General features: G+C 41.0%; 1 protein-coding gene and 1 pseudogene across 1 annotated transcript; one reads left to right on the top strand and one right to left on the bottom strand.

Moving 5' to 3' along the window:
- The first annotated feature begins 20,144 nt into the window (after positions 1 to 20,144).
- LOC127691919 (cyclin-G1-like) lies at positions 20,145 to 21,193 on the top strand (annotated as a pseudogene).
- Positions 21,194 to 26,322: 5,129 nt separating this feature from the next.
- Positions 26,323 to 53,998, bottom strand: Wdr75 (WD repeat domain 75). Its single transcript, XM_052192827.1, has 21 exons — positions 53,636 to 53,998; positions 50,378 to 50,507; positions 49,024 to 49,089; positions 48,088 to 48,178; positions 46,199 to 46,323; positions 44,716 to 44,786; positions 43,393 to 43,512; positions 42,578 to 42,666; positions 37,861 to 38,019; positions 36,965 to 37,024; positions 36,764 to 36,879; positions 35,420 to 35,595; positions 33,510 to 33,667; positions 32,786 to 32,966; positions 31,839 to 31,933; positions 30,891 to 30,986; positions 30,122 to 30,291; positions 29,620 to 29,679; positions 27,354 to 27,500; positions 26,985 to 27,076; positions 26,323 to 26,651 (listed from the first exon to the last, which is right to left on the bottom strand). The coding sequence occupies exons 1-21, from the start codon at positions 53,716 to 53,718 to the stop codon at positions 26,447 to 26,449; spliced, it is 2,490 nt and encodes an 829-aa protein (XP_052048787.1). The 5' UTR covers positions 53,719 to 53,998; the 3' UTR covers positions 26,323 to 26,446.
- Between the last annotated feature and the right edge of the window lie 18,091 nt (positions 53,999 to 72,089).

Here is a 72,089-nt window from a genome sequence, read left to right on the forward strand (position 1 = left end):
TTGGAGATTTCCTTGTCTTAATCTTCTGGAATTCATAGCCACTATGCTTCAAGATCTCCATGCCAAGATCCAGGTCAGAAATTTGTATCTCTGAGCCTCCAGATTAGTATCATAGGTGAGCCTTCCAATTCTAGATTGTAGTTCATTCCTGATATAGTCAAGTTGACAACCAGGAATAGCCACTACAGGGGGGGGGCAGTTAGGAGGAGAAGAGCTGTGTGATCAACTGGAGATGTGGGCAGGTGGAAGGGAAGCCTTAGCACATGGTCTTCTGCACAGCTAGGAATAAGATTAGGAGACTGGATTTGGAGGAGAGGAGGGCTAGGTGAGACTCTTCAGTTAGCCTACCTGTTTCCCTGTTCAATGTGGCCTGTGGCCTCCCAATAAGTTCCTGATGGAGTTGGGCCTCAGATAAATCACTGAGTGTGTGACTGGGAGATCTATATGATTCACTGGAGATGAGAGTGGGGTTGGGGGAGGAGGCCTCAGCAGGGGTTCTACTTGGGGGGGCATGAGATTGGATGATTGGTTTTGGAGGAACTGAGGAAGAGGTGAAGATATACAGTCAGCCTACTTGCTTCCTTGACTGATGTGCCCAAATTTTCAAAATTTACTTAACAGTTGATGAACATCTAGACTGTTTCCATTTCTTGGATGTTGTGAATAGAACATTAATGAGCATGGATAAGCAAGAATCTCTATTGTAGGATACAGAGTCCTTTCAATATGTGCCCAGGCATGGTACAGCTGGATCACGTGGAACATTTGTTTTCAGTGTTTTGAGAAGCCTCCATACTACAGTGGCCCTTCCAGTGTGGACTTCCACCAGCAGCATGTTTTTGTTTTGAAACAGTCCCTTCCACTATATCTCAGGATGGCCCTGGAATCATTATGCAGCTTACAAGAAATGTGCTCATAAGTTTGCAAAGTTGACCAGGAGACCATGATTCTGGATAAATTTTGAGAAGAGAATAATATGGTTGTAATTTTATGATTTGGCCATGTCTAAAATTTTTTAAGTTACCGTCCTAAGTAAATGGTTTCATTTCCATACTCTGTTCTTTTTCCTTCCCACTGTCCCCCTCACCTGTTTTTTTTTCTATCTTCCTCAGGCTCGTCTCCTTCCTCCAGATTTTGTTTCATGTCACATATATTCTTATTTCTTTCTCTTTCTTGTCACTCCCTCCCTCTTCCTTCCATCTCATAGTTCCTCTTCAACTTTCATGTCCCACTTATCCATATATACAGATATAGCTATATATAGATCAATGATAGGATATAGTTACATGTAAATCTAAATTTAGATTCTACTTATTAGAGAAAACATGTTTGTCTGGAATGTCTTTGAGAGAAGGTGATAATTTTAAGACAAAGGAAGACTGTTGAGGTCTTACCCTCCAACCTAGCATAGCTATAGCCATTTTGTTCTATGTCTGCTAGTCATTGCAGAAAACTAACTTGACTCAGGACAAGGTCATATTGATCACATATCCTGTTATGTTCTGTGTGTCATTTGTTAATCAAGAAATTCCACAAAGCTTTACATAAGACCCACCAAATTAAAGGTCAATATGAACTGTTAAGTCTAAAATGGCTAGAGTCAGAGCTGACCATGGGGCAGCACTACCTGTACCCGTGTATGAGCTCGCTGTGGCTTTTGTAATTTTTTTCCTTTATAAGTTGACAGAGAAAGATGCTTGTGGTTGTGGCTCAGCCCCTGAATTCTGAGCTACGTATGGCTCTGATAGATTAGTCTTAGGGCATGTGTTCAATAAATTATCCCTGTCTAACTGAAGCTGCTGTTTGTGTGGTTTGTTGGCAACTCCTGTACTACAAGACACAAGCTCTGAGCTTAAACTTAAGAAGTTTTTACTTGCCCTCTGGCTCATATCTTTCACCTACTTATTGATTGATTGGATTCTGTTAGTTGATATTTTGAACAAAGGATGGAATGCTACAAGCAATGCTGATATACACCTCCTGATGATTATCATGTGCCCCATTCTTTCAGTTCTCTCCCATTTCCAAAATTTGGGATTTCTTTTAAAAATATTTTTAAAATATCTACCCTCACAGTCATGAAAGCTTAGTAATTTTTTCTTGCTTTCTAACATAAAAATTGCTTTAAGGAAGTGGAGTTGTGATGAGAAATTATTCAACAATATTACTTTATTGATAAAAAATTTATTTTAGGTAATTTTGTTACTAAATCCTGGCTCCAAGATGTAGTGACTGAACCATGGCACCAGCTGGCAGGCAGTGGCATAGTTAGCACCTGCATGCCAATACTCCTAATGGAAACAGCGAGCTTTGTTATTCAGAGATTTTCTTCAGACAATGTCTTCTTATCATTTGTTTATGTAACTTGTAGACTTCAAATATATTCTTGAAGTTAAAAGAAACCATTGCTCATTTGAAATGAAGAACAAATCCATACCCCATATCTGCTCTATTCCCTTTAGATAACCTTCCTCAGAAGTTGTAATTAAAAAAACCCAACTTTCAAATATTTGACTAAAGAAATGTGTACAGCAAGATGTCCTATTACATGCAAAGACTGTGGTGTATATTCTGAACACTTTTGAAAAAGGAAATCAATATGTGTATGGTGTCAATTGGATCTATATGGCATTTCCTTAAAGTGCATTTGATTGATAAAAGGGGCTTTTTGTATAGTTCACCCCAATATTTAAAATGACAAGAAGAATTCTGTCCAGTTGGAAGACATGAAAGACAGTCTTACTGGTTTCTGCATATTCTGAAATCCAAAGACCTTCTACTGATACATATATATTAGATATGCAAAAATTAATATAAAAAATGTAAAGGAGAAAAGCGCATGGCCACAGGATTTCTTAGACTAACTTGCTTTCTCTTCTTCCTATATTGCCCACTCAGTTTTCTCCCAACCTTTGCTAGAATTTATTCAATCAGTTAATTATCCATTACTTTGAAACTAGAAAAATTTAAAAGTGTATCTATACCAAAAAACACATTAAATTATGTACATATATGAAAATATTTTATTATAGCCTTGTTTTGATATAGTTAGAAATTTGGACAATGTAAAGGAAGAATTCTATAAATAAAGTATAATTGATTGCCATATTAGAATAGTATGTAAACTCTAAGATCATTATTTAGCTCGTTTTATTGATATAAGGATATAAAATATATATTTATATTTTATGAAAAAGTGTATAATAGTTATTTTGAATATAATATTTTTTGATTATTTGGGAATTTCACATAATGCACCTAGATCACCCTTACTCCTAGCCCTCCCAGGTCTGCCCATCTACCCCTGTGGCCTCCCCTCTCCCCAAAGATAAAAAACCACAAAACAACAACAATAACAACAAATTTCAATTTGTGTTGTCCTTATAGTCATAAGAGTAAGGTCAAATTCTCTGCTTAAAAAGTTCTCCCCACCCCACTCCTGCCAGTAGCCATTGTAGAGAACTACAAGTCTGCATTCTTATCACAATTTTTAGGAGTTCTCTTCAGTGGCCTCCTGTCTAGTTCAGAACTTTATTGGGGGGGGGGGGTAGAGTGAGGGTAGGGGTTGTCACAGAAGCCTTCTATGTCCCTCTTTCTCAACTGTGATTCTCCAGCCAATGATACCACTGCAGAAGAATCTTCCTTGTCCTTAATTGTTGGCAGGAACATGGATAATAGACTTCCACATGGTATCTGGTAAGATCATGGACATCCAGTTGGCCTCTGGCACCAGTATGTTCCATGGACCTCTGAATGACCTCTGGTGGCGATATGGGCCACAGACACTGTCTTTTTTTTTTTTTTTTTCCTCGAAACAGGGTTTCTCTGTATAGCCCTGGCTGTCCTGGAACTCACTTTGTAGACCAGGCTAGCCTCGAACTCAGAAATCCTCTGCCTCCCAGAGTGCTGGGATTATAGGCGTGCGCCACCACCGCCCGGCTCACAGACACTGTCTTAGTAAGGGTTTCCAGTATTGTAAAGAGACACCATGACCAAGGCAATTCTTATAAAGGACAACTTTTAATTGGGGTTTATAGGTTCAGAGGTTCAGTCCAGTATTATCAAGGTCCTAGCATTTAGGCAGACATGGCAATGAAGGAGCTGAGAGTTCTACATCTTGTTCTGAAGGTAAATAGGAGAAAACTTACTCTCACGTGACTAGGAAGAGAGTCTCAAAGCCCACCCCAACTGTGACGTACTTTATTCAACAAGGCCACACCTCCGAAAAGTGCCACTCCCTGGGCCAAACATATCAAGCTGCCATAGAGACCAACATGGTTCCCAGAACAGCATGTCCCAATAGAGGCAACTTCAAATGGCAGCACAGAACATGATCATCCACATGGCATTCAGTGGTAACGTGGGCCATGGGCATCAACATGAATTCAAACTATAATCTCTATTTTTATAATACTATTAGTAAATATTTTTAAACATGAATTTTCAGCTTTGCTTATCCCTTTTCTTTTTGCATTGAAAGGATTCATTTTGGAGAATAGTGATATTTGTTAATGATTTACATTTAGGGTGTGTGTGTGTGTGTGTGTGTGTTTTGTTTTTCTTTTTTCTTTTTGATTTTTACATGTCTGGTACCCATGGAGGTCAGAAGAGGGCATCAGAGTTCCTGGAGCCAGATTTAAAGAAGTTTGTAAGCTATTGTGTGGGTGCTGGGAATTGGGACCAGATCTTATGGAAGAGCAACCAGTGCTCTTAACCTCTGAGTCATCTCTCCAGCTCTTGATTCTTGCTAATAAACATTAAAAAGACAAGACAAAATAATAACATTAATATAGCCAAGGAGCAAAGGTCAGGAAATGGGAAAAGAAAACTCATATACTTGCAGAGCTTGCAGAAAATTGCGAACACGGAGCCTGCAAATGGAAAATACCCACGGGAGTCATCATGGCTATGGGCCTACAGAGTGCTGTCGTGCACCAGATTCACAATGAGGCAGAGACACTTCTAGTCAGACAAATATCCCTATTTCCTACAGCAGAGAACTGCACAGTGAGTGGCCTGGGTCCACAGACCATCCTGTCTGTGCTCTGCAGGAACCTTTGCTGCTTGTATCACAGACACACCAACTGGTTGTCCATCATGATAACACTCAGCTCACATCATAAGCCAACGCTTGAGATAAAGATCATTTTTGTAAATCCCTTAAAGGTTTGCCTGTTACATCTTTTTAAAAGACAATGGCTTTTTCACATTTTATATTTCATAAGTATTTCCCATGGTGCAAGGTAGAAAAATTTAAAAAAATGTTACACTTCTCTGGTTGTGTTCACGACTATGGTGCTAGGCGTATGTACATGTTTGCTCCTTAGTTACTTGGAGTGTGTAATTTGGAAGATGAGGTGAAACAGGGCATCTCTTGTCTGTCACTATAGCCATGTCTGGGAACTGGATGTTTATCCTATGAGCTTTCAGAGTTCAGGAACTAGTTCTATCAGTGGGGAAGACAGATGTGACTGGCAGCTTTGGATCAATCAGTCACAAACTAGGGTAACGCATTCTTGAGGTAATACTAATTTCTGGACATTTTCAGTTGGCTTCTTATTCTTAGCAAATTTGACCAATGCATTGTACCTTTCCACAGACATTGCCCATCTAGTGCAATTTCTCTGGATGGGAACACAGAGTATCTTTCTCTCAGGGTTTCTCATAAGGCTAAAGAGAAGTTGTTAACTCAATCTTTAAACATCTGAAAACATGTCTGGGCTGGAGAGCCTGCTTCTCAGGAGCCTCATTTATGTGGCTCTTACTTGAAGGCCCTAGCTCCTCCCTGTGCAGGTCCTTTGATGGATCTGCTCACAACACAGCAACTGATTCCCCCAAGAGTGACTGGAATAGAGGAAGAAACAAGGAGAGCAAGAGTGAGAATGTAAGAAAGAAGCAGGAATGCCTTATAGCTTAACACAGAACTGACTGTCATACAGATAAACTCTAGCACAGCATACAAGCAGACGACATATGAATGGGTATACTGTGAAGAACAGAACTTATGGAGCCATTGGGAAGCTGGCTTACACTTCACTTAAACTTATACTGCCTTATTTATAAAGAGGGACCCTATCTCAAAATAAATTAACAAATAAACGAGTACAGGATTTTCCTAATATATTTGTGGCTCATGTTCTTCATGCTCAAAAACTACTTTAGGTTCAACACGGAGAGGAAAAAGCTGAAGGTAGGGGAAATTCAGAACTTCAACCTTAGAGGTGTTCATGTCTACTCTGCCCTTCTGGGACCACAGCCAATGTTATAGCTGGAAACCTTTGCCAGAAAAGGAATTAATAACTAATAGCTCATCACTGTCTCTCTCTACTTCCTCTTGTCTACTAAGTCAGAGAAGCATTCCCCAGGCTTGTTTCAACTATATTTGTGGATATATAATTTACAAATTATAAATATTTTGGAAAATCTATACTTTAGGAGTTTCATATATGAATTTGTAGGAATATATATTTGTGAGACATATATATGTCTCATTTATGTTAAACTTGTCCAAGTAATTTATTTCATGAATTAAATATTATTGGGTATGACATTAACAGAGATGTCATGAGTATTTGTGTGGTTTTATCTGACTGGAGATATGCAGTATCTCCCACTTGTCATGAGAATGTGCTGCAGATTGAAGGAACACATACACAGTCTGGCTCTATGCCTAGTCAGTTGTGAGCAAACCCAGTAATCACCAATAGCCTCATGTCCACAAGTGAGCGACTGCTCTTGTGGCTCACGAAGGTCCTGGGTTCCTTGGTTTGGAGTTCAGTAATGTTAAGTGGAAACCTGCCCAGCTTCAGAGGATGAATCACAATCAGGCTAAGCAAATCCTTTTTCCTTTCCAGACATAACAAAGTCAAATGGCCTAATCTCAGCCACTGAACCAAACAAAAATAGCCTGTTTTGAACTTCTGGAAATGTTTTTGCTTTCCTGGAAAAAAAAAAGCACAAAAGATTTGCTAATGGTCTTTCTTTTTTCTTGCAAGAAAATTCACTATCCATCTTGAAACTTCAAGTTAAAAGGGAAAGAGATGAAAATCTTACATCTAAAGTCGATGGAACAAACACACAATCTAAATTCTGGATGGCATGATTTAGTTGTCAATGGCCAACATTGACAACTTTCTACCTCTAAACTTTGTATTTAGCCAGGCTTTCTTTTTGTAGCATCTATCATCTGTCTGTCTGCCTGTCTGTCTGTCAGTTGGTCTATCATCTATCTGTCATAGATGATAGATAGATCTGTTTATTCATTTACTGAAACAGGCTTGCTCTACATATCTTTGCATATCTAGGAACTCACTATGTAGACCAGGCTGGCTTTGGATTTAAAGAGTTTTACCCTGCCTCTGCCTCTACCTCCTGGAGAGTTGAAGCATTTTTAAAATAATTTCTTTTAGGGTTTATTTATATGTATGGTGTATTTACATAATTTCCATTGTTCCTCACACCCTCCAATTCTTCATCCTCTCTACTCCATCTCAGGTTCATGACTTCCTCTATAATCTCTCTCTCTCTCTCTCTCTCTCTCTCTCTCTTTCACACATACACACACACACACACACACACACACACACACACTTCTGCTTCCATTAATGTTGTTCATATATCCATGTGTTTAGCTTTGACCACTTGTGATTGGATAACCTATGGGGCAGGAAATAAACAGAATGGTGCCTATACACTTCTTTCTATGAATGGAGATGTATAAAGAGCCAAGAACATGAAACAGAAAATTAGATACACAGATGTTTCTGGAAAAGCTTTCCATGCTACTGGTAACAGTTTTGGAAGAAGAAAATACGAAATCTGGACAAATTATTTCCAATCAAACAGACAATTTAGCTGCTTTTCAAAGGCAGCCTCAAATGAAGATGTAATACAGACCTCCTCAGTTGTAGAAAAATCTGTTCCTGGTATTATACTCCAGCAGAATCTCTTAGCATCAAGAGAGCAGCCATGGGTGGGAATGGCTGGCAATGGGGAGAAGGCAGCAAGGGAAGTCAACATGTAAGGACAAAATACAATACCCCATTACATATATGTATATACATGCTATATGCTATAAAGAAACGTATTATATAGTATGCTATAATGAAACCCATTACTTAGCATGCTAACTCAAAAATTTAATTAGAGAGAAGATCTCTCCAACAAAAGTAAAATAAAATAAAATGGTTGCCCCAACATAACTGGTAGGAATCTTAGCAATCAAAATAGACAAAACTGGATGTGAGTGTACACTGAAAGAGCTTTTATGTTGCTTGGGAGTTTTTGGTGGAAAATATGATGTCATCTGAGTTATCTCAGGATCGTCAGGGACTGATGACACACCCGGTCTTCTGAAACACCTGTGTGATTGCCTCTTGCACGTGAGAGCTCAAGAACAGGTGCAACTAGAATGTGCTCAGATGATAAACAAGGGCAGCCAGGAGGAAGTTCTGGATGTATCTTAAGTGTAGCACCGAACTTGGAAACTTGAATCCTTTAGCAAAAAGTTTAGTAACCCGAAAGCCAACATAGTTAGTTGCAAGATCAATGAAAGGACCAGTGAGGCCACAGATGAATTATGGAGTAGATTTGAAGTTCCAAGTCATTTGAAAGCAAAAAGGGTTTAGTGATGTTGAAACCTGAAGCCCAAGATCTTGCAGATAGGATGCCTTCCAGGCTGGTTGGGCTGAGGTCAGACATTCCAGTTTCTATGTGCAGAGTACATAGGCCAGAAAGCATGCTGGGTTTCTTTCTCAATCACCAAACCACCTTGTAGGGACAGAGCTGGGTCTCAAGATGTGGAATTCTTGAGAATTCCATTACGAATTCTTACTCCAGGAGTAAGAATGAATTAATTACTCCATGAGATTGAAAATATAAAATGAATCCTTCCAGTTAATGTGTCTTACACAGTTAATACTTTGATATATATTTCTCTTAAAGTTTTTATTTCATGTATATGGGTGTTTTGCAGCTTGAATACATGTGTGTCACACGCATTCAAAGACCATGGAGGCCCAAGGAGAACACTGGATCCCGGAAGCTGAAGTTAAAGACGTTTGTGAGCTGCCATGTGGGTGCTGGGAATGGAACTTGGATCCTCTGGAAAAGTCCCCACGAATCTTAGCCATTAAGGCACCTCTTCAACCCCTGAGTCATTTTTAATTTTTTTTCTGAAGTCTTGTTTTTTCCCCAAGATAGATTTTCTCTGTGTATCATTGTCTGTCTTAAAACTAGTTTTGTAAATGAGGCTGACCTTGAACTCACAGAGATCCCCCTGCCTCTACCTCTCAGTTGGTGGGATTAAAGGTGTGTGCTGCCACTATCCAGCTCTGAGTATTTTTTATTGTAATATTTTTATTATGGAGAATTTCATAGAGTGTATTTGATCAACCATACTCCCTGACTCCCCCAGTTTCTCCCAGATCCACATCTACCGCCCTACTTTCCCCAACTTTGTGTTATCTTCTAAAAGTATTATTCATTGAATCTAAGTTTGGCTACCTATATACTATTGGGTATGGAGGGTAGTTGACCTACTAGGGACCATACATATTCTTAAAGAAAACTGACTTCCCTTCTTTAGAAGTCATCAAATGGCTCCTCAGAAGGGAGGGCTTGTGGACTCGTTCATTAAGGGGTAATTTCTGAAAGATGTGTAACCAAAACTCCTGAAACTCATTAAGATGAGACCCTGGAAAAGCATAGAAAAGCTATCTATTGAACAGAGAGGGGATCGTCTCAGCATATAGGTAAACTTGTTTCTGAAGACCAAGAAAACACAAGGGTTCTCTAAGAACACATAAGATTGAGGCACTAAAGAAAAAAGGAAAAACAATCCCCACTCACAAAACAAAACAAAACAAAACAAAACAAGAAAACCCCATCCTGACATGGCCCCATTTATGGTCAGATCTTGTATTTGGTTCAGTCACTAAAGTAATTCATTATCAAGAGAATGAAAAGTAACACTGGGCTGCTGGACAGTTTCTTCCAATACAGATGTCATCCCACCTGTAAGTTCTCATAAACTTCAAAATGGCTGGATTGCTTTCTCCGGAATATGTGAAATGATGCTTCTGGTGACTGTGTCATATGTCACAGGCTTTGTACCATTTGTGAAGATAACTGCCAGTGAAGAACAGTATGTTTTGTGTGGCAAAAGATGCTGTCACTGTTCTGAAAGCCTAGTTTGGTCAAACTCCAGGGGCTTTGAGAGGCATTACCTCTCTCAAAGGACGCTATCTAATCTCTTCAGGTAGATTCCTGTGGGTGTTCAGAATCATGTTACCTCACTTAAAAGTCTATACTTATCTCGTGAAAGTACTCAGTCTAACTTACACCTCTAGTGCACACAGATCTAAAGGAATAAGCAAAGTCTACGTGCAGAGTGTCCGTCCTTACAGATGACTCCTTACCCACTGTAATACTTTTACTTCTGAAAACAAGGTCTCTCCCAAGCTCTGAGACAAATACCTACATTTACCCTTTGGCTACTTGGTGACAGCTGTGTCAAAGGTATTTATAACTGTTGGAAATCTCTCTGTGTGGTAAACGCAGGTGGGGTTTTGTTTTGTGCTGTCTGAGTAGAGCAGCAAAGAATGAACATCTGTGATACAGCCATATGCATTAAACATTCATATATTTAACAGCTGATAAGTCTTCCTCATTGGAAAAGAGTGATGCCCTTCTGGATTCCACACAGCTCTGGAAGAAGCGAAAAAGCAATGCCATAGTAGCTTGTCCCCACTTTTCCTATCACTGTCCAGTGGTCCAGTTATACCACAGGCAACAAAGCTCTCAGTTCATTCTTAGGCAATCATTTGGGCCTAGCTAGTTTAAGAGAGGTTAACATCTTAATATCAAAAGAAGGATGAGATAGCTAGGCTTGATGGCTCTCCATAGCACTTAGGAAGCAGAAGCAGGAGGATCACACAGGAGTCTAATTCTTGTGGCCAGCTCAGAATGCACAGAGATTTCCAAGAGAGCCTGAGCTAGAAGATGAGACTCTAACGAGCAAAGAAACAGATGTAATGAGATTAACACCAATGATAATTCACATTATATTGTTGGCACTATTGAGAACTCACATACGCTTACATATAACGAAGCACAAGATTTGGGTTGTGGAGTAGAAGGACCAAAAGTATTTTGACCACTGTCACTTATCTACCCTTTAATGTTTGGGAAGTGGCTTCCAAGCTATCTGAGTCACTCTTGTGCTAACATTTAATTTACTAAGACCAATGAGGCATTCTGTTTGTTACATCTTGAAACTGCAGAGGGAGCAGGTAGGTTTGTTTCTGGTAGTACCTGCCTCAGTTGACCTATGTACAGTGTGATGAAAGCAGCCATCTTGGTTGTTCAGAGGGAGGATATATGGCTACATGGTTTAGATATAAAACATCCCAAAAAGCTCCTGTGTGGAAGGCCTGCTCCCTAGCTAATCAAAAAGTCATTGGACCATGAGGACATTAACCTCATCCATGCATTGATCTACTGATGAGTTCATAATGGAATGAACAATTAGAAGGAGGTGAGAACTAGAAGATGGAGCCAATATGGAAGCAAGACATCTCTGAGTACCTGTCTTCCAAGGCTGAGCCTTGCCCTGGTTCAGGATAAGTTTTTGGTTCTTTTAAATGGTTTGTCAGGAAAGAAAAGCTAACACATCCAAACAAATTTCATTGTAATTTTCTTTTAATTCTTAAAAAGTTCTAAATGTGGTTAATTTCAGATAAAGTCTCATGAGCTACTGAGAATACTATGATCTGTAGTACTTCAGTATAATAGTCTCTAGCTGTCAATTTCTTTTTCTTTTCTTCTTCTTCTTCTTCCTCTTTTTTTTTTTTTTTGGTTTTTTTTTTTTTTTTTTTTTTTTTTTTGGGTTTTTGGTTTTTTGAGACAGGGTTTCTCTGTGTAGCCCTGGCTGTCCTGGAACTCACTCTGTAGACCAGGCTGGCCTTGAACTCAGAAATCTGCCTGCCTTTGCCTCCCAGAGTGCTGGGATTAAAGGTGTGCACCACCACCGCCCAGCTTCCCCCTTCTTTCCCGTATGAGATCCCTTCAACTATCTTCTGAATCACTGGTTCAGTGGTTATGAATTCCTCCAGTTTGCATTTATTGTAGAGATTTTTTTTTTTCTGTTCTTTAGCAATGATGGATCATTGTGCTGAATGCAGGAATCCAAATTGGCACTTGTTGCTTTTGGAACTTGACATACATCCTGACTTTTATTTTCTGCTGAGAACTCTGTAGGCCTGTATCCTCTCCACCACTGTGTATGGCTGACTAGGGAGTCTGAAAGCAGAATTCAGGGAGTTTGACTGTGTTTATTCCACGCCGCAGCTCTGGCGGTTGGGAAAGCAGTTTTAGGTCTGGGAAAAGCAGGAGCTGGTTCGGGGGTCCTCAGGCCTGTGATGAGACTGGGGCTGCGCGGTTCTCAGACTTGGGCATCCAGGTGCCACTGGGAGTCGAGGAAGAGCAGAGAATGGAGTCTGAGCCAGGGGGAGCGTTGGAGGAGCCACAGGCTGGGGACAGCATCTAGCCCAGGGCTGGGAGAAAGGGGAAGCTATGCTTGTCCCAGCTGGGATGATTGTCCTGTCTTGGCAGAGGCACACTTGGTGGTGGTTGTGGCTGAGGGCACAGAGATTCCTATGGAAGATTAGGCTGCTGCTCTGTAGGTGAAGGCCTTCTTCATGTACTTCATTAACAAGGAGAACTCTGTTTGGAGCATATGTGACCATAGGACGTTACTTTTAAGTGAGAAGCATGGCATGCATTCCAAGTCAGGAGTCACAGGGCAGTGGTGGTGCACACCTGTAATCCCAGCACTCTGGGAGGCAGAGGCAGGTGGATTTTTGAGTTAGAGGCCAGCCTGGTCTACAGAGTGAGTTCCAGGACAGCCAGGGCTACACAGAGAAACCCTGTCTTGAAAAAAAACCAAATCCAAAAAAACCAAGTCAGGAGTCTGATAGGGAGCTGGGAGTTCCCTAAGCCTCAGGGATATGGGCACGGAGTCTCCGGGTCTCAATCTGCTCTGCCTTACCAAACTTCCTGGCATGGTTTTACGTCCCACAGAACTCTGCTGTTATTTCATCGGCTTGTTTTCATGTAAGATGGCAGTTCTATTGCCACTTGATATTTTAGCCTGCTTGTGATGATAGTGGCCCTGATCTGAGAATCACACTAATTTATTGAGTTAGTGGCTATGACATGGGCTGAGAAGGAATAGGCTGAGAAATACAACAGTTATATCACCAGCTGTCTTTAGGTCAGGCCTCAAGCCACCTGGAGATGATAGCGATTTCAAAGACATCCTAGGTCATAAAATGAGAGACGCTTAAAACCACCTGGCCAGCTGTTACATAGAAAGATGGCAATAAGATTCTATCTTTCCAAGAACACTATTTCAGGAGGGTTAAGGACCCTGAGCTTCCTGTTAGGAGAGAAATCACTTCTTATTTCTCATCAAACTGGAATTTCCAGTTCCCAGCTAAAACATTTAATCTGGTCCTCATTGTAACACGTGTGTGTGTGTGTGGGGGGGGTTGCATGATTGTTAGTTATTGCAAAGTAATTAGTAAGAAACCTGTCTCTGATTTTGTCCACAAAATTTTGTGTGCATGTTCTAGACAAGATTAATCAAAATGAAAATAAAAAACATTTGGCCGGGCGGTGGTGGTGCATGCCTTTAATCCCAGCACTTGGGAGGCAGAGGCAGGCAGATTTCTGAATTTGAGGCCAGCCTGGTCTACAGAGTGAGTTCCAGGACAGCCAAGGCTACACAGAGAAACCCTGTCTTGAAAAACAAAAACAAAAACAAAAAAACAACCAACCAAACAAACAAAAAACAGTTAACATAATTATAAAATTGTTGTTTGTATTTCTAGCCAGGAGAATTTATGGTCAAGATGTGGCTTCAATTGTGGATACAATTTATATGTTTCTCGGGGGGAAAAAAAACCAGAAATATACTATAACTATATTTGCTTTGTTTAAAGCAAAAAACAAAAAACCAAAAGCAAAGCCATACAAGCATGGTGCAGGTACAGAAAGACATTACACAGGCTGCACCTATGAAGTGCAAGAGTTCTAGGTATTTAGGAGTTAGATTCCCTGTTCCTGGAGAGGATGACAAAACAGAACAAATAGTTATAGGGACTTGGGTTCTACTTGTTCTAGTTAGCTTTTGTCAACTCAACACAAGGTAGAGTCACATGGGAAAAGAGAACCCCACCTGGGGAATTACCTCTATTGGATTTGTGTGATTGGTGACTGATAGATGCGGAGGCCCAGCCAGTGTGGACAGTGCCACCCCTAACCCATAATATGCTGGGATTAGCTATTCAGGCTGGAGGACTCCAAGATGGCTTTTTGGAAGCAAAATGGGTCTTCCTCGACTGGCCCTTTGATACTGGCCTTCCTGGTCTCTCAAACTATGAGAAATAAATTTTTGTTGCTTATAAGCTATTGGGTCTATATCATTCCATCCATGGAATTCTGAAAGCTGAGCAAATGGAGAAAAACCTTTAATGCTTTAGGGACATTTACAGTATTCCGGATCTCATTCTCTACTAGAATGGTCCACTGCAAGCAGAAGGAGGCAGGCACAGCACAACCAAGGCAGAAGGGTGTGGCCACTACCTGGTGCTTGATGAAATCTGTCAATGTAAATAAAAAGTCAGAAGAATCTTCTCCAAGAATAATGGTAGTTGTTTGGGAATTGTAGAGCATGGCTGTGGGATCATTCATGCCATATAATAAACTATGGGTATGTTTAGAGAGACCGAGGCAGGGGGCATCTTAAAGACTAAGACAAAGATTACATATTTTGCTGCACTGTTCCTTGGTAACAATGATTAATATTTAGAGAGATGTTAATTTGAACAGTTACTGGACAGATATTCTTGTGTATAAGGCTGTGGTGGCCTCTGTGAAGCTTGTGGCCTATATGACTCTTTTGAGGGTAATTATCAGGTAATTATGTGTAAAAACCCTTCCTAACCTTCCAGATTACTTTTTGAATTGTTCTTTGGTTGTTGGTTGACTTAAGTGACTTCATTTTGATTCTGATGTCTTTCACATTTCTTTACAGGAGTCACAGATGAGAATGTAGCCTGCCCAGGAGACTGTGATAAGAATCAGTTCCAGTATGAGGAAGAAAATCTCCAAGATGAACACCAAATGGGCCAGTCGAATTCCTGCCCTTCACAAAGGCATTGTGACTTTGATGACGTAGATCAAAGAGCTGCAAGGAGGACAGTGATGCAAATGATGTGGGTGGCCTACAGCTGAGGCAGCGGCAGCAACAGACCCTGCATGAGTCATACTCTGTACCAGGCATTGCTGCAATTGTTGACACAGTCACTTTCCTCAAGGGTGAGTGTTGGAAATTAACCTAGAAATGCTTCAATTTTTTTTTTTCAAATCCTATTTTTAATGAGAGTTTTTAAATGCTTTAACCTCCCTTTAAGCCCACCACCCACCAGAGGTAGTGGGAAAGAAAGGATACAATGTGGGATGGGGTGGGGTCGGGTGGTGTGTTAGACCTGTTTAGAAAGGTTCTTTGGACCAACTCCTATCTGTGCTGTCTGGAAATTGGCAGTTCAGTTCACAGATTAGCAATGGCGGCTCAATCCATTCATAAACACTTCATGGATGCATCAGCAGTCTAGTTTGGTAGAGATGGGATAGCAAACACGAGTCAGCAGCAGTGACACTACCCTAGCAGAGACAGGCAGGCCTCAGCCTCAGCAGAAGGGACCAGGGAAGAATGCCAGGAGAAGTTCTTGGCTGTGCCTCTCTCAGAGGAGTGAAGATTAGGGAAGATGCAAGACCAACAAGCATTGCACAGCTAGCTCCATAATAAGCAAGGCAAGCTCAGCCCTCAACACTGAGTCTGATTAATACAGTCCAAACGTCACACGTCCTCCACAGGTCTCGCCTCAGCACACGCATGTCTCAGCTGACATCACGCCGCCAATCAGCTCGAAAGAAGCCACAGCTTCTTCTGATCAGAGGCAGAAGAGCCTCTGATCAGACACCACCAGAGGATTTTTCTGTGCATTTCTCTCTATGGAGTCCCAACAAATGGAGCTCAACTATACAGTGTAAGGTGGACCAAAACATGCTTGCTGTTATTAAAGAATCCTTCATCTCGTGTCCTTTCATCTGTTTGCTTTAGCAGAACATCCTCTCTCCTGTGTCTGCGTCAGGAAAGCCCATTCACGTATTTGCCCCAGCAAAACGTCATCTAAAACAACTAACTGACTTTCCAAAGAACCCTTAAGTTTCCACTTCAAAGATCATGATTGGGATTTTCAAAACAATAGGGACCTAAAAAACTTGACTATATAAAACGGAAAACAAAAGGCCTCCTGAGGACCAGGGTGAGGATGGAGTAGCCATCGTTTAACCATCAAGTGCCTTACTGGTGAGGCAGAAGAGCCTCTGACCAGTCCAACCTAGAGAGAAGGGAAATACGCTAGGGAACCTGCTTTTTCAAGATTCTATAAATAAGGAGACTGTGCTTATTTATTCTATAAATAAGCAGGAGGTAACTAAACCTGCTTGCTCATTTGGGAGACCTTGTAACTAAGGGTGTCTTCTGGAGCCTAACAGAGCTCTGTGTGGACCTTGGATATTTTCCTCAAGCTTTTTGGGCCTCGATGTCCTATCCTACAAGATAAAAACAGCAAAATTACATTTTATTTATTTATTTAACTTGTGTACATACAGTTTTTTTTGCCACATGTATGACCATGTACTATATGTGTACAGTACATGCATGTCAAAAGAGGGTGTCAAAACCCCTGGAAGGGAAATACAGATTATTATAAGCCTTATTATTATCTTATTACAAGGTAAGTGCTAGAAACCAAACCTGGGAACTCAGGAAGAGCAACCAGTGCTCTTAACAGCTGATCTGTCTTTTCAGCCCCAGCAAGACTGGATTCTAATTTGTAAGTATAGCTATATTCTAAGGTAGGTTTTAAGTAGTACGTGATAAATCCTAAATTGACACTGTGTACTGTCCTAATTATTGCTATATCATTGTTGTATACCAGAGACCCTTAAGCAACTTATGATGAGCCCTGTAATGAGTTGTTTCATGGCTGGACTCCCTTTTGACTCCCATCTGAGTACTTCCCTGACAACCACAGTATCTCCCATCATGTGGACTGAAATCCAGGTGGGTTAGGCTAGGATGGTACCCGGAGGGGAATCATTTCAGTCTGTGCTAGCATATTCAGCAATGGATTACCATTAGCAAGGCATTCGTTGCAAATAGTATTGTTATAGGCTTACAGTTTCAGATAGTTCATTATCATCATGGACTTCTGCTTGTCTGCTGTCAATATATGTGACCATATCAGACATACTGTTGGAGAGGTAGCTGAGAATTCTACATCTGGATTGGCAGAAGGGAGAGACACACTGGGCCTTGCTTGAGAGTCTGGTGACCTCAAAGCCCACCCCCAGTGACATATTTCCTCCTCCACCACCACACCTACTCCACCAAGTCCACCACTCCTAACGAGGGCCATATTCATTCAAACCACACTGCCTAACTAAAATTCATGGACTGTAGTATCCACATTTCAGGATACACAACTCTTTAATGGTTTGTTGGAATGCTGGTAGACAGAGGCAAAAATCTGTTTATACAAGACAAGCTGTAGCAATTCATTTTCCTCATGATTTTCAAGTGCTATCAAAGGCTCACCCCCTCCCTTTTCTTGCATGCTTCTTGTGTCATCCAACTGAGGATGTCCTCAGTCTATGTTCTCACTTTCCACATGATTTCTGAAGTGAGTGTCAATGAGGATTTCTGATTCCAATGTTGTTCTGTAGGGTACGATTGCCACAGCTTTTGACTAAGCACATCTTGAAGGTCACAGAGCACAGGCTCTTCTGTAATACTCAGAAATGTGGGTCTCAAAGTTGCCTTGTTCTGCACCAAAGGAGGAGGCTGCAATTAAATAGCAACACCATCCATAAGTTTTTACTTAGGGCCAGCAACTCTCTGGTGACTTCAGAGAACCACAGTTTGAGAGTAGAGAAGGGTAAAATGATTACAAAAAAACAAAAAACAAAAAACCCAGCTAGAACAACAAACTATATAAAAGGCCCAGATGAGTAAGTGGTCTCCAGACACTGCATGGAGTATCTTCTAGTATAAATGCCACTCACCAAATCACTGAGCTGGCTGGTCAAGTAGACAAGAATGTCTTAAAATGGTAGGCAGCCATTTCTGAAGGAACAAGATGTTTACTTTCCTATGTGAACTGGAGGACAATATCAATATTTGCATTTCAAGTGCTTGTTTTGGGAGCACATATTCATTCACCCTTCCGTTAAGACAGGTGACCATGGAGTGCCAGGGTTTATTAAAACCCCACAAAACAATAGGAGGAACTGTTGCACTTTCATGTCTGATTATTGCATTTTGGGAACCTAGTGCTCTGATCTCCCAAGGAGTTTCTAAGCAAAAGGTGTGCCATCTTTGAAGCTATCTAACTAAAGAGCTGTATTGCCACAATTTACACATGTGAATCATGACTTTAGTATGACAAAGGCCAGTTTATCAGGGTCATCACTTTGGGCCTGGGATTGGAGTGGTGCCTTATCTTAGGGCTCCATTTCTAATTTAATCTTCTGGTTGCACAGTAGCAGAACTGCGAGATGTCATTGTCTGATTCTGCAGTTTAGAGGGAGGGACTGTAATTCAGAAAGTCCGCAGCTTGCTCATGGGTTTTCAAAAACAAAGTAAGCAAACAACCTGGTGACCGCTTAGGTCTCTGTGCCTTGCTGCTTATTTTTATTGTATTCTAAGTCTAGCCCCACTGTGTACACTGTCAGATCCTAACTGGGGCTCTTCCTGCTTTGCTCTTTTTCATCTCAGAGCTATTCAGGGCTATTCTCCAGTGATGATCCTCGCAGGTCTTAAGTCCTGCCCAGGTCTTATCTCCCGCCATTTCAGTGACCCTAGCAGAATGATAAGAAAAATCTTGTTTTTAAATACATTCTTTAAATATATATTTTTTAATGATCTAGATTAAACAGGGGGTTATTTGCTCCTCTGTATGGCTTTCAAGAAACAGAAGACTTCTCTTCCTGAGTCAATTAGACTTGATGTTTGTAATGAAAAATATTTGACACTGTACATGTGTTCACTTCTATCATTTGAGATGACCTTAATAGCCGGGCAGTGGTGGTTCTTTAATCCCAGCACTTGGAAGGCAGAGGCAGGCGGATTTCTGAGTTCGAGGCCAGCCTGGTCTACAGAATGAGTTCCAGGTCAGCCAGGGTTACACAGAGAAACCCTGTCTTGAAAAACCAAAAAAAAAAAAAAAAAAAAAAAAAAAAAAAAAGATATGATCTTAATTACTGTTTCAATTGTTTGAAAGCTGCCAAGAAAAGTAGGCACTACAACTGACAAAGGACCTTCAAGGAATGAGAAATCTGAAGAGGAAGTAGAGTAGTTATGAAATGTCATCCTAAGAGCTTGGTAAACTGATCTTCAGTGGCCCTGCTGTGATCTCAGGACCCACAGTAAGGCAGGCATGTGGCAGGCTCTAAGAGCACCCTCCAGCAGCTGCCTCTCCCTCCCAGCTGACCCACTCTGCCCTTCTAACTGCTTCTTTTATACCCTTACCATCTCCTTTATTACCAAATATATATTTTCATTTTTAACCTGACTATATCAATTATTCATATATGCGGGGTATTGTGTGGCCTTTCAATACAGATTACATGGGTAATGATCAGACTGGGATAATTGACATATTTATCATCTTGTGTGCATTAATTTTTTTAAGCCTTCATCGTTTCTTTGTGTGGTGTTTCGAACATTTAAAACTATTTGCTGTTTTCAGAGTCAAGTCATCCTTGTTAATCATCAGTGGTTGTACAGTTTACAAGCCGGGTCCCCAGCTTGTCTCCCCATGGCTGGGCGCAATCCTTCACTGTTCACTGACCCCAAGGAAGGCAGCGCCTAGTCAGGGTGCTGAGGGACCCTCCATTGAGAGGCTGGCCCCTCCCGGAACCTCTACTCGGTACCTGTCCCCTGTCCACCGCCCCCCCCCCCAGTCTGCCTGTGGGATCCAGGATGTGGGGCGAGCTGAGAGCAGGCCCCTGGGATGGGTGGTCACCATGGTGAAGACGAGACTGTCAAGATGCTACTGACAACTGACTCTCAGCGAACTGCTACAACTCCTGAACACCCTGTTGGAACAGGAGTTTAGGTGTCAGTCAAAGGTCTGCGGCTTGAAACTAATTGAGTCTGTCCAGGATAATGGCCTCAGAATAACTGCAAGACTAGGGACTTTGAAGTAAAAGATCTACTTTCAGTTCTTTGGCTTCGACATAGAGACATTTTCCCGGCTAAATTTACTGGACAGATTCTTGTCTAAATGAAGGTACAGGTGAAGCATCTTGGGTGTGTTGGACTGAGTGGCTTTTATTTGGCTGTGAAATCGATGGAAGAGGAAAGGGATGTCCTACTGGTGACTGATTTTAGCCGAATAAGTCAGTATAGGTTCCCAGTTTCAGACCTGATGAGAATGGAGAAGACTGTTGTAGAAAGTCCAAGCTGCCTTTCAGGGTCTGCAGCTGTACTACCCACTCGTTCCGGAGACCTTGCCATCTGAGAGGAGAACCCATCTGAATTTTGAAAGACTAGAAACCCAACCTAAGGCATGCCACTGCAGGATCATATCCGCCCCCCCCCCCTCCCCCTGTAGCCCTGGCTGTCCTGGATGGAACTCACTTTGTAGACCAGGCTGGCCTTGAATTCAGAAATCCACCTGTGTCTGCCTCCCAAGTGCTGGGATTAAAGGTGTGCACCCCCACCGCCTGGCTAAGGATCAAAATTTTCTAAGGCAAAGCCTGGCACTGTCTACCATTGCTTTGGAGATCCAGGGACTGAAGTGTGGAGAGTTAACAGAAGGAGTAGAATGTATTCAGAAACATTCCAAGATAAGTGGCCGAGATCTGACCTTCTGGCAAGAACTTGTTTCCAAGTGTTTAACTGAATGCTCATCAAACAAGTGCTCCAAACCAAATGGTCAGAAGTTAGAAGGATTGTGTCTGGACGCACTCCACGGCAACTGAAGCACAGTTATTATAGAATAACTCACCTCCCAACGGTTCCTGAGACCATTTGTTAGTTGGTAAATCTGGTTGTTAGTCTCTGTATATAGAAAAATTTCCAGTGTGATCATTTTCTGCTACAACTGAAGAATTGAAATATTATCTTCAATATAAAGAATATGAGATGAAAACAGTAAAGGAAAAGTGAGTCTGTTGACCCTGATAGAGAATTCCGGAAGGCGTTCACTGTGAACAGTGCTGCGCAGTCTCGAGAGAAAGGACATCAGATCTCTAGATATACGCTAGTACTTTTCGTCAAGGGATTAGTGTAGCAAAGAGAATCCTCCAAATCTGAACTTTACTGAAATAGTTACTGAAACAGCACTTCTTTACATTACAAATCATACATTACATATCACCCCACTGTAGCCTACTTAAAGCCCAAGCAGAACAATAAGAAATGTGACCCATATAGGAACAAATTTTAATCTGCCCATTGATTAGGACAGTGAAGTATAAACTTGGGTGGCAGACTTACAAAGTAATTTAGGGCATGTCCACATCAGGTTTCTGGAAACTGCTGGGGTGTCTCAATTCTAGAGTTAGTAGTTTCCCTCTATAGCAGTTGGACTCATAGAAAGTAATTATACGCATGAAAATATAAAATTGGTCTCTGCTACATATACATTTTGGCCATTTAAATTTCTTAATCATAGCAAACATTTTTCTTTTTATGACTAAAGGACTTTTTTTTTTTTAAATTAATGTATGGTGGCGCATGCCTTTAATCCCAGCATCAGGGAGGCAGAGGCAGGTGGGTCTCTGAGTTTGAAGCCAGGCTGGTCTCCAGTGAGTTGCAGGACAGCCAGAGTTACGTAAGACCCTGTTTCAAAAACACTCAAAACACACAGACAACAATCAAACAACACGCACAAAGGTTGCTGGGAAGATAGGGTTTAGAAGATAGGGTTTAGAAGATAGGGAAGAGTGTTTAGAAGGGAAGGGAAGTGCTTGCCCCCAAGCCAGGCAGCCTGACTTCATTCTTCAGGACCCACATGATGGAAGGAGAGAACGGACTCCCAAGTTCTTTGGCAAGTTCTCTCACATATGCACATGCCTCACCACCGCCCTGCAATAAATGTATGATCAAGCATCTGAGATATCTCACCAGTTCCCCTTTAGCATCTCGAAATTTCTAGGCAGATTTCTGTTGAGTTGGGTTTCATATAAACCTCATAATTTAAATTTTGAGATTTAAATTAGGCAGTTTACCATTTTTAATACCACCTAAGTATATATTGACCAAATCTGAGAAGATTGATCAATGTTAAAATGAAGGTTCAGTTTTATTTCACATTTATGTCTTTTAACTTTGATTTGAATGCTTCCTGGGTGAATTCAAGTCTAAGCACAGCTCTCCCAAGCCTAGAATGGGGAGTTTCCCCAACCACGAGGCAGTTCTGCCAATGCTACCATGGAAGGCGCTGAGGCTTCTTAGAGTAAATTCTGTACGGTAGGAAACTCAGGTCAGAGTGGCAGAAAGACCTGAGGGACAGTTTTTGTTGCTGCTGCAATCCTTTGTAAACCGTGTTTTATTGAGAACATTTCAGTTTTTCCTAAAGGCTGCTCTGCTTCAATTTGAAAACAATATTGATTTTGAGTGGACAGAAGTGAACTAACCAATTACTATCATGTTTTGAATAGACCTTTCAATAAAATAATTGAAATGCAAAAAAAAAATCATCAGTGGTTGCATATGCCATAGAACATTACACGTTATTCCTGTAGCTGTATGTGACCACTAACCATCCTTTTGTAAACTTCCACTTTGAGAAATTTAATTTGATATTACAAGGTAATTTCATCATTTTCTTGGCTGCAGGAAACAAAGTTTAAGAACAAAGAAAAACACAGTTTCTAGAGGTCATGTTCAAATAAGGTAGCCTTCAAGGAGAACCAGTACATTTCAGGACTCAGGTCATCTCAACCCATGATTATGTTTAACTTAGAGGATTCTATGAAGAGCTCTTTGCAGTCATGGAACAAAGACTTGAAATTATTTAAAACATCCACAAACATTAAAAAAGTTTATAAGTTTTATTCTGGGTGCTAGTCTATAAGAAAACAAACCAAAACCAAACAAACCAAAAATCCATGAAGAATGGTGTTACAGCTTATTAACAAAAATCCTATTTTAATTAATATGCAACTATCCAACAAACTTACTTTTTAACACAATTTGTTTATTCTCCAGTGCATAGTGTTATACATTACACTTTCCCCCTACTTGTCTGCAACATAACTAATGAGGAAAACAAAGCTGTCTGTTGGGGGTAGGAAGATGTTTTATTTCACAGATGAAGGGGTTGAAGCTCAGACAGCTAGCTTAATGGACTTTAGCTGGTTCAGTGCCAGGGGCTCTAGTTTTCAGTTAGGATTAGCCCTACATTACTTCAGTTCTTCCCAGTGATGGATGGCTCCTGTGCCTTGAGACAGTTTTATTCTAGAAGTGCTCAGCATTCGGGTTTTGTCAGGTATAATTCTTGTTTTAATTTTACTTCTCACAGACCAATCAATCATTGAAGTAAATTAATCTTTGGATCCAGTGCAACCCTCCACCTCGACATATTAAGGCAGTAGCTGATACACTGAAATGTAAGAGCAACAATGTGCGAAATGCACGTGGCTTATACAGGTGGTCGTCCTGTGGTCCGTCCACTAATTCTGTTCAGTTCATACACTTCTAGGAGTGAAAGCTGTACTTTTCATTAGACACAAAAGTGGGGTGTACGCCTTGGTAAAGATGAGCAAAAGGACAGAAGTTATTTCTACGGCATTGCTAACACAGGTTCATCAGTTCTAACAAAGTTATCATTTGGCTGGGTGTGTAGAAAATGAGAAAGTTACTCATTGTGTGGGGGAGGGGATTTCTGAGGAATCTCATTAATCTTTCCTCAGTTTTGTTGTAAATTTAATTTTGGTTAAAAAATTAGGGCTGGAGAGGTGGCTTAGTGGTTTGAGTGTGTGCTGTTATTGCAGAAAACTCCAGTTCAACTCTCAGTGTCATGTCAGGCTGCTCACGACCTCATGTAACTCCAGTTCTGGTAGTCAGATTCCCTCTAGTGGCCTCTGTGGGCACTGCCCTCATAACTTCCTACACCCCACTATATACACAGTAATTTTATTTTTTATTTTTTTAAATTCAATATCTTTTTTATTTATATTTCAAATGATTTCCCCTTTTCTGGCTTCCCACTCCCCAAAAACCCCATAAGCCCTCTTCCCTCTCCCTAACTCTCCATCCACCCCTTCCCACTTCCCTGTTCTGGTATCGCCCTATACTGCTACACTGAGTCTTTCCAGCACCAGGGGCCACTCCTCCGTTCTTGGACATCATTTGATGTGTCGATTATGTTTTGGGTATTCCAATTTTCTAGGCTAATATCCACTTACTAGTGAGTGCATACCGTGATTGATCTTTTGAGACTGGGTTACCTTAGTATGATGTTCTCCAGCTCTATCCATTTGTCTAAGAATTGCATGAATTCTTTGTTTCTAATTGCTGAATAGTACTCCATTGTGTAAATATACCACATTTTTTGTATCCATTCCTCCATCGAGGGATACCTGGGTTCTTTCCAGCTTCTGGCTATTATAAATAGGGCTGCTAAATAGCCTTAAAACAATGAGCAACCCGTTCTTCCAAAGGGACTAATGCATCAGGCTATGAAGCAACATTCAATGGTCCAGGTGATTTTTTGAGTTCATTACGGTGTCATTTCAAAAGAACCATTAGTTATACTACTAGGTACTATGCAAAACAAACAACAACAACAAAAAAAAAAACAACCCAAAAAACCACAGAAGGAATGAAGTGCTGATAAGAGCCCTAACATGAATGCTGTCATTTGAAAATGCAACCAATGTCCCCCCACAGGCTTACATGTCAGTCTGGTCTCCAGCTGGGGACACAATTTAGGTGATAGGATCATGTTGACTTAAACTACAGACTATTTCACCCATTAACAGCTGAATGGCCTATTAGAGATGAAGCCCACTTGGAGGGAAGTTACTAGAGGTGTCTTGTTTTGAAGGCTGTTGTTATCTTGTCTCACACCGTTTATACAGGAGCTTGTCACTATACAGGAGCTGGATGTCACATCGTCCTGAGCCAAGCTCTTCTACCTCACTAGTCTGTGAAAACTGAGTCAGCTGACCCTGGACACAGTGAGCCAAAATAGTCTCTCACCTTTTAAAACATGCTACACTCGTTGATACAAACTGTTCACGTGCAGCAAGTTCATCAGGTTAGACTAGTGTTGCACAGCAGGCATGGTATGCAGCTTGAAAGAAGTGGGCAGGTTTGGTTGGTTGGGGTTAGAGGGAAGAAACTACTTAAAAGTTGGTTTCTATGATGGTATACAATTCTCTAAGTATACCAGACCTCACTATATATGCATATTCACTTTATATGCATGGGTTAGGAGTTACATCGTAGTAGAGTTGATATTTAGTGTTGATTAAAATATAGCCCCATTTGTGCTACTATTAACACAATGCTGCTTATACTCTTGTCTTATAGTAGTAAAGGCTGGGAAATACAATCAGAAGGAAATCATATCTGGTGTGGGAATAATTCCTGGTGTCATTATCGGTAAAGCTTCTAGACTTTTGAAATCTTTTTATACCTTCAAATTAAAGATAAAGGCGTGTGTGTCAATTACAGTTAGCTCTGTCATAACAAAACCTACCAGAAACAAGGTTTCTTCTTGATTCTAAATAAGAGATCCAGATGTGACAAATGCATATACTCTGTAACTGCTTATAAGGTCTGACACAAATAGAGCTTTACGGGGCTTTCTTAAAGACTGACCAGGAGGCTGTAGAGTTGGGCCAGTGGTTTAGACCACTTGTTGCTCTTGCAGAGGACCAGGGTTTGATTCCCAGCATCCTTACGATGGCTCATAATCATGGGTAACTAGTTCCAGTGGCTTGATGTCCTTCTCTGATTTGAGCACGCACCAGAGTAGCCAGTGGAACATAGAAATACATTCAAGGAAAACATCCATACACAGAAAATAAAAAAAATCTAAACAAACAAACATGCTTGATCAGACCTGAGAGAAACAGGCCTACTGATTTGGGCAACCAAGAAAGAAGAATCCCAAGCTCAAGGTTAGCCAAAGCAACTTATCAAGCAAATAAACAAACAAACAAACAAACAAATAAACAAGAGTTTTAATATAATGTCTTAAGAATAAAAATAACTTTAAAAAAATTTTTTGGAGTATTAACAGACAGTAAAAATTAAGTACAACATGTCTCTGTGTCATGCCACAGCCATGACCTACTACAGGGCTATTAGCCAGCTATAATCTACTTTTCTGAACTTCCTCAGCTCTTTCTCTTCAGATTTTGACAGCTGATGTATAGCATCTTCTCCCAAGTCCGTGTTATTTGTTTCCTTGGCTTTTTCTGTAACATCATATTCTTCATCTGAATCATCACTTTCTTTGGTTCCCTCCATATCTACATCATCAGGCGTTTCTTCAGCACTTTGACAATAACAGACCATAAACACCATTAGATATATCCAAATTAGGTCTACTTAATTAAAGACACCCATGTTGAAATACCATATAGAAAAAGCAACTCAACTGAAAACACTGATAAGTGTCCTTATAGAGAACAGGCCTTAAAAAAAAAACAAACAACCTTACAAAGCATGGAACTGCATCTGTAAGCCGTGCACACATCTTTTTCCCCAGAGCTTCACAGGTGCTGTATGTAATAATCTTATGTCCTTAGCTATATCTCAAAGCTAAAACACAAACATGGTGGGTAACATTACCAAAAGACTCAGCGAACAAACCATCTGGAATTCTTACCTTTCAGTCTTTTTAGACAGCAGCAGCGAGTTTACAAACAGAGAGCACAGGAAAGACGCTGATGGCAGTACGTGGGCTGGGGTGTGAAGAAGCTATAGGCACACAGGAAAGTCACTGTTAGAAAGATCACCCTTTGACACACTGTTGCTTCACCTCCTAATACCTTTCACTCTAAATGGCCAGCCAACCACAAATGGCTTCCCTGAAGACAAAAGCCAACCAAAGCAAACACTACTTCCAGCTTCCTGCACGGTGCAGCCCATCTCCTCACAGGAACAGCAGAGAATCACCCCGCTACGGTTCCTTACTGTCTGGACACAAGATGATCACTGTTTCTGTCTCCCATGATCTGCGGTACTGATCACTCACCTCAGTAATTGCAGGTATGTTCTCCGTTAGGGGGAGTTGTATTAGTTCATTCTCTGAAGTTTCAGTTAACTTTGCATCCTGCTGTTGCCTATGTTTTCCCAATATAAAAGAAAATGGGGTCGTTGGCAAATTTTCTTCTGCTAGCAGCTGTATGGATGTAAGAGGAGAGGAAATTATTTCAATAAAAAGATGGAAATTCTTTCTCTATCTAGGCAAGTGCCACTGAACTATAAAATGATTCTGGTGAAAAGCTTAGCTGGGCGGTGGTGGCGCACACCTTTAACCCCAGCACTCTGGGAGGCAGAGGCAGGTGGATTTCTGAGTTCGAGGCCAGCCTGGTCTACAGAGTGAGTTCCAGGACAGCCAGGGCTGTACAGAAAAACCCTGTCTCGAAAAACCAAACCAAACCAAACCAAACAAAAAACAAAACAAAACAAACAAACAAACAAAAAAACGAAAAGAAAAAAGAAAAGCTCAAAATCCCATGATGTTACTCTCATTTCATAGACAAAGCAACCGATGCCAGGTGTCCCACTTTCTACATGGGAAAGCTAGCTAGACACTAATCAGAGAACCATGGCTTCATTGCTGGGAAGTATAAAGATCACAGAAACCTGTTTTCACAGGCCATATACTCATACGAGCAAAGAACTCGGGCAAGGTCACACAGCAGCAACCTGGAAGGATGCAGCAGGTTAAAGGATGAAATCTTAGTGGAGTCAAGAAAACAATATTCTAAGACAAAAGCAAGGCGTGTATGTGCTGTTGATAAACAAGACAAAACTGCCCACAAACAGGCAAAACAGGGTACAAGAATGCAGACCAAGCATAATTCTTCTTAAAATCAAAAAACCAGCCAAACAAGAGAACAAAACAAAGGCAGGGCATTGGGCTGTGTGGGAGGGAGATGGAGTAAGTACCTCCAGAGTCAGTTACCCATTCAAAGCTCTCCTGGGATCCCCACACTGCATGGAGAGTCAAGACTGAGCCAAATATTTTACTGACTTATTGGTTGTTGTTTAACATCTGTATCTTCCTATAAACACATTTTTTTTACAGACAAGGCTGTTTTGTTAACATATCCCATTTGTCTATAATATTCCCTGGCACACAGTTGATTACTAACAAAAATGTTGTGAGTAAATTCAATGAGTTGTCAGAAGAAATTAAGCAAGCTATGGTAAATGGTCAAAGATGAAGAACATTAGAAGCTATATAATCTTAGGCCACCACCTTCAAAGTGCTGAGAATGGTTTTCAGTTTACATTTATATCAACAAGTAGGAAAGAGTAAAGAATACTCAAGGCCCTCGAGTTCAGCAAGGTGATAACCCACGTTTGACTAGGACAGGACATAGCACACCATAGCAAGGACGTGAGCAAAGGAAGGAAATCTACGGGATCTAGTGTCCCAGAGGTGAGATGAATCCCCAGAGTACCGAGCACAGGGTCTAGGACGAGCGCTGTGTGGCAGATTCACAGAGCAACTAGTCAAGACTAAAGTAGGCTATGGGTCTGTGAAAAGTTTTCATGACTTGAAAGAATACTAATACATCTGGAAAAAACTAGTTTTGATAAAGCCTGGAGAAGAATTAAATCATAAAACAAAACACTGGCAAATGGGAAAAAAAGGCAGCAGTAATTAACTTCATGAGGGAAAATGTTGATTACAAAAACAAAGTATGCGGACTGCCTGGCTATGAATGCATTTCTATGTTAAGGCGATACAAACTTTCAGCTTCAAGAACTTCAATAAATTCAACAGACAACTAAATCCAGAATCCAGAATCTAAACACATTCTTAGAGATATGAAGCCCAATCTAGTAAGTAAAACTCTAACCACAATAACAAGATGTTTGTGTAATGATGGTCTAGTGTTGTCCCTCAGTGTTCACAGGGGGTTGGTTCCAGTAAACAGTGCAGACAACAAAATCCAAGATCCTTAGTGGGTGGGGCAGGGTGGGATCCCGAATTTACCCATCTACTCTGGCTTGTGGCACCCCACACCTGAATAATCTACAAAAAGGTTATTTAGCCAATTCCATCCCACAAATTAGACACGGTAGGCCAATTGACTAACTCTTTAAAACACAAGATAATACTTTTAGTACTCTCAACATTAGAGGAGCAGAGCAGAGCAGTTTACAGGTATGCACTTAACAATCCTTGTTAGAGCTCAGTGAGTTTGTCACAGCTGAATTCTAAAAGCTAATTTTCTTTAGAAAGACAACATAGCATGCATCATAAATGGATAAAGTATGCCTACCTGTTTGCTTGTTGGTGTGAGTTTCTCTTCAGGAGACTTTGTACTGAATGTTAATAAGCACTAAAAAGACAGATTAATTAATGGAACAAAATATACATTAGGAGGCACAAATGAAGTAAGATTATACAGTGTATTAAATTTTCAATTTTTCATTTTGATATATACATCTGCCCAAAGAAAGGATTTAAATTTCTTTGAAAGGTTGTGTGGGAGTTACAAGACCATGCTCTGAGAAGAATGTAAAACCCGCAAACAAGATGGTAAAATCAGGGGGAAATGCTAAGTGAATTAAAGTAATTTGGGGCTTAGCCCTTCCCTTCTGTCAACAGGAAGCTTCAAGGAGTGGGGTAATGCAATCAATTGCATTCCTAACACTGCTGCGCTGACACTTATTTGGCCATTTCTTTTGGGAAATAAACCTTTAACGAAAGAGTTCTACCTAAAATAAACTTTCTAAAATTATTTCTATAAACAGGCCACCCCTTTGGAGGGAGACAGTTACCTGTGATTTAGTTAGGAAGTAAAACTGAGATCTATTTAGCCACTGATGAGTTTCTGAGGTGAATGATTCTGGGACATCTCGTGGAACAAACACTCCCCACTGGACTTCCTCTCTGGAGACGTTCTTGTGAATATACAATGGCCTTGGCTCACTAGGTTTAAATACAAACACTAAAGGGGAAAAACAGATAGATGTCATTTTACGTGCAGAGGAATATTCTAGCCGTAGAATATTCTGGCAGATCACAGTCATCCTGTTCCCAGCCCACAGGGTAAATGGCCCTGCTTAGATTGCTTCGATGCTGCTGCTGCTGCTGCTGTCTGACAGGCATCTACTGAGAGCCTAATATGCACCAAACAGGTTAGGAATGGGGACTCAAATCTGAAAATGAAAAGGGTTTCTGTTCTAGAGACCAGGGTATCTGTACAAGAGACAGCAGAACACTATACAAATATTTTGTCTGAAGTACCAAGAAAGAGATGCAGACACTGTCTCAGAAGCAGAGGAGATCTAGTAAATAACCAGGGGAGATTCTGAACCCTGAGAGGGAACTGCCTTTGGAAAAGTCAGGGATATCCTAGAGCACTCCTAGCAGTGAGTGTGAATGTATATAGTGTAGGTGTTGGGTAAGAGAGGACGGGCAGACCCCAGACAAACAGCTGCATATGAATTTCTGACTCAAAGCAACTATGTTTCAGCTTATACTAAAAACAGTAAAAAGAACAACTAGGGAAAAGGCCACATGCTGTCAGAGAATGGTAGTACTTACGATCTGAGCCCACTGAGGACTGAGCCACTGCAGCAACATGGTCGGAGTAGGGGTCGGACTCCATAACTCTAACATCTAATTTTGCACTCCACTGTACTGTGGGAGAAGAATACACTTCTGAGAAGAGGTTCGGCAAAAGCTCAAGTCTTTACAAGCGTTCTTTATCTTCCCTGGGACAGCTCAGTGTTATGCTTATATGAAGGCTTTATGATTTCAGTAACAATAGATGCACACTGACATCGTCTCTGGAGGGTTTAGTGAAGAGTGCATCAGGAAGCAGAACTGCAAACTGAACTTCAGAAATCCTTCCACACACTGCGTTAAAGTCAGGCTCACTCAGATTCATGGCTGATGCTTTTCTGCTCTTACTAAATGTGGGTGACAGAGACAGTTGTTAGCATTCTCTCTAAACTTCACCCCACAATTCCCTCAACAGCTCTTGCTCTCCTCTTCGCTTTCCTTCCCCTCTCTTACATGCTCATGGCCATGGCCGGCCTCTACTACTCCCTTAACTCCCCTTCACATGCCCTGGATAAACTATTCTATACTATACCATCATGTGGCTGGTCCCCAGGGGAAAGGGACGCCTTGGCATGGGCCCGCTGAGACATCCCCTTCCCCCACACCTCACCACACGCCCATAGAATACATCTTATATCTCTTCATCTTTTTATAAATACATCAACTACCATCCACATTCATTAGGAAATAACACACCTTTCCTGTGCCCACAGCAGTAAAATGCTCTCAAAGCCTCATTTTTCAGGAGTACTATGACAGACTACTTTCAGATATTACAGTCTGGGATCCTGCATACAGTCAACAGAGCTCTTTCTCAACTTGACTTTTGATTAAGTAATATATATATATTAGGGGTAAAGATATGAAAACAGGGTCCTTAATTCCTAAAAGGTCCAAGTCTAACTGCAGCGTCCCACATGGGCTTACTTGAACAACTGAGCAGATTCCAACAGCAGAGAATTCCATTGTCAGTAGTGCCGAGAAGATACTTTGAGCATGTCAATCTTCCAAAGCAAAGGTGCCTAGGTCAAAATCACATAAAAGATGAGCAGCAGAAAGCTCTAGTACATTTAGCTACAGAGAACTGCAGGCTTAGACCAGTGCGTATCAATACAGACATGTAAGTAGGCATAGTTTTATTCTTTTTGTGTTTCTTATTCTCACAGCAATGGAAAAGGTGCTAAGCCAATAGAAAAGGGCTATTTAGGTACTTGTATTTCTTTAGGAAAACAGGTGTAATGCTATGACCAACTCTCTTAAATGCTTTATCAGGTAACAATCCATACAACACAGAAGAATTTATGTAAAATATATCATAACAAAACCTTATTTTATCCTTTTTACCTACAAAAGGAAAATCTGTACTCAGAAACTTTTACAAAGCAAATTAAAAATCAGATATATTTAAAATGAGATAAAATTAGTCACCTATTAGTTTGTCCTCAGGTCTGGGAGCCAGAAGTATTGGTTTGAGTATTCTATTATGTTTTTAAGGAAATGCATAAAGTCTGGCAGGTCAGGATCAACCAAGTCTAGCATTGCCTTAGTTTCTACACAATACCCCCATGAAAGTGTTTACTGTACTGAATAAACCTGGGTACAAAAGCTCAATGTTAATCCTAGTTTAAGAAATGCTTATAAACTGCTCATGAGCTCACAAGTTACAGTTTCTCAACATTTTGATTAACTTGTTACCCTTATTCCTCAGCAAACTACAGATTACCTCTTTGGGGAAAACATACATTATTATGTATGTTTTATTGTATTATGTATGCTTTATGTATTATTAAAATATATATTATTAAAAGGCTTAAAGACTTTTTAAATTAAAAACACATACATACATTGGTAGCAGTACAAACTAATTTACCTACCTTATGTTCCCAGCTCGTTGGCAAAATGTACATTTTAGCTCCCATGTTTCTGAATCCCATATTGTAACTATTTCCTCAAAACTAACTGCTAGTAAGGAGCCATCTTCAGAGAAACAACAATTGGTTGCTTGATACTTGTGGTAACTACCCACAAAGTCACAAGTCCAACCAATGGCTTTTTCTGTTGAAAAAGAAACCATAACAAAAATGGCATAAGTATAAAATAATGTTAAGAGACGGGTTATAAGCAAAAAAGGTTAAACAAAGAAACCAGAACAGAACACAATTCCAGATTCCCCGCAACTGTTCTTTTTTTAATTTTTTTAAAAATTTATTTTCTATATTCTTTGTTTACATTCTAAAAGCCTTCCTCCCCCCCCCCCCCCAACCCCATATGTTCCATAAGTCCTCTTCAACTGTTCTAAGGTGTAACCTACTGACGGGTATTTCCCCTTCCTGGAGTCGGTGAGCTCCCTCTAGTGGAAAAGAGAGAGACTAGTGGCAGTAGTCCTTTAAGCTGCACCAAGCAGCCACAAAATGCCCACCCACTTCCCCAAATCACAGACTCTGGTGGAAAGGTATGTAAAACTTTAATAGTTGTTGAAATTAAGCAAGTTAATAGAATTTAATACAGTGGAAAACACTTTCTCAAAAAGGACATAAATTTGATATAAATATGTCATTTCATAAAACTAATTTTCCAACACAATCTGAGTGAACTTACTGTATATATCAGAGTCATCTGTTAATATCCACACTTTGAAGCGGCCATCTCTGCTAGCTGTGACCAGAATGGGTTTTTCATAGTTTTCTGCATTATTGAAACAGAGAGCTGTGATGTGGGCATCATGAGGCATGGCGATCTTCGTGTTAAGAACAAACCTAGTTGAGGGAAAACCACAAGTTCTCAGAAAAGATATGGCATGCTAACACTTTGCACGTCATGCAATATCTTCAAAACGGGCAACTGATAGATTTTACCCCAAATAACAAATTTCTACACTCTCAAGTCTCAAGACAAGTTCTAACATCACCCAGGGTGACTCAAATACAGAGCATTATATACAGTGGCCAGCTCATTGAGAAAAATGAATATAAAACAAATCATAGCTCAAGGCCTACTGTACTAGACTCTGTAGGATAAATACCCAGAACTCAGAGGTCTGGCTTCTTCTAAAAACAGATAAAAGAAAACCAGAGAAAATGAATGGCTCCATTTATATTGTAAAAACACAAAATAAAAATCGCCCATTCCAAGTGTCCCTTCATCAACTGTGCTTACTATGTCCTTAGAGTGTAAGGACAGCATGCAGTGTTCTGTGTTAAGAGAGGACCAGCAGAATCACTTAATTCTGGGCGTCTTTTCTCGGCTGTGAAATGTGGGGCAAAGGCTTAGGGTAAATGTACATTTTATTCACCTGATGTCATTGTTGTACTGCCTTAGTCTGCTAACCTAGGCCTAATCATGGAAGCTTCTCGTCTTTTACCTAGGCCTAGAATGTTATCAGCCTCTGAAACTTACTGCTAAATAAGTTCACCCTGCCTAGTTCTTTCTGAACAATGGCTGGCTGGTTCAACTCAGCTGTTCTAGTTCAAAACTCCTCTCTAAGCTGACTGATTCAATCTGGCTTCTTTCTCAGCCTCTGACTTTTTGTTCAGCTTGGCCTCAAACTAACTCTAGCAATCTGTTCTAATCTTTGGGCTTCATTCTCTGGCTGGTCTGTCTTCACCCGTGTCTAGCTTGTTCTCTCTGCAATCCTGTCTCTGTACAACTGTCCAAGTAAAACTGCCTCTTACCTCCTTTCTCTCCTTCTCTGCACTGCTTTCTTTATAAGTAGCTTCCCTTTCCTTTCTCTTTTCTTGCGAGGTCAGCATATCTCATCATGTTCAAACATGGGAGCTTTCTTCTACAAACTAACTTTACCTTCACTGCTTGGGATTAAAGGTGTGTACTAAGGCCTGTCTGTATTCCAGCCATAGGAATTTAAAAGGGTGTCCTAATGCTGAGTCACACTACAACTAGAAACAGGTTTTTTCAGCAAATAACATAATCTTGGATTCACAATGTGATCAAATATTCTGCAATACCTTAGGTTATTCTACTTTAGAAGTTTATCACACCAGGTACATGCCACGAATCCCAGCATGTGGGAGGCAGTGACAGGCAAATCTGAGTTTGAACCAGCCTGGTCTAGATAGCAAGTCCCAGAATAGTCAGGGCTATGCAGAGTACCTGCCTCAAAATCAAAACAGAACAAAATCTGACACAAAGGCTCAATGAACAGTTCTTCAGATAAGCAGTGGGTTATTTATCTGAACATGAGACACATGTCTATACCATCCCTTGACAGTGGTGGAAGAATCAGGGCACATCTGGATTCTAATTCTGGATTTGCCTTGAAATGTGCTGTTGTAGGGATACAGTTCTTTCTCATGTCTCATCTTTTATGTGATGATATGGCATGACCGACATGGCATCGATGCTTTCTCAAAACAGAAAGCTAAAATAAAGCTTTATTATTAGAATAATACCACAAGCCCCATTTCTGTATGTGTCAAAATGCAACAACAGAAATACTGACAGTTGGAACTATAAAATAGAGACTCAAATGAGGCGTCACACAATAGGATTACCCTTGGGTTTTCTTGCTATAGCTCCACAGTTTCATTTGCAGCTCAAGCTCATTTTCGTTTTCTTGCCGTTGTTCAACTGTTGCCAACCAAGACCCAGAGCAGCCAAAGGCAGCCTTCGTCAGTTCAATCTGGATGAGTCCCTCATCATTGATGTACTCTTGCTGTATGATATCTAGCTGACAAGGGTGAAGTCCAAATTTCATTAATATAACTATCTTTTATTTGTAGTCATATTTTTCTCTCAGAAAAGCTTTATAGAAAACCTCAGGGCTAAATTATCTATTACTTCAAAGAGCAAAAAAAAAAAAAAAAAAAAAAAAAAAAGAGCTAAGCAATGATCCAAGAAGACTAGCTTTCTATTTATGATTAAGGGACCCTTAATCCCTTAAAATGGGTTCCCTTGTATTTGGTGAAAAAATAAAGTGGTTACTATTGATTAAGGAGCCCTCATATGAAAAGCTACAGATCCCAAATGTCCCAGATTTCTTTTGATATTGACAATGCTCACAACGATATGAGAGATATTTTGGGATTAGAACCCACGTCTACACATAGCCAGCCTATGGGTGATTTTATCTAACAGTTTTAGCATTTTGTTTCACATAAAGTTAGACACTGGATTCTCCTCTTGTGTCAGGGAGATGCTCAGAATTTTTAGATCTGGGAACACTTAAGACTTGGATTTTGGGCAGGTGGTGGTGGTGCACACCTTTAATCCCAGCACAAAGGCAGGTGGGTCTCCGAGTTCAAGGCAAGACAAGTCTACAGAGTGAGTTCCAGGATAGTCAGGGCTACACAGAGAAACCCTGTCTCCAAAACAATCAAAGAAATAAAAAAGATCGGATTTTGAGATTAGAGATACCCAACCAAATTAAGTATAGTAAGTGCCCTTTTAGTAAATGTGGTGGTGGTGGTGGAGGGGGAGACTTGACATTTTTCAAGTTTATAGGATGTGGAAAGAAAATGTTAGCTACCATGACAGTCATCTATAAAGAACAATGCAGGGCACAAGAAAAGGGATTGCATTTTATTTCCAAGAATACTGAAGTATTCTTGTTTAATCTATACTAAATTTTAATGTTCGCATGATAGACAGTTTATCACACAGCAGACCCAGATTTGTACTGTCAGTCCATATATGCTCATTCCTTTATCATTGTAACTCAGAGAAAACGTATGGGCAGCATCAACTGTATTAAAGTAACCTCAGAATTATCAGCTGTGTTCAAGTACAAATGCACAGGATCAAGTACTAGGAGCTTCCAAATAAACCATATAACCTCAGTAGTGCTATAAAGAACCCTCACTTGTTTAAAAGCATAAGTTTATGAATTAAAATCTTACATTATATAACTGCTTATCACTCTGGAGAGAATAAAACTGCAGGTGACCAGGCTTTCCATTCAAAACTAAAGCTTTGGTTCTTGGGTCAACCATCAAACCAGTAGATACACTCCTATCTGCAAAAGAAGTAACAGACAGTAGTTGAAAGGCATCAGCCACAAGTCAGATGCAGGCTCCTCGATCCATTTGAGTCTATAGTACCTTTTACTAGGCCTTGAATTACTGCAGACGCATCAAGATTTCGGTGAATAACCGTTATCTCTGTTAAAACATAAGTAGGTCAGAAGATTAGGTGACAAGGATCAGATAGATCTTTATGTTACTTAATGTGCGAGAATACAAGACAATCCAGTAAGTTCAATTAAATTGGTGCTACTAGAAAATCAAAACTATAGTTTACAAGTTAGTTGAACAATTATGAATGGGGATATAAGTTTCCGTTAAAGTCACTACCTTTTCTTTTAAATTATTTGTGTGCATATCTCTGTGCATGTATATGTATGTGCACGTGAGTGCAAGTGCTTGTGGAAGCTACAAAAGGATGCTAGGTTCCCAAAACTGGAGTTATGGGTGATTTTGAGCTGCCTGATATAGACGCTAGGAACCGAGCAGGGCTCTTTGCAAGAGTAGCACATCTACTAATCTCTGAGCTGTAGCCCAGTCTATGAACAAATTGTTAACGTACATGGTGATCTAGGTGAGGAGAAATGGGAAGAGCTTGGAATAACAGCGAGCACCTAGGCTTCATCCCACACTGCAGCATTCATTCCAACAAAAAAAGCTCACAACATTCGTGTGAAAATGTCATTACTTATGAAAGGGGGAAGGTCCACTTAAAACCCACCTTCCATTTTAAAAGGTTCTGAAAATATAACTGGCACAGCAAGAAACATACACATTTAGTTTTATGTTTTCATAAAACCACTTTTGAAAATGATAGATCTGGTGGCATCTGTAGCTAGAAAGGAGTAAAGAAAAAACTACACATTAAATTTCTACTATTTTCAACTAGTTTTAAGTCCCTTTATTTCCTATTCAGAAGCTGGTGTCTAACCGTAACACCCCCCCCCCCCCCACGATGAGAAATTTAGACTTACTGTTATCAGAATGAGACGTACAGAACAAATCTCCTGCAGGTGAGACAGAGATGTGCTCAATAGAAGATCCTAATCGAGGGAGAAACTCTTTGTTCTTCTCCGATCCATCGCGCCACTCCACAAGCACACACTCCCGCCCACCACTCAGCAGACTGGTGCCTATGTAGCCGAAGAAATAAAAAAATGGCAGACTTTGAAGAAAAACAAAAACAAAACCATACATATAAAAAGACAGACATATTCAGTACTTAAGTGATCTCTCTAGAACTTATAAAAGTTTCTTCATATCATTTTTAACTGGTTTTATTTATTATGCTTAGGTTGTAGTTTACTTTTAATTGACATAGCTGTGCATACACACAGGATACAATATGATGCTTATATACATATATAGTGTAACACTCAAATCATATAACTTGAACAATTACTGCCTTGAACATTTATCTATTCCTTGTGATTCCTTATAAATCTTTTATAGTTTTAGTAGTAATAGCTTATAGCTACCCTATTGTGCCACAGAGGAAACCAAGCAAAGGTGACCTACACATAAAATATTTGTCAGTCACATATCTGATAAGGGATTAGTATTTATAAAATATAAAGAACTCAACTAATTCAAAAGCATAAATAATACAATTGAAGAATAAACAAAACAACCTTAATAGACATTTTCCAGAAGATACACAAATAATCAACACGTGTATGAAACAATTCTCCACATTAGTAACTATTAGAGAAATCCACATAGACATCCAATATGAGGCAGTGTCCCACTCCAGTCAGACTGTGACCAGGCATTCTTAGACACGGTCAGTCAGTATGGAAACAACGTCTACACTGCACTTGGCAAGCTCACTGTGGTATACATCTTACCATCACGTACCAAAACTCAGGCTCAATAATATCAACTAGCTGTGATTAGCCCAAATAAACCAAAGGAGTATTTACAACCCTCCAGGGTCAGCAGCTCTGGGAAGAGCTGACAGATTTAGTAATGTAAAGTGTATAGTGTGTATTATCATATGCTATGGTCATTCCTTGCCATCAGACAGGCAGAGGCCACGTCAGAGAAAGGAATGAAGAGAAAGCAGCCATCAGCTTAGGAGAGGACAAAGGTACTATGCGAAACATACAAGTAAACAGACATACACCAGCATCCCAAAACCACAGTTAGGTTTTTTTTGGAGGAGAGGGAAAAGAGGATAAAGAAGGTAAATAAGCAGCCACAGTTTTTCATCTGTAGAGTTAATCCTCTTCCTTCTCTTTTATCTCAGTTCTTACTCTTGCAGACAGCAGGCACTGTTTCCCAAATCCAAAGCTTCATTGGGCTGAATTTACCGTCTTCTTCCCAGGCTGTAGGAGCTAATCCTAAGTAAACCTACGAGCATCCAGAGCACACAGGGCCAACTGAGACCTGTCCAATTAAGTCTCCAGGAAGAACAAGAGAAGGACAGATCACTTTCCCGCCTTCCTTTGAAGGCACATTATCTTCCCTAGTACCCTATCAGAATATACATATAACTGACACAGCTTTCAGCACAAGGGCTTAAGGGCGCTAAAAGCACAGGGCACAACATCACAACATACTTCCTGTGTCTTTAAAAAAGAATTTCAAAGAGGGTTTTTTGTTTTTTTTTTTAAGTTCTTCCTGTGTCTGTTATACATCCAGCAAGGTCTGAATTTGAATTTAAAACAGGAAATACTTAAGCAGGCAGTCTGTCAGTTAAGAACAAGAGCTTCTAAATTACACCCAGGTCGAACTTCTACTTAACAGCCAGTGGACTTTGTTAGTCACCATCATAACCCTTCCCACGTCCTTCATCTGGGAAAGGAGAGCTAAGGAGACACACTTGACTGACCAAAGACAGACAGACAACCAAAAGCACTGGCAGCTACTCGCATCTGATCAACGGCAGCAGCATTACCCACTACAACTTTATCCTAAGACTACTTCAAAACTAGGTTATACTTTACATAGGCTCTTCATGTTAGGAAAAATGAGCACAGGTATATACATGGGAATCTTGCAAAGTAAATTACACACTATTATGCTAAGCAAAGCCTCAACAAAGGTAAAGAGAGGATAGATTTTTAAATTTTGATTTAATTGTTTTTTTAAAAAAAATTTATTAGATATTTTCTTAATTTAACCATTTTTAAGGATAGAAGGGAATGCAGCTTTTGCCCGAGCCACGTGGGGATTTCTTGCTGTGGTTCAGAACTGACAGAACTTAAGATGAGAGGCAGAGCCAGCTGGTAGATGTGGCAAACACCAAGCTCCTCAGAAGAGAGAACTTAGGGAGAAAGAATGGACAGATGCTCTTGAGAAGAACTCAAAGTCTTGCCAGGACAGGATTCTCAGGATCTGTGAACCTGGTCTACTCATGGGATTTCTTTGCTGAAGGACAAAAATAGAACCTGGAAATCGGCTTATCCAGTAAGTAACATAGATAATAAAATATTGAGGCATTTGATCTTAAAAAAATTAGATTGAAGGCAGAGGGTAGGTAGGTCACCTAGCCTAACTCAGACAGTTGAAATTTAGGCCTTGATCTCATGAAGGTCAGGTCAGGAGACAGCAGAAATAATGTCTCATCAGTTAATATTTGTTCAGATTGCTTTGAATTGTTTTATCAAAATGTGTGTTGTTCTAAGTTTGGCATTTATATAAAATTCCTCTGAGAGAGAGGTCAAGCTAAACGTTTAATGATTTCTGGTTACTGGACCAAGGACTTGTTACTTTGGAAGAAAGTCTCTGCAGTTGTGTTGACAGGAAAGGAGGACAGGCTCTGCACCCCTTCCAGAGTGACATGGATCAGATATGACAAGAGGAGACCCCCTGAAGAACTAGAAAAATTCAAGAGAATCAACCGGGACAGGTAAAGATCCTCTGTGCCATCCTTCACGTGGCATGGTATTACAACTGGCTATTAATAAAATTAACTAATAAAAAAAAGACACCTGTCCTCACCTGCTCAAACAAAGAGCAGAATTTCATCCTTAACTGATCTGTGTACCCTGCACAAACCACACGAAAATCTTAATGGTACTAAAATTTGGGTTGTGAGTTTCATATATTACAGAATGTATAGCTTTGGTGAGATTCATCCTCAGAGATGCTGAACTGATTTGCTTGGCCCCTGCTTCCAGTTGCTCCCCAAAACAGCTTCAGGGATTGCTATGGATTCTAGGTCATCTTGCCTCATCCAACCTTCCAGACAGATCCCGTCAGAACTTTAGTCAAGCCCTGAGCCTTCTAAGCATAGAGACTGGATAAAGAATACTAAAGCTAGCTTTCTTAAGTCAAACCGATTTTTCTAATTTTCCTCTTCCCACCCCTTTAAAAAATTTTTTGTCATCCCTAGTCAGCAGAAAGAAGTTATGGAGAGTTGTCATCCCAATCCCTTGGGTTTAGGTGTCTGGTAATGGTTATTTATAAATAGGTTGTCATTTAAGGGATAATTAGGAGATAGTCATGATTTTGAACAAGGAGGAAATAGATGGGATGGATTATTAAATTTTATCCTTGAACAAAGCATTGTGTAGCCATAATTTTAATTGGTAGAAATCTTTATAATTGATGCACAATTGAAGTTATAGTTTCTTACATTGGTAGAGAACTTAGGGTATGTATGAATCTGCATATTGATACAAAATTTGAGATTAATTTTGTTATTCTTAGATAGGCATTGTGCCTACACAACTCATTTAAGAATATAAGGGTTAGACCCAGGTCTTCTAATAGCTGCTTTAAAAACTATTTAAGACGATTATGCAACACAAGTTAAGGGCAGGATAGCAAACTTATTATGTTAGATTCTTATTTAATTAAAGATGTTTTCAATAGTCTTCAATTAGAAATAGCTAACAGTAGTCAAAGTTCATGATTTTCAGATGGTGTTACAGGCTAAATAAACAAAATCCAGGGATAGAATCATAATTCTTTAAGTTAGGAATGATGGGAGAGTACTTTATCTAGTTAACAAATATGGACTAGATGTTAATTGTATATCATACTTTGTAATTTGCATGACTGTTATGAATTTGTTCAATTTGTGTCTGGGAGAATTATTTTTGGTTTTGTTTTTTGTTTGTTTGTTTGGACAGAAAAGGTGAAATGTAGGGGTTGGTTCTGATGCTAAGGTCCTATTTCCCAAATGGTTCTTGATCCATCAATAAAGATACCAGCAACCAATGCCTGAGGATGGGGCAGGACACTTAAGAGTTGCATGGGAGATGCAGACAGAATGGAGAGGGCTGGAAGAGAGAAGGAGGAGTAGACGCAGGAGATAAAGCCAACCAGCCTTGTGAGCTTTCGGTTTTGAGTGGCCAATGACCACTCTATCCGATTATGCCTGGGATGGCAGGAGAGGTTTAGCAGTGCTCAGTTATTGAGTTAGCAAAAGCATTTTAATATTAACTTGTATGTGTTTTGTTTTTTATCTGTGGATTCAAGGGAATCTGGATAGGGGCTGGTGGCACGGCCTGTCCCCGGAGCTTAGGCAGGGTAGCAAACGCTACATGCAACAAGTGTTCACACCTTGACCCCTAGAACTTGCTTTTTGTGACAGCGTCTCACTTCAAATCTTAGGTAGGTCCTGAATTCAATGGTGATTCACCTGCCTCAGCCTTCCAAATACTGGGATTACAGTTGTAAATTCCAACATTTGATTCAGATATTTCTAAACTTTCTTTTAATTATGAACGAGGCACTTACCTGTTACTGTAAAAGCCAAATCCATAACCATGTCGTGGTGCCAATGCAAACATGTGTATGTGTACTTCTTTTCATCATGAAAATTCCTCCTGTTGGAGGAAACAAAATGCTTTTTAACATGTTTTTCTCCTCATATACTATATCCTGATTACCGTTTCTCCTCCCTCCACTCCCAGCTCCTCCCCACTCCTTCTGCCATCCAGACCCATTCATTCCCTTTCTGTCTGATTAGAAAACGGGCTTCTGAGACAGCAATAAAATAAAATATAGTATAATAAAACAGAAACTAACACATCAAAATTGGACAAAACAGACAGACAGACAGACAGAAAGAGTCTCCCTGAGAGAAGTTGTTTGATGGAGACATCCCATTTAGGCTTAGAAAACAAAGTCTTAACTTAACCTCAGGTGCCAAATAGGAAACAATGGCACACTAAATCCAATAAGCCAGTCCCAAGTGTTTTGGCATCAATATTTAAAAACACTTTGCTCTTTGTACCCAGATGAACTTCTATAGGTAAGGTTACCATGAACTCACTGCTCCACCCACTAGATACTCAGCATTGTCTTAGTTTCCTGAGAGCAAGATTCTCTCAATAAAGTGGTTCCAGGGGACATGGAGCACTTCTCTTTCTTCAGAAGCATAAGGTTAGGAGTCCCACAAGGCAGTATGACGGGAGAACACAATGCCAGGCAGTGGAAGGTGGTGGCAGAGCCAGCCCCTCTGCAGCAGTGATGGACATGAGGTGTGCTGCCCTGAGGGTGAGTGGGAGGCAGTAACCATGCAATCCCCATGTTTTCTGGAGGTCACTGACCAAAGGCGGATTTTGCCGTCCATGTGACCAGATGCAATGCAGTCTTCCTTTGGGTGGCAGGCTACACATGTGAATTTGTTGTTTGCATTCTTCTTAGTTTTTGTTGATGGTAAAGTAAAACTAGGAACAAGAAAAATAACAACTTTCCCTTGGTTATGAATCAAGTACTCTGGTAAGCATTTACGAATGTACAGTATAAACTTCATGTGACCCATGTCTTATCACAAGAACTTGCCAAAGCACTCTGCTAAGACTTAAGTAATGAAGACAGGTCTTTTAGTACCTTTTGATGGCCTGTGGACAGAAAATTTCTCTCTGAACCAAAATTTTAGTCCTAAACTTATGGCCATGCTTAGAAAATTTGGACAGAAACAACTGACTTTATGTGTCTTAATGAGACAAATTCAGAGGGATAAATCCATTTCCACTTCCAGAGAAGTGAGGATTCTTATATACCATAAACAAAACAATGCTAATCTCAGAAGGATAGCTGGGAAAAACAGTGTCTAAGAGATTGATTATACGATTCTCACCTCGGCTCTCTAAATACTTATGGTATTCATCCTTACAACACAGATTTAAACCTATTAATTTGAAGTACATGATAGATAAAATGGACTAAATGTTTTAAGTTCATGCTGGTGTTTTCTGTCAACTTCATCCAAGCTAGGGTCACCTGGGAAGAAACCTTAGGGAGACAATGGCTCCAGACTGACCTGTTGTGAAGAGTGTGGGACATTTTTTGACTGAGATTGACAGGGATGGGCCTAGCCCACTTGAGTGATGTTATTTGTGGGCAGTTGGCTGGGTCTGGGAGTTATACAAAAGCAGTTGAGAGGAGGCATAGAGGGCAAGCCAAAAACAACATTCATGGCCTGTTTTATGTCCTCCCCGGAGTTCCTACTCCGACTTTCCCTTATGATAGACTATGAGATTGAGGTTTTAGTCAAATAAACCCTTTTCTCCCCAAGCTACTTTTGTTCATGGTATCTTAGCATAGCAACAGAAAATAAACAGGAACAAAGCTTCAGTATCCTAATGCCCATATTGTTTGCTATAGTCCATGAAAATCACCAGGCCAAGCCTTTTCAATCTAAATCCAATTTTTACACCAAGTACAGTCGATTGTATTATATATATGGGGTTTCGGGATAGAGGAGACTCCCTAGCTAAGATGTTCCTACCCTACCATCATGTATTGAAACATGGGAACCTCTACAGGATGGTCCCATTTCTTGAAACAAGACACGAGAAACAGGTTTGGATAACACTGTAACAGGTATTCTAGTAAATACAGCAAAGCCAATAAAAGGGAATTCTTACTTGCATGTTTTCTTCTTTTTGAAAAAATAAACAGATAAGTAAAAGTGCCGGACTGCAGCAACATATTCTCCCTGGTGGTTTAAGCAGAAGGCAATATTAAAAAAAAACAAAAAAACTCAGGATTGTATTACTACAAAATGACTTGTTACACTTTAGCCACGGAAAAGATAATTTTACCTTTAGAATTAAGCCCTAAATTCTACAACTATATCTTTAAGTGTACATATTTTCCCATTAGGCATACATATAATACCATGCCATGTCTGGCTGTATCTATATAACTGCTACCAAATCCAGACCTAGAAACATTTCCTTCATCTCAAGAATGTGTCCTCCCCATTCAGTCACTCCTCAATGCCCCAGTCACACCAGCAACTGTCACTTTATTATCACAGCTTATTTTAGTCTGTAGCTCTTATTGTAACTGTAGCTCAAGACATCCTTTTGAAATCTACCTACACCCTTAGGTGTATCGTTAATTTCTCATTGTTGAGCTATATTCAGTTGAAAAAAAAAATCCATCAAAATTCTGTTGTTTGGCTAGTTAACTCTGGGTTAGCGGCTTGTCTCAGGGCTATGGGAAACAGTCATCACTCCTACACATAGCATGTTCTGTCGCGACAGGCCCAGGGAATTTAACTTTGCTCCTCATCTTGACACCACTGGTAATTCTGGTGGAGGTGAAGTGAATTCTAACTACGATTTTACCCACTGTGGTAATCAGTAAGACTGATCAGTAAGACTGAGTCTGACAGTGACACTGATGAAGCCATCTGTCTTCTCTACTCTGAGGCACTAACTCTGTCCTGAAGAATGATATAATGACTGGAAATCCCCCAAGGCTAATACAATAGGTCTTCTGGTGGTATCTGACTTTAAAATAAGGCATTAACAAGTAACAAAATAGTGGTACAAATGTAACAAAGTACCTGCCGAAAACATGTTAGTATTCATGTGTGCTGCAATAGTAAGTTGAAAAAAAGAAAAAAATGAAAATATTTCTGATTCTACTTCTTTTGGGAACGGCTGTCTTCAATGTGATCAAGAAAAAGTTTATAAAAGCCTTTAAATATTGTCATTTAGTAAGACTGAGATTTTTCTTTCCTCATATTTTCTGTGATATCTGAATTTCCTATGATGGAAATATTTACTACAGATACAGAGCCCATATTTTCTAAAGATATACAACACAGCCTAAAGTGGAACAATGTCAGTGTTTTATATGAAACAGGGAAAGAAAAAAGTATAAATACCAGACACTGTTATTTCAGGGAAAACTGTAAAAGAGCAAAGGACAGAATACATGATATAAGGATGGTTCTAAAAACATGCATACTGCAATCCAGGAATTCTGGCTAAGACAGTGTTACAGTATTTCAGTTACTGACAAATGTGCACTAAAACACTGGATCATCAGTGTTGAGGGGGGAACTTTCAGGAAATATATTTCACATATAAACAGAAGCCAACAGAACAAACCTACCTCATTCCCGAAGGCAATGCACTTGGGGGACTTGTTTATGTGATCCAAAACAAAGGCGAGCTCCTTAGCCTCCACGTCCTGGCTTGTTGATTTGGGCAGTTTCACTGATACCAGCTGAAATATGTCTGGCCAGAGGAAGCCATTTATTACAAACGTTTCTCTAAAGCACATACACTTAGTCATTTGAAACAAGTTATATGCTCACTCAAATGCCAAGGTTGCAACTGTAGAACATTTTAAACAAAATGTACCACGTGGGTGAAGGAACTGCTGAGCCATTCCTCTAGTCCCTGAACTCTTCATTTGATTGAGTCTAAATCCATAACTCCTGGATACTCTGGCTCTCCGTAGAAATAGAAAACTTACACAGGAGTGTTTTATGTTCCAAAGTACTCAGCTGCAGTTTAAAGTGGGTCTATGTGGGCATACACCTTTAATCCCAACAGGGTCGGGGTCAGGGTTAGGGGCAGAGGCAGAGGCAGAGGCAGGAAGTTCCCCGTGGGTTTGAAGTCAGCCTGGTCTACACAGTGAGTTCCAGGACAGGCAAAACTATAAAATTATAAATAATTGTCTCAAAAAATCCCAATAAATAAAAATAAAGTGGGACTGAAAAATGAAAATAGTATTGGTGAATTAAGCAACCAAAAGAATGAAATCACACAATAGCACTTTGAATTGTGTGGCTAGGGATATAGTTCATTAGTGCTTCTTCCATGAACTCATGAGAACCTGAGCTTGCTCCTTTTGTAACCGGAGTTTACTCCAATTTCAAAAGCCACCACAACAAGAGGTGTCCAGACAGGAGGATCCTTGGGACTTGGGGGCAGCTAGTTTAGCTGGGCCACCAAGCTACAGGTAAGAAGTGAAAACATGACTCAAAAATTAAGTGGAGAAAGAAGACATCTGGAGTCGACTTCTGGCTCTACATACATAACTGTATGTACTTACATATATGTAAGCTATATATAACGTTGACAGGTGGGCATAAAATAGACACAAATCAAAGGTTACTGATATTAAACCATAAGTGATTCTAAAGCTATTCTTTGGTGTACATACAGTTATACCATTTAGTAAAAAAATGAAAGCAATTTTCATACTAAAGATTATGCATAAGCATATTTTTACATAAAGGATTAAATATTGGGCAGTTCAGCTGACTGTCTATAGTCACTATATTAAAGTGTCTTTGAATTTTTAATTCTAATGTAACTGTATCTTATGGGGAGTTGTGCTCTTAAATCCCAGCATTAAAAACTTTCTTTGGGTAACTTCATGTTGGTATCCTGTTATATCAAATTCTATGATGGAGAAAAACTACCTGTAATTACTGACAATGTTGTAAACATTCCTAGAATCCTGATATGTGATAGTTTCAATGCTAGTAAAGAGAATAACACTTCAGCTACACTACTGTTTCTTTATATCAATTTTTAATCTGTATTATTTGGTATAAATCAAGATCAACAAATAAAAAGGACTGTGATGCTTATTATTAAGGGCTGGAGGGGTGGTTCAGTCATTAAAGGTTAGGCTCCCAATGAAAAATATAAGAACATAATAAAATTCACCAGAAAGACAAATTATTGCCTAGCTTTAACACTATTTTCTCTCTGTGTCTCTTTCTTCTCTCTTCTCCTCCCCTCCCCCCCTTCCCTCCCCCCCCCCATCTCTGTCTCTCCTTCCCTTCCTCCTTCTGCCATGGTAATCATTAAACACTGAAGATCTCAGAACTAAAAGCCTCACCAAAGGATAATGATAGCAATTACACACCAACTCAAAACTGCTAGCTTGAGATTAAAACTAGTGTTGAGACCCTTGTAGCTTTGAGAAACTGTAGAGACTCATTTGATGTCCCACAAAGACAAATGAAGTGCAAGATGCTATACCTGGTTCTTCTTTACTTATTGTAAGGTAGACAGAATCTTCAGCATGGTGGGGAATAAAGAGGGAATGGAGTTTAGGTCCAACAATGAAAGTCTGAAAGAGATAATGAGTCACTCCATGCAGTATCTAGTTCTCCAGCAGAACATGGAACTCATGGGGCAACTTAAGGGTTTCTTCCTGATGTTTTCCTACTTCAAGAGAGTATCTGTCTATACAGGCTAGGTACACTATTTGATGATTTATCTTTTATATACCTTCCTAGCTTTTCAATGATTGCAACCTATAATAATTTTATCTAACATTAGGTTATAAAGATTTTTCCCACTATAATTTAAGGACTACATAACAAGATATTTCAATGATATAATTTAAATATCACAAGATATTTCAAATATGTAAATTCTCATAGAAAAAAGTACTGTAATTTTTGTCTTCCTCTCATCGACTGCACATATAAAAATCTGTGTAAACTGTCATTACTGCACTCAATGTGTATTTCAGCAAGGGGGGAATGACTCGAATTGTTTAAATTTATGCTGCTAAAATTAATAGGATGAATCACTTCATCGTGGTAACATGGTAACTGCTAGTAATTTCTTTTTCTGTCATGTCAATTCCTAGCTTACTTTCGACTCTCCTCCTCCCCATTGAAAATGCTGGGGCAGCAGCTAGGGCCACACAAGGACTCCACCACTGGGTCACACCCTCAGTGCCCATGCTACTTATCTCCCACCCTGCTGGCCTAACTAGTTGTTTCTTATTGGTGTATAAAATACTTTCTCTCAGTGCTTTTATCAGTCTTCTTTTTACGGTAGGATCTTGAAATTTTTATATAGTTCAAATTATGCATTTAAAAAAAAGTTAGGTTTCTTAACTTGTTTAGGAAGTGTCTTAAAGATTAGGCTTTACAGAAGAGAAACAAAGAGCAATACACATACCTTTATCAAAATGCCATCAAGATAGTCCCACAGCTTAATTGTGCCATCAAAGGAACAAGAGTAGAGCTAAAGGGTAAAACAGTACAAGACAGATTAAACAGACTCCAAAGACACTAAATCAATAAAGAAAGGCAGAAAGGACTGGGTCCAGTTTGTTGTGCCTCACCTCATCATTGGTGTTGAAGAGGGAGTCAAATTTATAAAAGTTGAATATCTCGATTTAAAATTAAAGTGCAAAGCTTTGTGAGCCTCAACATGATACTCAAAAAGTATCAGAGTCAGACTGCACAGTACAACAAATATTACCCCAAATATGAAACACTTTCTGCCCAAGGAATTTGAAATAAAGGAAGCCAACCAGCAGTTTCTGCAAATCATCTAATCAGAACAATCTAACAATTTCAGCTTTTAAGCAGGAAGGAAGGAGGTGAGAACAGACGTCCCGCTCTGCAGGGGGATCTGGTGTGGGCTGAGTGAGGAGCACTCAAGAATTTGCTCTCGTTTATAGAAAGCCCCAGTCTCTTCCACTGGTGTCACTGCATTCATCTTACCTAAGCATTAAAAAGGTTCCTGAGATGACAAGAAAGAAGACTCCTCTGTTTAAACCCAATCCATTAAGGACCAGTACTTTAAAAAAACACAGTAGGAATTCTTGCACACTGAGGCTCTACAGCAACTCCACAGTGTTGTTAAGTTCCAGAGCTCTCAGTCTTTGCTGTACATCACTACAGATGGCTTGACAGTGTTAGAACACTAGTCTGTAGACCATTCTTGGTGAGCACAGATCTTAATAACACATAGGATTATGCCTGCTAAATATGCTTAGCTTTACTAGGGTTTCACAGATTTGCTATGAGAAAATATCTTGTTTATAAGGTTCATAAATAATTTTAATTTGAAAAAGGGGGCCACTTTGACTTTTATTTTGTGAACTGAGTCATGAATTCACAGATTAAAAATAAAAACTATTTGAGTAAAACAATAATTATCTTAGGTAGAAAATAAAGCCAGATATTTTTATCCGAGAATCATACATATGGATTAACAAAACAGTTAAAAATATAAGTACTGTCAAAATGGAGACCTCTCAGGTTCACACAATTGTTATCCTGTAAACTCATCCCAGCTTGCTGATAAGAACCGCACTTGTCTGAATGGCCCCTGATAGGTGGAACATGAATCAACAGATTGTGTAGATAGCAGTAATTGGATGACAGAAAACTGAAAAAATACTCTGAATAGGAGAATTTACAGACCATTCTCTGGCCATAATCTGTAAAGTACAACTGTAAATTTAACCTAATTGTTTCTGTTAAGAGTAAAAATGCAAACATGTTCAATTACAAACTGGCACCTGCAGATGGTTGTTGGGGTTGATGAGGATTCCAGACACCAGATGTTTGTGCCCATGCAGAATGTGCACACACTCTTCTGTGACTGTGCTGTAGACCTTAACAAAGTCTCCCGAGACACAGAAGATATACCTGGAAAAGACAGAGAAATCTAAGTCTCACATGTTATACAGATAATATAATTTTGTATGGCCTGTTATGAAGATAGCAACATGCAAATACCTTTCAAAATAGCTTAAAAATTGTATATTCAGGCTGGAGAGGTGGCTCAGTGGTTAAGAGCACTGACTATTCTTCCAGAGAACCTGAGTTCAATTCCTAGCAACCACATGATGGCTCACAACCATCTGTAATGGGACCTGATGCTCTCTTCTGGTGTGTCTAAAGACAGCTTCAGTGTACTCATATAATTAAGTAAATCCTAAAACTTTAAAGGAAAAAAAAAAAGAATTGTATATTCAAGCTTATGTGTTGTCAACCCTATGAGGATATGAGATTAGGATATGAGATGTTCTACTAATGCAGAAAAGATTGAGATGATATAGCATTATTCTGCAAACATCCCAATTCTCCCTTGCTATGTCTCCTAACTGGAGACATCAGCTCACAAATGCTGACTAAAAGGTTCTGCTCTCAATGATGAGGTCCAGGTTACTCTTGTATACATAGCCATCTTCTAATTGCTGAAGTACTAATTTTGTTTACACTGTCTTATAGTTGTGGCTTTCCCCCACAAACCTCTTCACTATCCAAAGTGGTTTCATAATGGAACTTACCATAAGAAAAGTTTAGAAAAGAAATTTGTTCTGTGCCAATTATATTTCACACTTTTCTCACTGTGGAAGGTTCAAATCATTGAGAACCCAGTCAGACTATTCTCTGTGCTGCCAAAGCAACCCACACATGACTTTATCCTAAAAAATATGATGCCAACTAGGCAAAAAATATGATGCTACAGCCTGCTTATCATTAAATTTATGATACTGGGTTGCTTCTCCGTGCACATCTTTGAAGCCAGAATGTGGTTTATAAGTGACGGTATGTCTAAGATATATTGGCAAAGAGGTGGCTCTATGTGTAATAAGCTCACAAAAGCAATCACCACAAAGCACCTGTACTGTTTGGTTTCTTCATGACTAGACCCATGATCCTGAGTACTTTAGTTAAGAGGCTAAAATCTGTTAAGTTTTATATTCATAATAAATTAACTCTACAAAAGTTGACCTTAACTCTCCTCAAATAAAGATACAAAAAACAAACAAAAAACCCAAAGGTTTTTTTTTTTTTTGACTAAACAGCAAAAACATGAACTGGGTAAGCTCCCTTCCCATCCTATTCTTCACATCACGCACCACTGCTAACCATACCAAACACATTTCTCTATGGAAGCTGAGGCAGGAGCATCACAGGCTTCATGGACCACATAGCAAGTTCAAAACCAACCTGAGCAACTCAGTGAGACCCTTCCCAAATGAAAATAAACAAAAGAATTGGTGCCGACATTTGGGTGGAACAGGTGCTGGGATGCAGACCTCAGTGGTAAAGTGCTTGTCTAGTATGTGCAAGGTCCTGGGTCCAATCTCAACAACACTAAGTGAAAACAAAAAAACCAAAGCAAACCAACCCATTACCCTTTTGGATATTACTGTGTACCTATAAGGGATACCAGAGAACAACCAACCAATAGACAGCCTTCTTGGCTTAGCCTCAAGTGCGTGTTTAAATGAGAATGGAATGGTCCCCATCGGCTCCGAAGTTTGAATGCTTGGTCCCCAAGGGGAGCAATTATTCCTGAAGGATTAGGAGGCAGGCCCTCGGTTGAGGAGGTGTGCCACTGAGAAGAGGCTTGAAGGTTTCAAAAGCCTAATCCATTCTCAGCTCTCTGCCTAGGGATGTCTCCCTACAGCTCCAGGCCATGCCTGCCACACCCCCCACCTGCCTCCATCATGTTCCCCACTGCGATGGTCTTGGATTCTAACCTCTGCAACTGGGAACCCCAAATTAGACATTTTGTCTTATAAGTTTCTTTGGCCTAGTATTTTCTAATGGCAATAGAAAAGCACATAACACCAGAGAGTAGCCCTCTGCAATCTCCATCCTTCTCACTACGAAGTAACAAGTAACAAAGCCTTAAAAGCATCTAGGGTTTCAAACATCTTCTACTGACTTTTCTATTCTTCACCACACTGTGAGTTTCTTCTCTTGTTTTTGTCAGCTCAGAGAGTTATAGATCAAACAGTTGACCAAAGCATTAAAAAAAATCCTATCAGACTTGGAAAATGAAATGGACCAAACACCTCATTTAATGGATATAAGGATGAAACTGAAGGAGCAGAACTGTGACAACTCCTCTATGTCCATTTTATTCCTTTAATTCATAAAACAAGGTCTACAAAACTCCCTATACTGGTAAGACTTAAAAAACCTTTGACATATATGTGTTGAGAGCTCCTTTCATCATGAATGCACTGAACAAGTACACGTACACACACACACATACACACAGAGGCAGGGTATTATGGGATCCATAAATACTATCTTTACCTTTCTAAAATAGAAAGGGGTTTAACTAAGTATCTCTACATTCTGAGTGCTTTGAAAAACTACCCCTACTATACACCTCCTAGATGATACAACGCAGCAGCAACAATGCCAGCTGACAAGCAGCGAACTGAAAGTCACTGTAAAAGTTGTGTGTATATAGACGTTTTCTCCTACGGATGTAACGTCGGTTTTTACGTAAAGCGCAAAAAAAAAAAAAAAGAAGAAGAAGAAGAAAGAAAAAGAAAGAAAGAAAGAAAGTAAGAAAGAACAAGAAAAAGAAAAAAAGAAAAAAGAAAAAAGAAAAAAGAAAAAAACAAAGAAAGGTGGAGGGGGAAAGCTGGTAATAATTGTTTTTCAGCGGGAAAAGGATAAACCATTAATGACTTAGAAATCTAAAACGTTCCCTACGTGACCATTAATCTGCAATTGTAGAACGCTGTACGTATCGAGCATTTTCCAGCTGAGCGGCTCCCAGTCTCTATAGACACCGATCTGCCCCCACCCCCGTCAATCTTCCGGCAGGTAGAGTCCGGGGAGCAGGGCACGCCGACGCAGCGGCTAAGCCGGCCGGCTGCCGGGAGCTCCGGGTCGGTAGCGCGCCACGCGGCGCCGCGGACTCCAGTCTCGCAGCCCGACGTGGAGCCGCGCCGCGCCGGACAATTCCCTCCCCAGCCCGCGGTGCCCGGAGCCCTGCTGGACCGCGGCCTACTGCATACTTGGAATCCACAGAGAACACGGCTCTCCTGAAGTTCAGCCGGCTTCCGCCGCAGCGAACCACGCGGACCTTCTCTTCTACCATCTTCACGCAGACGCAGGAAGCACCGAGCACCGGCCCGATTACGAACTTCCTTCATGGGACGACTCGCCTGGCCTTGTTTTTCCGCCAGCTCTCCGCCTGGGCTTCTCTAGCTCGGAAACTCTATGGTCGACGCCACGCCTACGCCGCCATCTTTAGTTTGGGCACTGTCAAAGTAAAACACTCGTAGAAAGAGTGAAGCCAAATAGCCACGCACAAAATTAAATCATACCAGATGCCGCTACAGCTATTCGATACAACCAGTTTTCTCTTTGGCTTCTTTTACCCGACTCTAAAGGTTCAGCCAGAAGCGGAAGTGAACATCCTTCCTCCTACAGAAGACCTTGCCTTTTCTGTCACTGTGATTGAGCGACAGCAAGATGACCACCGTTGCCTTTTGGGAGGAGGCGGGGCTCAAAGAGCGTCTTACCGCAATACAAACTAAAGTGGGGCACTTTAGCTTTGTGATGGTTCTAAGAGCATCGCTAAGTTCCTGTAGCATCTCCACAACCCTTTGGCAATGCAGTTTCGACTCCAGAATAAAGGTACACTCTGGTGTGCTCGGGTTGTTCAGTTCCTTTGACTTTATCCCTGAGTTCTGAGGATGATTCCTAACACTTTACATGTGTTGTATTCCAGGTTGCTGCATATCTGTGTTGAACCATTCATTTGTCAATAGTTTCCAATTGTGCTGGCTCTCAACTACCTCTGAGGAAGGGCGTCTGAATTTTTTTTTTTGGGGGGGGGGTTGGACTTGTTTTTCTCAAGACAGGATTTCTTTCTGTGTAGCCCTGGCTCTCCTGGAACTCACTCTGTAGATCAGGCTGGCCTCGAACGCAGAAATCTGCCTGCCTCTGCCTCCCAGAGTGCTGGGATTACAGGCGTGCGCCACCACCGCCGGCGGCATCTGATATCTTAATCCTAACAGGAACAGATTCTTGGTACATTTGAAATTCACCATAAATTTATGCTGATTCATAGCAAGAAAAATATAATCCTAAGGGTCAAAACATCTTTAGGTAGCACAAGAGAAAGAGAGAAAGCCGGGCAGTGGTGGCACACGCCTTTAATCCCAGCACTTGGGAGGCAGAGGCAGGCGGATTTCTGAGTTCGAGGCCAGCCTGGTCTACAGAGTGAGTTCCAGGACAGCCAGGGCTACACAGAGAAACCAGGTCTCGCAAAAACAAAAAACATAAAACAACAACAACAACAAAAAACGAGAGAGAGAGAGAGAGAGAGAGAGAGAGAGAGAGAGAGAGAGAGAGAGAGAGAGAGAGAACTAGTTTGGGAAGACAGAGCTAGACAGGAAGATGCTGATTATGTTTTTATCTCAAATTTAAGGGGTTTCTTTTTTCATAACTATGGTATGCTTTTTCATAGTGGAAGAACACAGTGAACTTAACCCCACCCCACCCTAGTCTCGTGATGTCTAAGTAATAAATCCTTTAAGCTTCTTGGAAACTTTGAGACCTGATATATGCTCATTATATTCTGAGACAATGAAGAAAATAAATGATCAAACTAGTTTTGACTTCAGTTGTTTTACTGTTTGGTGAACTTTGTTTAAATTAAGAAGGAATGAGGTGCTGGGCAGCGGTGGCGCACGCCTTTAATCCCAGCACTTGGGAGGCAGAGGCAGGCGGATTTCTGAGTTCGAGGCCAGCCTGGTCTGCAGAGTGAGTTCCAGGACAGCCAGGGCTATACAGAGAAATCCTGTCTTGAATAACAAAACAAAACAAAACAAAAAAAAAACAAAACAAAACAAAAAAAAGAGGCTTCCTGATCTGGACAAAGGCTAGTTGGACTACTAAACTCATAAGAGGATTATTTCCATACAAAAATTTAATCTACTAACGTTTCCAATAAAATTATAATTTGTGTTTTTATTTCTTTTTGCACAAACATTTAGGAACCAAATTTTCTCTCGACAGCTTAATATTTACCATTCCCTTCTCCACCTCTCCCTCCTCCTCTTCCTCCTTTGCATAGAACAGGAACACTGTTGGTGCTGGTGCATTGGTTGAGTAATTTCTTCCTATACTTTGATTTTTTTCTGTTTTGACATTGTATTAGGGTTCTCTAGAGTCACAGAATTTATGGGTAGTCTCTATATAGTCAGGGAATTTGTTGATGACTTTCAGTCTGTAGTCCAACTCCCCAACAATGGTCAGCAGCAGCTGTGATTGGAAGTTCAAGGATCCAGCAGTTGCTCAGTCCCACAAGGCAAGCAGGCAGAGAAGAATCTTCTTCCAATGTCCTTATGTAGGTCTCCAGAAGAAGGTATGGCCCAGATTAAAGGTGTGTACCACCACACCTGGATCTGGGACTTGCTTTGACCTTGAACTCAGATTTCCTTGCTTCAGTCTGCTGGGATTCATAGCCGCCATGCCTCAAGATCTCCATGTTAAGATCCATGTCGGGAACTTGTATCTCCCAGGATCAGGATCACAGATGATGCTCTGAGACATCCAGTGGTGTCTGGTGTTCAGGAGTGATAACCTGTGGGAACCCACGAGCTCGGTCCTGCTGGTTCTTTGCCTACCTCAGACTGCCCTTCTCCATCCCTGGAGCGGGGGTTCTGTGGCTTCTCACAGCCCGATGCCCACCCTGCAGTTCCGTGGGTTGAATGAAAGTCAAACTTCCCATGCCCTGCCTCTCCCAGCAGCCAGAGCTCTGGGCCAGACTCAGGACCACCCTTTTTAACCCACAATCATAAGAAAACGCCAAAAGGTACTCAATGCACATGTTTTCCCAAGAGGCTGAGTTCCTTGAACTTTATGCACCAATCTGGTGCCCAGGTCATGTAGACTCCACTGAAGTTGGCATGGCACTCCTGGCTCTACTTTTCCTCATATCTACATTAAAATCCTAAACACCCTTTAAGATTGGAGAGATAGTTGTTGTGCCTCTCTCTGCTCAGCCCAATATTCTAGAAAGGGAGGTCCTTTTGAGATGAATGCCTTCAACAGGTCAGGCAAAATTGGGACTGAGGTGACACCCCATGGGGTTTTGATGAACTCTTCTGCCCGGAAGACTTTTCCACTGGAGCACAGCAGGCAACGCAGCCAGCGGGGTACTATGAACAGGTCCACCTCTGTGCGACCCAAGATTGGAACATCCCACCCTCAAATTCACAAGACTTGGCCTCCTCACTGCTCTTTCTTTATCAAAAGCCCAGAAACCCCCCTATCAAATTTTATCCTCAGAACTAGAACTAGCCTAGAAAAATCCCCAGTACCACAGCTAGAGATCTCCTTCTTAAAACTATTGTATGGGAAAGCATGACTTCTGAATCCAGACTAGTTTGCCAGGCTCTCCAGGAGGAGCACTACAATAGGTAGATTGTGGCAACCCAAGATATAGGAACCACATCACACCTGCTTATATCTGTGGCTCAGGCATTTGTGGTAGCAGTACACACAGAAAGAATCTGCTTCAAATATGTAGAGACAGGACAGTGGAAGAATGAATGGTCACAAAACTCCCTCCCTATAACAGATCCTAATCCCCCTAAGAAAATTCATCTCCGTTGTAAGAAAAGTTTACATTGGAAAAGATATTCTACTTCTATATATGATAAGGACAGTAAGCTACTGGAACCTTTAAAGTTTAGAAGGGGCAGCCCTCAGCCTTGACAGTAAGAGGGACTGCTAATCTCATAGAAGCCTTATAGGTTTCCAGCATCTCAAAAGGCTTCCACTCCAAATTGACTATTAAAATAGACAATAAGCCATTCAAGTGCCTTATAGATACTGGAGCAGACAGGATAGTTTTAAGACAAGAGATCCCACATGACTGGCAACTAATCCCTGGGCCCCAGCTCCTAGGTATAGGGGGTACCATTCATGCATTTACCACAAAACAGGCCGATAAGTGGGAGGACCCTAATGGAGCTACTGGCCTCATATGCCCCCTGTTGCTCAAGTAGCCACCTATCTTCTAGGGAGAGAGATCTTACAAGCCCTAGAGTTAGTTGGACCACATCAAGATAGAGGATATTACCTATAAAGAAAGTCATACCTAAGGAGTCAACAGATCCTTCTCCAAGTCATCCCCAGTTCTAGGGGTCACTGTTAGATTTGATGCTCTCTGCCTTGATTGGCTCTCCAATGAAGCCATCTGGGCCTTGCAGTGGCCTCTCTCAAGGGAGATGCTTAAAGCCCTCACATAGTGGGTTGAACAACAACTTCTGCTACAATATATCCACCCTTCCTGCAGTCCATGGAACACCCTGTGTTCGGTATTAAAAAAAAAAAAAGAGCTCAGGGATGAAGACTACTACAAGAGTTGAGGGCAATTAACAAAACCATGCAAATCTGGGATTCTCTCCCAAGAGGGCCCACATCTCAAGCATCACTGCCAGTATCCCCCTATTAGCAACAGACATAAAAGACTGCTTTTTTTTTTTTTTTTTGCATCCTTCTCCACCCCTGAGACTGTAAGAGCTTTTCATTCTCAGTAGCCCCCATTAACAACTCTGGCCCAGTCTCCCAAATGAATGGACTGTCCTCCCACAGGGAATGACTAACAGTCCAACCATTTGTCAGGACACTGTAGCCATGGCATTAAAACCTTATTTAGATAAAGGATATACCACTATATGGATGATATATTAATATGGGGGAGATGTTGTGTAAGACACCCTGGCCCTCAGTCAGTGGTACTTAGTTCAATATGTCCCCCGAGACACCGAGACAGAGATCGATGCAAAAGCAAGAGGTTTATTTTCCTGAGCATCAGGGTCAACCCTCAATCAGTCCCTCTAAGCAAGTGACAAGAAGGCGACCTTGAGTGCCTATTACAAGCAGATTTTATACTTTTTAGGAGCACAAGCTACATCATCAAGATTACTGTTCAAACTTATTGGATAGACATATTGACTTTTAAATCTATTGGCTACCAAGTATGACAAGCATTTGAACTGTATCTTGGACTTTCCAGACGGTCAGGTAGTTATCAACACATTCTGAGAATTTTTTACTCAAGAATGATCCGATGGATGGAGAATGGAACTTGGCCTAGCCTTGACCCAGGTGGGAGGGGGATACTGTGAGGAGGGTGTGGGGCTAGAAAACCCCTTAGGGTCCCTCAGTTGGAGATAGCCCACATTAAGCTTGAGATGCCTGGGACCCCTGATGATAAGGAAGAATAACCTGTTAGGGATACCTTGTTTCAGAGCATGAGGCTATGGCCTTTTGAGGGCCCCAGCATGAGTACTGAGAGGCCCCAACACCTGTTTCTTTGGTTGAAGCACCTTGTGATATTATTTCTACAAACTATTCTTAGTACTTAACCATTCTCCTTATCTGTTACTTCTCTCTCATCCTTCCTTGATTAAACTGGTATTTGGTAACCTGGCAAGACTAGTAGGAGACCCCCTGGTATCCAGGAACTAGATGTTACTGATAATATTAAAGTGAAAGCTGTTCATGAATTCAAGTGAAATGTCTGTTAGCGTCACTTGCTTGAGGTGGAAATGAAAGTAACCTAGAACCATGGGCAGAGATGAGTAAATCTACAGCTGTTCTCATAGTCTTAGTCTCAATTCTGTATAATAACAAACAGGACATTCTTAGTACAAATCTGAGGATGGAATAACATACAAATATCTCCCAGAAAGTCAGCAATGGGTTCCTTGGGTTCAGGGCCAATGGTGGCAGCCTCCTAGGAATTCTCCATACAGGTTAAATGAGGATGTTTTTGTAGACAGACAGATGGGCTCCTGGAGACTGCAAGGTTAGCAGTATGGCCTCATGTTTGCCCTTTTATAAAGCCGTACTGTCTCACACATGTCTGAAAGATATTGGCTTTGTAACCACAATACAGCTGCCTCCAACCTCACCAGAGTCTGGCAGTCTGCAGATATTAAAAAAAATTGTGCTTGCTACCAAACTTTTATGTTTGAGATTTTATAGTTCCTCTTTTTTTTTCTGTTCTAAACCTATACTGCTCTGTATCACAAGAACATGTTGGTACAGGAAAATAGAGAAGCCATGTCCCCTATGACCTTTGTAACCCAACTTCCTTGTAGGATTTTAATATAAGACGGGCTGAGTGAAGTCTATATGGGCATTCTGATTCCAAGTTTAGAAAGCTCTCACAGAAATGAATGAGCCTGTCAGCTTCCTCAACTGATAAGTTTTCATACTCACCTTCCAGGTATTCCTAGTCCTTAATGACCTCCAACTCATGTCGAGGCTGGACTCCAGCAGCGAGACTCTTCCACCTCCCCCTCCCAACATAAAGACCAGGTAATGCTACTCTATAGGACTAGAAATAGCTCCTCACAAAATCCAATTTATTTTGCTCATTGTGTTTTTAGGAACAGAGATCTCCTGGAAGGACATCTGTGACCTGATGACTGCTCTCCAGGCCATGTGCCCTCCACAAGCTCCCCTTTCCTCTATTCTTGTGGCTATTTTCATCATTCTTCATTACCAACTCTGCTACTGCCCAGCCTCTGTCTAACCTGCCTAACACCTAACACTGGAGATTCTTCTCTAGGGAAATCGACAACAGGCACAACAAAGTCATAGGAACCCAGGATTGCCCACTTAAAGGATGTTGGACCAGGATCGAGATCCTGGTGTACCCAGATTGTAAAACCCTAGAGACCACCAGGAACCACAACTCCAATGCAAACACATGAGAGTCTTTATTCAGGCTCAAGCTTGGGCCACAGACCTTCATGATGCAACAGGATAGGAAGGAAAGTGGGCCTGAAGTCTAGGGCAAGGGGGTTTATAAAGGAAAAAACACAAATGGGTTTCCAAGCCTTGGCATTACACGAGAGGGTAAAGGAATGTTGGCCTTTAAGCTAATCAGCTTATAGCACCTGGTTAAACCACAAGGTGATAGTGTGGTGGTTTGTATATCCAGGGAGTGGCACTATTAGAAGGTGTGGCCTTGTTGAAGCAGGTTTGTCACTGTGGGTGTGGGCTATGAGACCTCATCCTAGCTGCCTGGAGCCAGTCTTTCACTAGCAGTCTTCAGATGAAGATGTAAAACTCTCAAGTCTGCCTTCACAATGCCTGCCTGACTGCTGCCATGCTCCTGCCTTGGTGATAGTGGACTGAACCTCTGAACCCATAAGCCAGACCCAATTAAGTATTGTCTTTATAATGTTGCCTTGGTCATGGTGTCTGTTCCCAGCAGTGAAACCCTAACAAGACAGGTAGCATACATCAAAAAGGAACATTGTGACTTGGGAAAGACTTATGTTTTGTTAGCCCACTGTTGTTACCAGCTAGCTGCAGCTGCTGTGTTTACTTTGCAACTACCAGGGACATTTCATGATTTTTCTAAGACCTCAAGGGTGGAGACAACGTCTCTCTAAGGGCAAGTTAACATAGAATGGAGCTGTAAGAACAAAATGGAGTTTATTCTGCTACCTCAGTCCCTTCATTCCCCCTCTACTAGTTGCTTTGGAGGCCAATCTTGGGTCCAGATTGTTTGTGCTAATTTGAGAGATCTCATTACCATGAATTGCATAGTTCTCAATCTACATTTTATATATTGTAAACGCTTGTTTATGATACGCTGTCCAAAGGTAAGTAGAAGAATAACTAAGGGTCTCATATGGGTGGAAATAAGAGTCATTAACCCAGGGAAGGAATCAAATAGTGAATGGTACCAACTTTTAGATTCTTCTCGTTCTCTCTGGCACCTGTCCAGGCTTTCCGTGACCTTAGCTAATGATTCACAAATGACTCCAGGATGGCTAACATAGAAGCAGCATTCCTCATGCAAGGTGACACATAGCCTTCTTGTTGCAGGAAGACTAAGTCTAATCCCTGCTTGTTTTGTCACACCACTTCAGCTGGAGAATCTACATTGTGCTACACATGGGAAATGAATCTTTCTAGGCATTGGATATTTTCACCTATGTCTGTCTTTAACTGTTATAATTATTTCTCTGTAATGCTAGTGCAGCTACCCCAGTGCCAGCCCTGCCCCTAGAATGAATGCTAAAGTCAAAGGAATATTTTCTCCTTTGACTCATAAGGTCCCCCTCAGTTTGTCTTGCTAAGGCTCTCAATACTGTTTCTTCTGAGTAATAGGTTATGTGGGGCAGTGACTGAACCAAAATACAGAACCCATCTGGGGTAGAATTAAGAACCACCCCATTCATGCAAGGATCCTGTTGAAAAGGCCCACTATGCCTATTCTGGGGAAATAATCAATTTGGAATGAAATATAGGAATAGTCCAACTGCAGAGGTTGATGCGACAAGGAGACTTTCCCCAGACAGATACCCTGTCCTGATATAGTCTGGAGGGTTAAAGCTGGACCTTCATGAAACCATCTACATGCAGAGTCCCTTTCAGAAACATTATACTCAACTATTAACCCAATGCCTTCCTTAAAGGGGAGCCTAGCATTATAACATAGCCAATAGGAGGTGGTGATTTGGGGCTTGGAAACATTTAATATCTGAAGGATATTTACTGTCATTAGCCATAGGTGGGTCTGCTGATTGCATGATAACCTGTCTCAGGATTTTCAATCACCCAAATCAAATCAAAAGGCTGGTATGGGTTAGGAGCTGCAATCCGCACAGTACATACAGTTAGCAGGGGTAAGAGACTAAGGTCTGAAACTGAATTAATTTTAAGTTGACCGGGTTGGTGTCCTTTTGAACCCTCTATTCCAGTACAGCTGGAGTCAGGTGATCTTCTTTTAGGGAGAGTGAATTAGCAGGTCTGGCGTGAGTGTAGTGCATCCAGGCAGTGATTCCATCCATTTGGATGGCAGTTGGCTTGATCAGCAGGATGATGTAACATTCTTTCCACTTGAGTTCAAGAATACCTTGGTGAAATCTCTTCATATAGACCCAATCTCCTGGCTGAAACTTGTGTGGTTCTGGAACTGGACCTGCTTTGTAGAGGGCACATAATTTAGGCTAAACATGTTTATGAGCCCATTGGGTAGCTCAGACCCTAAATATTAAATCATCTTCCTCCAGTTCTGCTAGAAATCTCTGTTTTCTCAGGGTCTATGTATGTATAGCTTTACACACATAGACTTCATGATCTGTTCAGAAAATGCTGCTGGATTTTTATCAGTTTCCTGCCTAGCATCATATCTAAACCTTGGCCAAATTATTGTTGAGATCTGATAAAAGAGCCTCGTGGTAAATCTGGAGATGTTCCCTACCTTCAGCTGTGGTGAAGTCCCAATCTGGGTGGATTCCTCTGTGGGGCCAGAAACCAGTTTCTTGGCTTCTGTCTGTGGTGAAGAAAACCTGCAAGAGCTTTGGATAGGTGACTGCACTGAGTACCTAAGGCACATGGAAAAGATTGGTTATTGCTTCTCAGTGGGCTGAATGTGGCAGGATAGTGTCAGTGGAAACCCTCTCTTCACAAGTCAGAGACCACATCTGTTCAGACGGGGAGTAAGCACTTCTCCTGGCAAGAAGGGTAGCCATTTACTGAGCAAACTGAGTGACTAGGAGTCTGTTCCAAACTCTGATGAGAGATACATCTGCCCACTTGGAACCTCTCCTGCCCAGTCTGTCTAGGCATGGAGCCTTGCTCTCTGAAAACTTACCTCCCCACTCAGGGAGAGCCCTGGTGTGCAGGAAGCCCCAGCCTTAGACTTTCTAGGGACCCTGGATGCCTGTGTGCCTGCACTGGGGAGAGGGGGAGGGGGATCTTGAGAAAAAAGGAAGTCACCAAGTGGTAGCTGGGAATTGCACTCAGGACCTCTGGAAGAACACTCAGTATTCTTAACCACTGAGCCATCTCTCCAGCCTACTTCTTGTTCCCTGCACAGGTCTTCCTCCCAACCTTAAAGCTGACAGACACCACTGGGAAGGGTGGCAGGGCTGGAGTTAGCTGCTGGGCTGGGGCTGGCTTCTGTTGTTCCTTGTCACCCTGTAGCCATTTCTGTTGATGAAGAAGTATTAGCAGGGGGCAGGGGTTTGTGGGGGAAAAGAAAAGGCCTTTGAAACAGTTTGTCTTCTACTGCCCACACCATGGGGAGATGGCAGGTCCCTCTCTGGTGTCCATCCAACATCAAAAGCAACATTCCAAGCTGCAATAAGTGGTACCTAGCCCTAACTTCCTTAAAATGAGTCAGAATAAGATTAAGGTGAGAAACAAGTCTGTCACTGTCCAATACAAGTAAAAACAACCCAAGAAATGGAATAGACAGGCACAAAATAGACATTCCATGTCTGAAAACATAAATGAATCCAAAGACTCAGACTCACAGATTCACAGATTCCTTTGGAAACAGAAGAGGCACAGGGAGGAAAGCAACTGATGGTGGAGCTCTCTGTCCTCCACCAAAAATTCCTCCAACTGACAGGTGGGTATCTCATTCACTCTGGGGGGGGGGCTTAGAAACGTCTTCCTGATCCCCACAGCTATGACCCCCTCAGCCTAACATACCTAACATAGCACAATAAAGATACATTCAGTCCAATTTCTAAAGTCCCCATAGTCTATAGCAGTTGCAAAAATGTTAAAAGTCTATAATGGCTATTCCTGGTTGTCAACTTGACTATATCTGGAATGAACTACAATCCAGAATTGGAGAGCTCAGGTGTGATCCAGGTCTTGAGGCTGGAAGACTCAAGTTTCTGACCTGGATCTTGGCATGGAGATCTTGAGACATAGTGGCTATGAGAAGCTTAGACCTAGGCAAGGTAGTACATGCCTGTAATCCCAAGAGACTAAGGCAAGGAGCTCTCTGCTCTGTGTGCTTCCCATCAGGATGGCAATAGACCAAACTTCTGAAATGTTAAAGCAAGCACAATCAAATGCTTTTCTTTTTAAGAGTTGCCACGGCCATGGTATCTCTTCACAGCGGTAGAACACCGATTACCATGGAAGTTGCTATCGTGGAACAAGTTAGTACTGTTAAAGGCCTGACCATATTTCCTGTTGGCAGAATGTAAATTTGGTTTAGGAAAGTAAGGAATGCTTTAAGTAGGGGATTAATGGGTCATATGAGTAGGAACATGAAAGACAGTGGTGCTGAGGGTGATATAAACATTTCAGAGAAGACTATTAGTAAGTGGCCTACTGATACTTTTTGGTGAAGAATGTGGCTGTTTTATGCCCTTGTCCAAAATATCTTCTTGAGGCTAAATTGAAGAGTTTTGAGGTAATAGTGTTGGGAGAGGAGATTTCAAGACAGCCTAGAGCTGACTCTGTAGTGTGGTTAATAACAGTCACTCTTATGCAGATCTGTAATGAAAAGGAGCAAGATGAGCAAGGAAAAATTTTAAAAAATGTACAGTTTGAGGTGAAAAGGAGTGTCAGGAAGTGTGATGGAGCTAAATCCAGTGCTCAAGGAGGTCCCAATATTAAAGAAAAGCATGGGGGCTGGAGAGATGGCTCAGTGGTTAAGAGCACTGACTGCTCTTCCAAAGGTCCTGAGTTCAAATCCCAGCAACCACATGGTGGCTCACAACCATCCGTAATGAGACCTGAAACCCTCTTCTGGTGTGTTTGAAGACAGCTACAGTGTACTTACATATAATAATAAATAAATATTTAAAAAAAAAAGAAAAGCATGATGCTAAATGGGATAAAGGGAGTGGTGACCTGAGGGCAAGACCCCACCCAAGTAAGCTTCCAATTACTGAAAAGAAATCAGAGAAGGAAACGGTCAAAAACAGAAACCCAATAAAAATGTATTTGAATGAAGGGCCAAGTTCTAGCCCAGCACACTGTGGACATAGCAGCTTTTTGCCATGTGGTTCTTGCTTCTGAGTCAAGGTTATAAGAAAGGGATTATGGACTCTCCCTCTGAACACAAGGAGAGCTGCTGAGGCCAGGTGTGTGGCTGGGCTGCCCCTGCATGAGGTATAGAGTGCCAACTGTGTGAAGCTGTGAAAGCAGAGCCTGGATTTTGTTGGAGACCCCAAGATGTTAGAGATGCCTGAGTTGTGGGACGTCTGCTAAAGAGAGCTGCTGGTCCAAGCGAGAGAATTATATTGCATTGACAAAGTTGAAAAGAGTTGGAGATGTAAGAGTGCTTTGACACCAGACACGGAGTTTAGAGTTTGGAGTTTGTCGTGTTGGCTTTTGGCCTTTCTGTGTGTCAGAATTTCCTCCCTTTTTGAATGGTAATGCATTTTCTGTGCTGTTGCATGTTGGAAGTATGTGGTCTGTTTTTGTTTTTGATTTTACAGCAGGTTTAAGAGATTGCTTTGAATCTCAGAAGAGATTTTGAACTTTGTACTTTTAAACAGTGTTGAGACTGTAATATTCTGGGACCTTTTGCAGTTGGGCAAATGCATTTTGTATTAGTTTATGGGTTCAAGCCTATGGGGAATACAGTGTGGTGTCTCTTCACAGGAATAGAACACTGACTAAGACAACTGGCTATAGTAAAACAACTACTCACTTATAAACTTCATCTGAACAAGGGGGCACCACGAATGTCACCCAAATACCTAATAAAAGGCAGCAATTCTTGTATTACAGACTTGTGTTATCTTCACTGTAACTGAGTATGTAATCCGTGTGAGTCCTGGACACAAGACCTCTAGAGATCTTTAGGAGAGCACCTCCCATCCCCATTAGATAAGGCTGATGGGATGAACAATCAAATCAAACTTAATTTATAACTTTGAAATCTCAGACACTTGGGCAGTATGTCAGAGGTGACAATGTCTCAGAGAAATCCCAAGTAACTGTAGAGGGTTTCTGAAGCCCAGAATCCACCAGATCCACACAGTTAAGACTAGGTTACAGGAACTGAGCCTGAAAGGCACAATAACTTTTTAATAAATACTGGGTCTGAGCATTCTGTTTCTTAGGTGAAGTAACATGTAACATGTAACCAGAGAGGAATACTCCCTCAGTGGGCCTCGGTCATGTGACGTGACTGCAGTTGTCTCTGTCTTCATTGGACATAATTCTAGGATCCCCTATATATACAACAATTATTGAGTGCCCAAGTTCTCTATATAAATGTCATGTAGGAGGCTGAGGCAGGAGGATAACTTGAGTTCTGCATATGTATTTTAAAAAGCCTTTTCTATTTAATATTGCATTTTTTTCTGGCTAAGCAGTTGGCCACTAGGGGGCAAAGAACTATGTAAAGAAAAGTATTTTTATTTTTTATTGAATATAATCTTCATTTACATTTCAAATGGTAAAACATTTCCCCGTTTGCTCCCTCCCTGAAAATCTCCAACCCCTCCTCCCACCCCCTGCCCAAAGTATATGCCCCTCCACCCAACACTCCCTCCCACCCCCCTTGATTTCCCTTTGTTGGGGCATCTATTGAGCCTTCACCTGACCAAGGACCACTCTTCCCACTGATGCATGACAAGGCTTTCCTCTGCCACATTTTCGGCTGGAAAAGTATTACTGTTGTTTTTTTTAAATCCAACTTTGTGATTTTTATTGATGGGTGATAATTTTATACTCCTAGGAATCACTACACTGTGTATATGAGGGACACTGCATCAGACAGGCGTCTCAGGAGATTACACAGAAGACACTGGGAAATGTCAAGTCCATCATTTTGCATACTGTTCATGTATACACAGCATGAATGTGATTTGAAATCTTCTCCCGGTAATAAAGTTACAATCACCCACCTCTGCAGCCTGATGTCTGACCTGCGGTGTCTGACCCACATGTCTGACCTGTGGTGTCGATGTCAGCAGTTTCCCTCTCACAATCGTTAAAATGCATTTCCTGTTAGGAACAGTAACATATTTTTTTTTGTATTTATTTCCTTTTGAAGTAAGAGCTATCACATCTCTGATAACTGGCTCATTTTTGTCATTTATCAAAAACTAAAGAGTAAAGGAGGAAAGTGTGAGGAATCAAAAAATTGTTTTTTTTAAAAGGAAAGATAAAATTCACTTTCATAAATTTACAAGAGCTGCTGGTGCGGGACTTATTCCACTATGATCAGACACAGTGCGAGCTGTCTCTGCTCAGGACCCAGCGGTTCTTCAGAAGCGGCGGCTCTTGTGTGTTCTCACTTAGACAACAGTTCAGTCCCAAGTCAGAGTCAGTGTGAGCTGCGCTGTGCAGACCCCAGGCATCTTCATCCAAGCCCGCTGGTGCAGAGGGCAAGCCTCTCTACAGAGCCACTAGAGAGGAGGGTAGTGAGTGGGTTGGGTTGTAGGAAGCAGACAGGCACACACAGGCACACGGGCAGGTACAGCAGGTCCACACAGCGGTAATACAGGAGGTAGGCTGTGCGGTCAGCATCGGTTTCACCACCCGGTACCGGTTAATATCCTTGACCATTTGGTCATCCACTCGCAGCCAGCCATTAAGCCCAATCTGGAAGACGTCCATAGTATGGTGGCCGCCTGTAGCGTTGTTGCCATGAAGGTAGATGACTGCGTTCAGCCTCTAGGTTCTGTGGCATTTACATTTTTTATTTTTGACGCCCGGACAAAGTAGTTCTCCGCTGATGTCCAAGTCCACAGCGTAGTCAACGTTCCCGACCAGCTTCTGGCATCTGCCTGTCTTCTCATAGATGAAGCGCTTCAGGTGGAGCAGGGTGACAGGGAAGCTTCTCCAGAGTGACTCTACGGCTGACTTCAACCTCCTGCTTGGTTTTGGAGGTGTAACCTTGGACAGACTCTCGCCACCGAGCTTTCCAATACATTCTGGACTGTGCCTATCTTGTCAGACGGCACTGCAGGGTGAAACACGGCTGCAGAGTGGCGGACTCCTTGGACCCGCAGACCTGCTGTGTCCACCGAAAATGCCAGTGACAGGTGTCTGGATGAAATCCTCCTGCCGGGTGACAGGGTCTTGTTCTCGGGACCCATTCGTCCTCACTGCCCTCACCCGTGTCTTCCAGTCCTCGTCCTCTATCAAGTGGCTTCCGGGCCCATTGGAAACAGAGTGCTTTCTGTACGTGGGTGAGAGGAGCTTCTTCAGGCTCAGCATCTTTTCACCGAGTCCATTGAGGATGAAACCTGGCTACTCCTCGGTGTCCGCCTGTCGGCCCTTTTCAGACAGGCTCGACTTGATGACTGTCAGGGTCTGTAAATGTATGTGGGTTCAAAGGCGGCTCACACCATGTCTCCTGTCACCACCATCTTCTTTCAGCACAGACAGTTTCACATTGACCTTCGTGCCTGCGCCAAAGTATTACATTTTAACATTTAAAAAAATGGGAAAACCTCCCATGCTCATGGATCGGTAGAATCAATATAGTTAAAATGGCCATTTTGCCTAAAGCACTATACAGATTCAATGCAATACCCATCAAAATCCCAACTCAATTCTTCACAGAGTTAGAAAGAGCAATTATCAAATTCATCTGGAACAACAAAAAACCCAGGATAGCTAAAACTATTCTCAGCAACAAAAGAAAATCTGGGGGAATCAGTATCCCTGACCTCAAGCAATACTACAGAGCAATAGTGTTAAAAACTGCATGGTATTGGTACAGTGACAGGCAGGAGGATCAATGGAACAGGATTGAAGATCCAGAAATGAACCCACACACCTATGGCCACTTGATCCTCGACAAAGAGGCTGAAAACATCCAATGGAAAAAAGATAGCCTTTTCAACAAATGGTGCTGGTTCAACTGGAGGTCAGCATGCAGAAGAATGTGAATTGATCCATCCTTGTCTCCTTGTACTAAGCTCAAATCCAAATGGATCAAGGACCTCCACATAAAGCCAGACACTCTGAAGCTAATAGAAAAGAAACTGGGGAAGACCCTTGAGGACATCGGTACAGGGAGAAAGTTTCTGAACAGAACACCAATAGCGTATGCTCTAAGAGCAAGAATTGACAAATGGGACCTCATAAAATTACAAAGTTTCTGTAAGGCAAAAGACACCATCAAGAGGACAAATCGGCAACCAACAAATTGGGAAAAGATCTTCACCAATCCTACATCAGATAGAGGGCTAATATCCAATATATATAAAGAACTCAAGAAGTTAGACTCCAGAAAACCAAACAACCCTATTAAAAAATGGGGTACAGAGTTAAACAAAGAATTCTCATCTGAAGAACTTCGGATGGCAGAGAAGCATCTTAAAAAATGCTCAACTTCATTAGTCATTAGGGAAATGCAAATCAAAACAACCCTAAGATTTCATCTTACACCAGTCAGAATGGCTAAGATTAAAAATTCAGGAGACAGCAGGTGTTGGAGAGGGTGTGGAGAAAGAGGAACACTCCTCCACTGCTGGTGGGGTTGCAAATTGGTACAACCACTCTGGAAAGCAGTCTGGCGGTTCCTCCGAAAACTGGGCACCTCACTTCCAGAAGATCCTGCTATACCACTCCTGGGCATATACCCAGAAGACTCCCCACCATGTAATAAGGATACATGTTCTACTATGTTCATAGCAGCCCTATGTATAATTGCCAGATGCTGGAAAGAACCCAGGTATCCCTCAACAGAAGAGTGGATGCAAAAAATGTGGTATATCTACACAATGGAGTACTATTCAGCCATTAGAAACAATGAATTCATGAAATTCTTAGGCAAATGGATGGAGCTAGAGAATATCATACTAAGTGAGGTAACCCAGACTCAAAAGGTGAATCATGGTATGCACTCACTAATAAGTGGATATTAACCTAGAAAACTGGAATACCCAAAACATAATCCACACATCAAATGAGGTACAAGAAGAAAGCAGGAGTGGCCCCTGGTTCTGGAAAGACTCAGTGAAACAGTATTCGGCAAAACCAGAACGGGGAAGTGGGAAGGGGTGGGTGGGAGGACAGGGGAAGAGAAGGGGGCTTACGGGACTTTCGGGGAGTGGGGGGGGGCTAGAAAAGGGAAATCATTTGAAATGTAAATAAATTATATCGAATAAAAAAAAAGAAAACGCAAAAAAAAAATATTTTGATTCCCCTAGAATTTCTTTTGTTGCTGAGAATAGTTTTAGCTATCCTGGTTTTTTTGTTATTCCAGATGAATTTGATAATTGCTCTTTCTAACTCTGTGAAGAATTGAGTTGGGATTTTGATGAGTATTGCATTGAATCTGTAGATTACTTTTGGCAAAATGGCCATTTTAACTATATTGATTCTACCGATCCATGAGCATGGGAGGTTTTCCCATTTTTTGAGGTCTTCTTCCATTTCCTTCTTCAGAGTCTTGAAGTTCTTGTCATACAGATCTTTCACATGTTTGGTAAGAGTCACCCCAAGATACTTTATACTATTTGTGGCTATTGTGAAGGAGGTCACTTCCCTAATTTCTTTCTCAGCCTGCTTATCCTTTGAGTATAGGAAGGCCACTGATTTGCTTGAGTTGATTTTATAACCTGCCACTTTGCTGAAGTTGTTTATCAGCTGTAGGAGTTCTCTAGTGGAGTTTTTTGGGTCACTTAGGTAGACTATCATGTCATCTGCAAATAATCATAGTTTGACTTCTTCCTTTCCAATTTGTATCCCTTTGACCTACTTATGTTGTCGAATTGTCTGAGCTAGTACCACAAGTACAATATTGAAAAGATAAGGAGAAAGGGGGCAGCCCTGTCTAGTCCCTGATTTTAGTGGGATTGCTTCAAGTTTCTCTCCATTTAGTTTGATGCTGGCTACCGGTTTGCTGTATATTGCTTTTACTATGTTTAGGTATGTGCCTTGAATTCCTGTTCTCTCCAAGACTTTAAGCATGAAAGGATGCTGAATTTTGTCAAATGCTTTTTCAGCATCCAATGAAATGACCATGTGGTTTTTTTCCTTTGAGTTTGTTTATGTAGTGGATTGCATTGATAGATTTCCGTATATTGAACCAACCCTGCATTCCCGGGATAAAGCCTACTTGATCATGGTGGATGATTGTTTTGATGTGTTCTTGGGTTCGGTTGGCAAGAATTTTATTGAATATTTTTGCATCGATGTTCATAAGGGAAATTGGTCTGAAGTTCTCTTTCTTTGTTGGATCTTTGTGTGATTTTGGTATCAGCGTAATTGTGGCTTCATAGAAGGAATTGGGTAGTGTTCCTTCTGTTTCTATTTTGTGGAATAATTTGAAGAGTATTGGTGTTAACTCTTCTTTGAAGGTCTGACAAGCAATACTACAGAGCAATAGTGTTAAAAACTGCATGGTATTGGTACAATGACAGGCAGGAGGATCAATGGAACAGGATTGAAGATCCAGAAATGAACCCACACACCTATGGCCACTTGATCCTCGACAAAGAGGCTGAAAACATCCAATGGAAAAAAGATAGCCTTTTCAACAAATGGTGCTGGTTCAACTGGAGGTCAGCATGCAGAAGAATGTGAATTGATCCATCCTTGTCTCCTTGTACCAAGCTCCAATCCAAATGGATCAAGGACCTCCACATAAAGCCAGACACTCTGAACTTAATAGAAAAGAAACTGGGGAAGACCCTTGAGGACATCGGTACAGGGAGAAAGTTTCTGAACAGAACACCAATAGCGTATGCTCTAAGA

The sequence above is a fragment of the Apodemus sylvaticus genome, chromosome 9 (genome assembly GCF_947179515.1).
Source record: "Apodemus sylvaticus chromosome 9, mApoSyl1.1, whole genome shotgun sequence".
NCBI lineage: Eukaryota > Metazoa > Chordata > Mammalia > Rodentia > Muridae > Apodemus > Apodemus sylvaticus.

What these genes read in the sequence shown, in the direction of transcription:
- Wdr75 (XM_052192827.1), bottom strand. Translation starts at nt 53,718, where the DNA reads ATGGTAGAAGAGAAGGTCCGCGTGGTTCGCTGCGGCGGAAGCCGGCTG. An exon ending in AATTCAAGGCCTAGTAAAAG is followed by an intron (nt 36,880 to 36,964) that starts GTACTATAGACT and finishes CTTCTTTTGCAG; the next exon opens with ATAGGAGTGTATCTACTGGT. An exon ending in ACATACCTGCAATTACTGAG is followed by an intron (nt 27,077 to 27,353) that starts GTGAGTGATCAG and finishes GTGTGCCTATAG; the next exon opens with CTTCTTCACACCCCAGCCCA.